Source organism: Oncorhynchus nerka, linkage group LG17 (assembly GCF_034236695.1).
Source record: "Oncorhynchus nerka isolate Pitt River linkage group LG17, Oner_Uvic_2.0, whole genome shotgun sequence".
In the NCBI taxonomy this organism is placed as follows: Eukaryota; Metazoa; Chordata; class Actinopteri; order Salmoniformes; family Salmonidae; genus Oncorhynchus; species Oncorhynchus nerka.
In genome coordinates this window covers 41,591,106-41,663,194 of record NC_088412.1, presented here as the reverse complement: position 1 = coordinate 41,663,194, position 72,089 = coordinate 41,591,106, and the positions used below count along the sequence as shown (strand labels likewise).

The 72,089-nt window shown below is 43.3% G+C and overlaps 3 protein-coding genes across 4 annotated transcripts; all 3 read left to right on the top strand.

The window, feature by feature from the left end:
- The first annotated feature begins 20,140 nt into the window (after positions 1 to 20,140).
- LOC115145268 (myc-associated zinc finger protein-like) lies at positions 20,141 to 31,121 on the top strand. Its single transcript, XM_029686703.2, has 7 exons — positions 20,141 to 21,187; positions 21,768 to 21,918; positions 25,877 to 26,244; positions 26,407 to 26,675; positions 28,787 to 28,850; positions 29,508 to 29,679; positions 29,860 to 31,121. Exons 1-7 carry the CDS (start codon positions 21,155 to 21,157, stop codon positions 30,183 to 30,185), a joined length of 1,383 nt encoding a protein of 460 aa, XP_029542563.1. The 5' UTR covers positions 20,141 to 21,154; the 3' UTR covers positions 30,186 to 31,121.
- A 201-nt stretch (positions 31,122 to 31,322) lies between these two features.
- LOC115145267 (serine/threonine-protein kinase NLK2-like) lies at positions 31,323 to 58,776 on the top strand. The gene is made up of 11 exons (XM_029686702.2): positions 31,323 to 32,889; positions 33,070 to 33,199; positions 33,716 to 33,771; positions 34,081 to 34,187; positions 38,479 to 38,564; positions 39,806 to 40,015; positions 49,431 to 49,532; positions 55,159 to 55,245; positions 55,427 to 55,625; positions 55,770 to 55,863; positions 55,980 to 58,776. Exons 1-11 carry the CDS (start codon positions 32,579 to 32,581, stop codon positions 56,026 to 56,028), a joined length of 1,431 nt encoding a protein of 476 aa, XP_029542562.1. The 5' UTR covers positions 31,323 to 32,578; the 3' UTR covers positions 56,029 to 58,776.
- Positions 58,777 to 59,829: 1,053 nt separating this feature from the next.
- On the top strand, positions 59,830 to 71,350 carry LOC115145266 (ceramide synthase-like). Of its 2 annotated transcripts, XM_065003176.1 has the most exons (6): positions 59,844 to 61,003; positions 62,720 to 63,364; positions 63,608 to 63,691; positions 67,194 to 67,419; positions 67,831 to 67,926; positions 68,501 to 71,350. In XM_065003176.1, exons 2-6 carry the CDS (start codon positions 63,240 to 63,242, stop codon positions 68,612 to 68,614), a joined length of 645 nt encoding a protein of 214 aa, XP_064859248.1. In that variant the 5' UTR covers positions 59,844 to 61,003; positions 62,720 to 63,239; the 3' UTR covers positions 68,615 to 71,350. The 2 variants fall into 2 exon arrangements, with proteins under 2 accessions (XP_064859247.1, XP_064859248.1); XM_065003175.1 differs by lacking the exon at positions 68,501 to 71,350 and having other exon boundaries at positions 59,830 to 61,003; positions 67,831 to 68,494.
- The last annotated feature ends 739 nt before the right edge of the window (positions 71,351 to 72,089 follow it).

The following is a 72,089-nucleotide window of genomic DNA, read 5'->3' as shown; positions in this document are numbered from 1 at the left end:
CGTAGGAGGGCAACAACCCAGCAGCAGGACCGCTACCTCCGCCTTTGTGCAAGGAGGAGCACTGCCAGAGCCCTGCAAAATGACCTCCATCAGGCCACAAATGTGCATGTGTCTGCTCAAACGGTCAGAAACAGACTCCATGAGGGTGGTATGAGGGCACAACGTCCACAGGTGGGGGTTGTGCTTACAGCCCAACACCGTGCAGGACGTTTGGCATTTGCCAGAGATCACCAAGATTGGCAAATTTGCCACTGGTGCCCCGTGCTCTTCACAGATGAAAGCAGGTTCACACTGCGCACGTGACAGAGTCTGGACGCCGTGGAGAACGTTCTGCTGCTTGCAACATCCTCCAGCATGACCGGTTTGGCAGTGGGCCAGTCATGGTGTGGGGTGGCATTTCTTTGGGGGGCCGCACAGCCTTCCATGTGCTCGCCAGAGGTAGCCTGACTGCCATTAGGTACCGAGATGAGATCCTCAGACCCCTTGTGAGACCATATGCTGGTGTGGTTAGCCCTGGGTTCCTCCTAATGCAAGACAATGCTAGACCTCATGTGGCTGGAGTGTGTCAGCAGTTCCTGCAAGAGGAAGGCATTAATGATATGGACTGGCCCGCCCGTTCCCCAGACCTGAATCCAATTGAGCACATCTGGGACATCATGTATCGCTCCATCCACCAACGCCACGTTGCACCACAGACTGTCCAGGAGTTGGCGGATGCTTTAGTCCAGGTCTGGGAGGAGATCCCTCAGGAGACCATCCGCCACCTCATCAGGAGCATGCCCAGGCGTTGTAGGGAGGCCATACAGGCACGTGGAGGCCACACACACTACTGAGCCTCATTTTGACTTGTTTAAGGACATTACATCAAAGTTGGATCAGCCTGTAGTGTGGTTTACCACTTTAATTTTGAGTGTGACTCCAAATCCAGACCTCCATGGGTTGATAAATGTGATTTCCATTGATAATTTTTGTGTGATTTTGATGTCAGCACATTCAACTATGTAAAGAATATTTCATTCATTCAGATCTAGGATGTTATTTTAGTGTTCCCTTTATTTTTTGAGCAGTGTATAATACCATTTAAGCTTGATACTGGAGCACAGGTAAACCTGTTGTCACTGAATGACTGCAAAACACAAAGTGAAGAGCAAAACACCCAGTGAAAATTAAGGTTACTAGTTATACTGGGGAGAACGTACCAGTCAAAGGAAGCTGCATAGTAACTTTACAGCACAAATGAAAACCGTTCAAAGCACAGCTGCTGATCATTGAAAAGTGTACAGCCTATTCTAGGAATTAATGCATGTGAAAAGCTCAATTTGTTGAAAAGCGTATGTAGTGGCATCACAGACTGTAAATGACCAAGAATCACTACTGGCTGAGTATGATGTTTGAGGGTCTTGGATGTTTACTAGGAGAACGCAAAATATGTACCGATGACAAAATTACTCCAGTTGTGCATGCATGCAGAAAAATTCAAATTGCACTGAGGAAAAAGCTCAAAGAGGAACTTGGAAGCATAGAAAAGGTGAACGTCATCACAAAAGTGGATGAACCTAGACTGGGTAAAACTCACTGGTCATTGTGGTGAAAAAGAACGGCGATCTCAGAATATGTCTAGACCCGAGAGATCTCAACAAAGCAATCAAGAGAGAGCATTAAGTTGTCAACCAGAGAAGAGAGCATGTCGCAGTTTGCTGGCGCAACATGGTTCAGTAAGCTTGATGCCTCATCAGAATTCTGGCAAATGAAGCTAGATGATGCAAGCTCAGGGCTATGCACATCCAACACACCTGAATGCAGGTACAGATTTCTTTGTCTACTATATGGGATTCTCTCAGTGCCAGAGGTCTACCACAAGACAATCTACATGGTCTTTGAGCACATTCCAGGAGTGGAGACCATGATGGATGACATCATCGGCTGGGGGTCCACTAAGGAGAACACGACGCGAGAGTGAGACGAGTGCTTTGAAAATTAACAAAATGAGCAGAATTTTTAAATAATCAAGAACAATTCTAAAAGTTCAATCGCAACTGAAAAATACATCTGACAAATTCTAGTCTGTGTGAGAATTATAGTGCAAGTTGTTTCATAAGCAATGTGTTAGGTTCTGTAAACTGAGATGCTAACATTAGCATATCAATGGTGAAAGTTCTAAGGCCATTTTGTGACAAACAAAGCAATGACTTTTCATAGTGTGCACACTTCTATATATTGGCCATATGCACCACCCATAGGAAAATAAACTATTTGTGTTTTTTTAAATGAGGCATTAGTTTATCTAGCAATCTGTGTACATTAAAGAAAGCACATTCACAAAAGTAGCCTATATAACAATCACATATGGATTATAGAAATTGAGTTGCAAAAGGAAGAAATTAACACCGTCAAATAATCAACATCCTAAGTTTTAGAAGCTCAATCTACCCATGTTGCAATAAGAATCGAGATGGTCTGCCTCTACCTAAATCTCATGATTTCTGCATCTTATGACGAGTTAGGATTTCCTCAGTCTAGGTTCCAACAACGTCACTCCAACAAATCACTTTGGAGATTATTTGTGCCCTGTTATAACACATCTCTCTGTGCGTCATGTAGAAATGACCTTGTCAAATCATGCTCTTTTTCGCTTGATTGAAGTTCTTTCTGATTGCAACTGCTCTATTTTGCGCTATGAGGTCCTCTGGGACTTCAGTCATATCAAGCTTGTTCAACACTAGTTTGCTGTGTCACAATTCACTTTTTTCCAAGTATAAACACAAGCTATAGAATTAATGTATTTGATTTTTTTTTTTTTTCTTATGCATTCCAACATTGCCAGTAATGAAGAATTTCATCCCTAGTCAATTAAATGTCAGACCATTTTTGCCTTTCTTGATCATATCAATAATTTGAGATTGCTCTAACTCAAACATATCTATTGCTTGCATATTCTCCATCATGCATGTGTTCGTAATATATATCGGGGAATCTAATGAAATAAACTCCAAATGATCCGGAAGATATATTACGTCGGGATCACCATTAACTGTAGTGGGCAGTAATATTTGATTATAAACTCGGCAACAACAGAAAACATCCCTTTCTCAGGACCGTATCTTTCAAAGATAATTTGTAAAAATCAAAATAACTTCACAGATCTTCATTGTTTAAGGGTTTAAACACTGTTAACCATGATTGTTCAATGAACCATGAATGAACATGCAGCTGTGGAATCGTCGTTAAGATGCTAACAGCTTACAGACGGAAGGCAATTAAGGTCACAGTTATGAAAACGCAGGACACTAAAGAGGCCTTTCTACTGACTCTGAAAAACACCAAAAGAAAGATGCCCATGATCCCTGCTCATCTGCGTGAACGTGCCATAGGCATGCTGCAAGGAGTCATGAGGACTACAGATGTGGCCAGGGCAATAAATTGCAATGTCCGTACTTTTTTGTGAGACGCCCAAGACAGGGAGACGGGGAGGACAGCTGATCATCATCACAGTGGCAGACCCACGTGTAAATAATAATAAAAAACCCTGCACAGGATCGGTACATCTGAACATCACAGCTGCGGGACAGGTACAGGATGGCAACAACTGCCCGAGTTACACCAGGAACGCACAATCAGTGCTCAGACTGTCCGCAATAGGCTGAGAGGCTGGACTAAGGGCTTGTAGGCCTGTTGTAAGGCAGGCCTACAACAGGCGGGATAAATTTGGAGGTGGCGGGTCTGTCATGGTCTGGGGCGGTGTGTCACAGCATCATCGGACTGAGCTTGTTATCATTGCAGGCAATCTCAACACTGTGCATTACAGGGAAGACATCCTCCTCCCTCATGTGGTACCGTTCCTGCAGGCTAATCCTGACATGACCCTCCAGCATGACAATGCCACCAGCCATACTGCTCGTTCTGTGCGTGATTTCGTGCACGACAGGAATGTCAGTGTTCTGCCATGGCCAGCGAAGAGCCCGGATCTCAATCCCATTGAGCACATCTGGGACCTGTTGGATCGGAGGGCTCGGCCCATTCCCCACCCAGAAATGTCCAGGAACTTGCAGGTGTCTTGGTGTAAGAGTGGGGTAACATCTCACAGCAAGAACTGGAACATCTGGTGCAGTCCACGAGGAGGAGATGCACTGCAGTACTTAATGCAGCTGGTGGCCACACCCAGATACTGACTGATACTTTTGATTTTGACCCCCTGTTCAGGGACACATTCCATTTCTGTTGTAAAGTGGCTGCTCCACTGGATGTCATAAGGTGAATGCACCAATTTGTAAGTCGCTCTGGATAAGAGCGTCTGCTAAATGACTTAAATGTAAATGTAAATCTGACATGGAAAATCAACCTAAAACTAAACAAGGATAAATGCGAGTTTGGTGTGTAAACACTTACCTTCATGGGAGACGTACTTTCAGAGGATGGAGTCAAACCAGACCCGAGGAAAACATCAGCCATCAACAACATGGAGCGCCGGAAGAACAAGGAGGACGTGAGACTCTTCATGTGCATGATCACCTACCTTGCAAAGTTCATACCTCAACTGTCAGCACAGTCTGCTCCACTCAGATGTCTTCTGGAACAGAAAAATGAATGGGAATGGTCCCATGAACAGGAAAACTGCTTCAAAAACCTAAAGAAGACAATCACAGAAGAGCCAATGCTCAGGTTCTATGATCCAGAGAAAAGCACAAGGATTTCTGCAGACGCGTCAAAGTTTGGCCTGGGAGCAGTTCTTCTGCAACAGCATGACGACACATGGCAACCCGTCGCTTATGCGTACAGAGCCTTGACAGGTGCAGAGTCCAGGTATGCACAAATAGAGAGAACTACTAGCAAGCACACACGCTTGCGAAAGGTTTCACCAATACGTCTACGGACGAGACTTCGAAGTAGAAACCGACCTCAAACCATTGGTGTCAATCATGTCTAAGTCACTGAATGATTGTCCAATGAGAATCCAGAGAATGTTGATCAGACTGCAAAAGTATTATGTGAAGATGATCTATATACCCTGGGAAAGTTCCTGTTCGCCGCCGACACTCTTTCTCAAGCAGTCGACGAGCTTTGACACAGAAAAACACTGAGATTCAGGCCTATGGCGAGATGATCGTAGCATCACTTCCTGTGTCTTCTGAGAGAATGGAGCAGATCAAAAGAGACCACAGCTGACCAAACAATGACAGAGTTGAAAGAAACAACACTGATAGGATGGCCCGCACAGAAAAACAACTGTCCAAGGAGAATACAGGATTACTGGATGTGCAGAGCTCACCGTTGTGCATGACAGTGTTCAAAGGCAACAACATTGTCAATTCCCATGACACTACGCAAAGAAATGCTACAGAAAATACACACGAGGGCCACTTGGGTGAGGAAAAATGCAAATGACGAGCCAAGAATGGACCAGGAAATCAGCCAGACCACTGATTCATGTGAACTGTGTTTGACCTACTGGCCAAAGCAGCAAGCAGAGCAGCTAATGCCTCATCCAGTACCCAACAGATTCTACCACAAAGTTGCATATTACCTTTTTGACTGCAATGGCAAAAGTCATGTTGTTACCGACTACTACTCAAACTACCCTGAAGTAGCAACACTGCCAACTACCTCCAGCAAAGCTGTAATCACCTACCTGAAATCAGTATTTGCAAGACATGGGGTTGTGTCTGAACTGTACTCAGAAAATGGCCCGCAGTTCTCAAGTTCCGAATTCCGATCGTTCGCTAATGACTGAGGTTTCTGACACAACACCTCCAACTACCCAAGGTCCAATGGCTTGGCAGAGAGTTCAGTCAAAATTGTCAAAGGTCTGATGAAAAAGGCACACGATGGAAAGGAGGATTTCCTATCAAATCTGATCTACCACAGCGCACCGCTGCAGAACGGACTTCAACCTGCACAAATGTTGATGGGACGTCGCATCAGAACCAACCTACACATCCACGAGGACTTGCTAACACCCAGAGGTGCTCACAAAGTCAAACTCCCAAAGGAAAAACAGAAAGACAAACAAAAACAGCGACACGACACGACAAAAGTCCAAGACACTTACCTGAACTGAAACCTGGAGATCATGTACGACTCCAAGACATCACTACAGGAACCTGGATGCAGCGAGGGGGTGTGCAGAGAGAAGTTGCACCGCGATCCTATGGGATCCAAACGGAGCATGGATCACAATTGAGATGAAACAGAGTGGATCTAAGGCTTCAGCTATTCCGTCAAGGGACTGAGGATCATCGGGAGGATACTGTTGAAGCTTCAAATGCCTTTAAGCAATTGAAAATTCAGTCAGAACACCCTGACTAACAACGGACGCTGTCCAACTGTTTCAGGAAGCACTTCAGCAGAACAACCAAAAAGAACTGTCAGAGCCCCTGAAAGGCTTATTGAGAATTGCTTAAAAAAAATAAAAAGGGGCACCTGGACTGAATGTTTTTGTGTGAAAAGAAATAGAGCCACAATAGAGTATTGATGGACAGACTGTATTTAGTTGGGGGAAAAAAGAATACTTCAGAATATGTTTATTGCCTCTTAGCGCCCCCATAGGTTGAAGAGGTTATGTCATTATTGGATAAAAAGACGTGCCCGTTTTAAGCGCAATATTTTGTCACGAAAAGATGCTCGACTATGCATGGAATTGACAGCCTTGGAAAGACAAAACTCTGACGTTTCCAAAACTGCAAAGATATTATCTGTGAGTGCCCCAGAACTAATGCTACAGGCGAAACCAAGATGTTTCATACTGGAAATGCCCCAGATTCTGAAGGCGCTGTGTTCCAATGTCTCCTTATATGGCTGTCAATGCGCCAGGAATGAGCCTGCCCTTTGTGTCGTTTCTCCAAGGTGTCTGCAGCATTGTGACGTGTTTGTAGGCATATCATTGGAAGATTGACCATAAGAGAGACTACATTTACCTGGTGTCCCGCCCGGTGTCCTGTGTCGAAATTATTGTGTAATCTGTAGGTCCATGCGCGTTCCATTTCTTCAGAAGAGAGTCAACTGCCACGAAGGATTAGATATGTGAAAAACACCTTGAGGATTGATTCTAAACATCGGTTTGCCATGTTTCTGTCGATATTATGGAGTTAATTTGGGAAAAAGTTCGCGTTTTAAAGACTTAATTTTTTTTTCTTTTTTTTTTTTCTTACCAAAACGTGATGAACGAAACGGAGCGATTAGTTGACACAAATAATATTTTTTGTAAAAACTGAACATTTGCTATCTGAGAGTCTCCTCATTGAAAACATCTGAAGTTCTTCAAAGGTAAATGATTTTATTTGAATTATTTTCTGGTTTTTGTGAAAATGTTGCATGCTGAAAGAGAGGCATAATCCTATGCTAGGCTATCAATACTGTTACACAAATGCTTGTTTAGCTATGGTTCAAAAGCATATTTTGAAAATCTGAGATGAGTGTTGTTAACAAAAGGCTAAGCTTGAGAGCAAATAGATTAATTTCATTTCATTTGCGATTTTCATGAATAGTTAACGTTGTGTTATGCTAATGAGCTTGCGGATAGATTTACACAATCCTGGATACAGGTTTTTTTCGTAGCTAAACGTGACGCAGAAAACGGAGCGATTTGTCCTAAACAAATAATCTTTCAGGAAAAACTGAACATTTGCTATCTGAGAGTCTCCTCATTGAAAACATCCGAAGTTCTTCAAAGGTAAATGATTTTATTTGAATGCTTTTCTGGTTTTTGTGAAAATGTTGCCTGCTGAATGCTAACGCTAAATGCTACGCTAGCTATCAATACTGTTACACAAATGCTTGTTTTGCAATGGTTGAGAAGCATATTTTGAAAATCTGAGATGACAGTGTTGTTAACAAAAGGCTAAGCTTGAGAGCAAATAGATTAATTTCATTTCATTTGCGATTTTCATGAATAGTTAACATTGCGTTATGGTAATGAGCTTGAGGCTGTAGTCACGATACCAGATCCGGGATGGCTCGACGCAAGAAGTTAAGTGATGAGAGCAATGTAAAAATTGGGGGGGAAAATGTGTGTTATTGAAAATTGCGTGGTATGCAGGTTGAGTAAACAAATGTGATGTGACGTGTAGTTTTATTTTAAAGGAAGGAAGATGTTGTGTTAATAACATTTCGACTACGTTACCCAGCAGGCTATGCGGGGGGGTTGAAGAATGCCTCGCATGGCTAAACAAGGAATTTTCTAGCTGAAGTATATGTTCATTAGAAAAGTAGTTAAACCTACGCCCTGGTTTGTCATTATATAAGTAACAAACATAACAGTCAGGTCTAGGGCTTCTGATGTGTGGCTTCTTATGACTCACTCTGAGTTCTGATGCTGCTTTGAAGACAACCCGCGGCATTAGCAACGTCGTCATTGTCCTCCACGATGAAATCTGGGAGGGGACTGTATCTGTTCCGAGCTTACATACTATGTCACACGTGATATCTGACCCCACTGGCCTGATTTTGACGACTTTGGTGAATGAGGTGGCACACCATAGAGATCCGGCATTTACAAAATTTGCCAGATGGTGTCGCTATAACAAGCTATTTGAAACTATGAAAGGTCCCGCCCTTTGAATCTAAAGTCATGAAATTCGGTACATAGGTCCCTCACATAGAACAAATTTGCCTCAGGGACCCATAAGGTCAGTCAAGATGGATTTTCTGCTATTTGGGATTTTGTGAATAACTCTTAAACGCTACTCCTCCGGCACCGAATGACCAATCTGCACGAAACTTGATATGTGGCATCTAGTAACTAAGGTCTCTCAAATTTTTAGACACTTGGGTGTGGTCTGGCACATAAATCCATTAAGGATATTTGTATTGTAACAAAGTTTGGTACACGTTGAAAACACTGTCAATACTCCACATATGCAAGAAAAATCATATTGACCACAAGGTGGTGCTAAAACAGGCACATGTTTATATCTGTTTGATTCGGAGTGATACAATTTGGAAGCCATTCTCAGGTATATCAGTCTAGCTAACCCATGCGATATCTGATACCACTGGCCCAATTTTGATGTGCCATTTACTAAATTATACTTTGGCCCAAGGGGCCTATAGTAATCAACTTTACGTACGTTAGTCACTTTACGTACGTTTTGACTCTTTCGGTCAAAAACAATATTTGGATCATTTTTGAGTTGCTTGTCAATTTTTATTCCGTTTTTTGGAAGTACATACCGGGCATAGTGGCAGTATGTGACTAGTTGCAGGCATATTTGGTGAGTAACAAACTTATTTTGACAGAGCTGGTGAATGGTAACTTAAATAGTAGCTTTCATAATATAATAAAAATAATTATACTACCGTTCAAAAGTTTGGGGTCTCTTAGAAATTCACATTTTTTGTCCATTAAAATAACATCAAATTGATCAGAAATACAGTGTAAACATTGTTAATGTTGAAAATGACTACTATAGCTGGAAACGGTAGATTTTTCTTTATGGAATATCTACATAGGCGTACAGAGGCCCATTATCATCAACCATCACTCCTGTGTTCCAATGGCACATTGTGTTAGCTAATCCAAGTTTATTATTTTAAAAGGCTAATTGATCATTAGAAAACTATTTTGAAATTATGTGAGCACAGGTGAAAACTGTTGTTCTGATTAAAGAAGCAATAAAACTGGCCTTCTTTAGACTAGTTGAGTATCTGGAGCATCAGCATTTTGGGGTTTGATTACAGGCTCAAAATGGCCAGAAACAAAGACTTTCTTCTGAAACTTGTCAGTCTATTCTTGTTTTGAGAAATGAAGGCTATTCATTGTGAGAAATTGTCAAGAAACTGAAGAGCTCGTACAATGCTGTGTACTACTCCCTTCACAGAACAGCGCAAAACTGGCTCTAACCAGAATAGAAAGAGTGGGAGGCCCCGGTGCACAACTGAGCAAGAGGACAAGTACATTAGAGTGTCTAGTTAGAAACAGACGCCTCACAAGGCTTCAACTGGCAGCTTCATTAATTAGTACCAGCAAAACACCAGTCTCAACGTCAACAGCAAAGAAGCGACTCCAGGATGCTGGCTTTCTAGGCAGAGTTCCTCTATCCAGTGTCTGTGTTCTTTTGCCCATCTTAATCTTTTTTTATATAGGCCAGTCTAAGATATGGCTTTTTCTTTGCAACTCTGCCTAGAAGGCCATCATCCCGGAGTCACCTCTTCACTGTTGACGTTGAGACGTGTCAACTCCCCAAATGCAGGTGTGCCAAGCTTGTAGCTTCATACCCAAGAAGACTCTAGGTTGTAATCACTGCTAATTGTGTTTCAACAGTAAGTACTGAGTACTTATGTAAATGTGATTTTTCTGTTCTTTATTTTTAATACACTTGCAAACATTTCTAAAAACCTGTTTTTGCTTTGTCATTGTGTTATTGTGTGTAGATTAATGAGGGGGAAAATAAAGCCGTAACAAAATGTGGAGAAAGTCTAAGGGTCTGAATACTTTCCAAATGCACTGTAAGCTGTTTTTCATTTTAGATAATTTGGTAGTACATCCACCAGTCTCGCAACCGCAGACCATGTGTAACCACGCCAGCCCAGGACCTCCACCTCCTTATTGGCTGGGCCTGGCTGCCAAGTGGGTGGGCCTATGCCCTCCAAGGCCCACCCAATGCTGCACCCCTGCCCAGTCATGTGAAATCCATACATTAGGGCCGAATGGATTTATTTAAATTGACTGATATCCTTATATGAACTGTAACTCAGAAAAATCTTTGAAATGGTTGCATGTTGTGTTTATTTATTTTTTCAGTAACATCGAAAATTTTAATGTAGCCAAGGAGTGTTGAATATAAAATTACATTTAAAGTTAGGTCCCTATTCAGTTTGAAATGTCAAGCAGGCAAAATGTTTTACTAAACTAAACAAACTTCACTGAAATGTTGGTATCCAGCAGTGGAGACTGCTGAGGGGAGGAATGCTCATAATAATGGCCAGAATGGTATCAAAAAACAAGAAGGGGGGATCCATTCACTCCATTCCTGCCATTACACTCCATTTCAGCCATTATTATGAGCCGTCCTCCTCTCAGCAGCCTCCACTGGTATCCACTTTAATGTATTAATCACTTCAACTAGGCTGGATGTGTTTATTCATAAAGTATTATCACAAGTTATACCAATAATTCCAGTAAATGAATTATAATTGTGTAATATAGCTTTATAATTTCATCTTTGGTCTCTGTCTAGACATGGCTTCCTGCAGCAGTCTGCTGTCTGAAGAGCAGTGCCAGTGCTCTATCTATCTGGATGTGTTCACTGAGCCAGTCACCACAACTTCTGCAAGACCTGCATCAGAAAGTACTGGGATAGCAATTACATGTGCCAGTGTCCACTGTGTAAAATTACTTTTGATAGGAGTGTTGTGTTGATTAGTTTTATTTCAGGGAAAGCTACCAGCAGCCCAGGCCAGCACCCTATTAAGTCTGGAGAAGTGGCCTGTGATGTCTGCACTGGGACAAAGCACAAGGCACTTATTTCTTTCCTGGTGTGTCTAACCTCTTTCTGTGCGACTCAACTGCAGCCTCAGCCCTGAAGAGACACATGCTGATCGACCCCATGGAGAGCCTGGACGACAGGATGTGTAAGAAGCATGACAGACTCCTGGAGATGTTCTGTAGGCATATGTGAGTCAGTTCTGCACTGAGACATACTACAAGGCTCAACACACCGTCCCTCTAGGAAAAGTATGGAGAAAGGAGGGCTCAGCTTGAAGCACAGGTGCAGAAGATGACCCAGGAGCGACAGCTGAAGGTTGAGGAGCTCAAACACTCTGTAGAGCTCAGCAACAGAGACACAGAACTATAATGGCGCCGTAGAGGATGGCTGCCATTTTATTGGCTCTTAACCAACTGCTATTTTGTTTGTTTTTTCGCATTGTTTGTAACTTATTTTGTATATAATGTTGCTGCTACCGTCTCTTGACCGAAAAGAGCTTCTGGACATCAGAACAGCGATTACTCACCTTGAATTGGACGAAGAATTTTTCTTTAATGAGTCGGACGAGAGGGATTTATTCCAGACACCTGAACAGGCCCTCATCCCCGTCATTCGCAGGAGAAAGAGACGGCGATTTAGCGGAAGGATATCGGGGTGCCTTGTGAGGATCAGGCGACGAGTGGCTAATCTGCCTTTGCCATCCATACTATTGGCCAACGTACAATCGCTGGAAAATAAATTGGACGAACTACAAGCAGGTATATCCTACCAACTTATATTTCATAGTCGTGGCTGAACGACGACATGAATAACATACAGCTGGCGGGTTACACTCTCTATCGGAAGGACAGAACAGTATTCTCTGGTACTACAAGGGGTGGCAGCTATGTATATTTGTAAACAACAGCTGGTGCACGATATCTAAGCAAGTCTCGAGGTTTTGCTCGCCTGAGGTAGAGTCTTACGAAAAGCTGTAGACCACACTATCTACCTAGAGAGTTTTCCTCTGTATTTTTCATAGCGGTCTACAAACCACCACAGACCAATGCTGGCACTAAGACCGCACTCAATGAACTGTATACCGCCAAAAGAAAACAGGAGAACGCTCATCCAGAGGAGGAGCTCCTAGTGGCCGGGGACTTTAATGCAGGGAAACTTAAATCAGTTTGACCTTATTTCTATCAGCATGTTAAATGTGCAACCAAAGGGAAAAAAAACTCTAGACCACCTTTACTCCACACGCAGAGATGCTTACAAAGCTCTCCTCTGCCCTCCATTTGGCAAATCTGACCATAATTCTATCCTCCTGATTCCTGCTTACAAAATTTTTTTAAGCAGGAAGCACCAGTGACCCGGTCAATAAAAAAAGTGGTCAGATGAAGTAAATGCTAAACTACAGGACTGTTTTGCTAGCACAGACTGGAATATGTTCATGAGATTCTTCCGATGGCATTGAGGAGTACACCACATCAGTCACTGGCTTCATTAATAAGTGCATTGATGTCGTCGTCCCCACAGTGACCGTACATACATACCCCAACCAGAAGCTATGGATTACAGGCAACATCCGCACTGAGCTAAAGGGTAGAGCTGCCGCTTTCAAGGCGGGGGACTCTAACCCGGAAGCTTATAAGAAATCCCGCAATGTCCTCCGACAAACCATCAAACAAGCAAAGCGTCAATACAGGAATAAGATCAAATTGTACCATACCGGCTCCGGCGCTCGTTGGATGTGGTAGGGCTTGCAAACTATTACAGACTACAAAGGGAAGCACAGCCGAGAGCTGCCCAGTGACACAAGCCTACCAGACGAGCTAAATAACTTCTATGCTCACTTTGAGGCAAGTAACACTGAAACATGCATGAGAGCATCAGCTGTTCCAGACAACTGTGTGATCACGCTCACCGCAGCCGATGTGAGCAAGACCTTTCAACATTCACAAGGCCGCAGAGCCAGACGGATTACCAGGTCAGGTACTCTGCGCATGTGCTGACCAACTGGCAAGTGTCTTCACTGACATTTTCAACCTTTGCCTGTTTGAAATACCAACATGTTTCAAGCAGACTACCAAAGTCCCTCTGCCCAAGAACATTAAGGTAACCTTCCTAAATGACTACCGACCCCATAGCACTCACATCTGTAGCCATGAAGTGCTTTGAAAGGCTGGTCATGGCTCACATCAACACCATTATCCCAATAACCCTAGACTCACTCCAATTTGCATACCACCCCAACAGATCCACTGCTGATGCAATCTCTATTGCACTCCACACTGCCCTTTCACACCTGGACAAAAGGAACACCTATGTGAGAATGCTATTGCATTGACTACAGCTTAGCGTTCAACACCATAGTGCCCTCAAAGCTCATAACTAAGCTAAGGACCATGTGACTAAGCACCTCCCTCTGCAACTGGATCCTGGACTTCTTGACGGGCCTGCCCACCTGTTCACTCATGACTGCACGGCCAGGCACGACTCCAACATCATTGTTTGCCGATGACACAACAGTGGTAGGCCTGATCAATGACAAGACGGCCTATAGGGAGGAGGTCAGAGACCTGACCATGTGGTGCAAGGACAACAACCATTCCCTCAACGTGATCAAGACAAAGGAGATGATTGTGGACTACAGGAAAAGGAGGACCGAGCACGCCCCCATTCTCATCGACGGGCTGTAGTGGAGCAGGTTGAGAGCTTCAAGCTCCTTGGTGTCCACATCACCAACAAACTAACATAGTCCAAGCACACCAACACAGTTGTGAATCGGGCATAACACAACCTATTCCTCCTCAGGAGACTGGAAAGATTTGGCATGGGTCCTCAGATCCTCAAAAGGTTCTACAGCTGCACCATCGAGAGCATCCTGACTGGTTTCATCACGGCCTGGTATGGCAAATGCTCGGCCTCCGACTGCAAGGCACTACAGAGGGTAGTGCGTACAGCCCAGTACATCACCGGGGCCAAGCTTCCTGCCATCCAGGACCTCTATACCAGGTGGTGTCAGAGGAAGGACCTAGAAATTGTCAGACTCTAGACACCCTAGTCATAGACTGTTCTCTCTGCTACCGTGTGGTAACCGGTACCGGAGCGCCAAGTCTAGGTCCAAGAGGCTTCTAAATAGCTTCTACCCCCAAGTCATAAGACTCCTGAACATCCAATCAAATGACTACCCAGACCATTGCCCCCCCCCCTTCTACGCTGCTGCGACTCTCTGTTATTATCTATGCATAGTCACTTTAATAACTCTACCAACATGTACATATTACCTCGACTAACCGGTGCCCCTGCACATTGACTCTGTACCGGTACCCCTGTATATAGCCTCGCTATTGTTATTTTCTTACCTCTTTTAGGTATTTTCTTAAAGCTGCATTGTTGATTAAAGGCTTGTAAGTAAGCATTTCACTGTTGTTTTGGGGAAATGTGATACATAAAATTTGATTTAATTTGACATAGCAGATGGCGTGCAGGTCTTAACTGCTCTTGTGTGCTCCATTGAGAGAAGCCAGGCTAACTACATTTTATAAATGAGAAGAAGAAAAGTGCAGAGAGGTAGACTAGAGTGTATCGAAGAGCTGAAGCTTGAAATCACTGAGCTACAGAGGAGACGCACTGAGCTGGAACAGTTCACACTGGGGACCACCTCCTACAGAACTTGCCATTCCTGCGTGATAATGCACGGCCCCATGTCACAAGGATCTGTACACAATTCCTGGAAGCTGAAATCGTCTGTTCTTTCACGGCCTGCATACTCACCAGACATGTTACCAATTGAGCATGTTTGGGATGCTCTGGGTCGACGTGCACGACAGCATGTTCCAGTTCCCGCCAATATCCAGCAAATTCGCACAGCAGACCAGCCTCAATTCGTCGGGGCATGGACTCTACAAAGTGACTAAAGCGTTCCCCAAGGCTGCTGGTCCATGTTGACTCCACTGTTGTGTCAAGTTGGCTGGATGTCTTTTGGATGGTGGGCCCTTGTTTATACACACTGGAAACTGTTGAGCGTGAAAAACCCAGCAGGGTTGCAGGTTTTGACACAAACCGGTGCACCTGGCACCCCGTTCAAAGGAACTTAAATATTTTCTCTTGCCCATTATTCACGCATACACAATCCATGTCTCAATTGTCTCAAGGCTTAAAACTCTTTTGGGATAGGGTGCAGCATTTTCACTTTTGGATGAATAGCGTGCCCAGAGTGAACTGCCTCCTACTCTGTCCCAGATGCTAATATATGCATATTATTAGTAGTATTGGATAGAAAACACTGAAGTTTCTAAAACTGTTTGAATGATGTCTGTGACTATACCAGAACTCATATGGCAGGCGAAAACCTGAGAAAAATCCAACCAGGAAGTGGGAAATCTGAGGTTTGTAGTTTTTCAAAGCTTGGCCTACGGAATACACAGTGGGATATGAATAAAGTTGCACTTCCTACGGCTTCCACTAGATGTCAACCGTCTTTAGAAACTTGAATGAGGATTCTACTATAAAGGAGGGGCTCATGAGACCTCTGAGTGAGTGGTCTTGCAGAGTGCCTTGGTCTCATGACGCACGCTCCCGACAGAGTTACCTCTCGTTCCAGTGCTTTTCTTCAGACATAGGAATTCTCCGGTTGGAACAATATTGATGTTTTATGTTAAAAACATCCTAAAGATTGATTCAATACATTGTTTGACATGTTTCTAAAGGATTGTAATGGAACTTTTCAAGTTTTTGTCTGGACGAAGTGCCTGCGCCTCATGAAGATGGATTACTGGGCTGAACACGCTAACAACAAGTGGCTATTTGTACATAAATGATTGACTTTATGGAACAAATCAGTCATTTATTGTCAAACTGGGATTCCTGGGAGTGCCTTCGGATGAAGATCATCAAAGGTAAGTGAATATTTATGGTGTTAATTCTAACTTCTGTTGACTCAAATGGCAGATATTTCTCTGGCTGGATTGGGCTCTGAACGCCGTTCTCAGGTTATGCTTTTTCTGTAAAGTTTTTTTGAAATCTGACACAGTGGTTGCATTAAGGAGAAGTCTATCTTTAATTCTGTGAATAACAGTTGTATCTTTTATCAATGTTTATTATGAGTATTTCTGCAAAATCGCTGGATGTTTTGGAATCAAAACGCTACTGCACGTAAGGCACCAATGTAAACGGAGAATCTTGGATATAAATATGCATATTATCGAACAAAATATACATTTATTGTGTAACATGATGTCCTATGAGTGTCATCTGATGTAGATCATCAAAGGTTAGTGATTAATTTGATCTATATGCTGCTTTTTGTGACTCCTATCTTTGTCTGGAAAAATGGCTGTGTTTTTTTGACTTGGCTATGACCTAACATAATCATATGTTTTGCTTTCGCTGTAAAGCATTTTTGAAATCGGACACGATAGGGTAGATTAACAAGATGTTTATCTTTCATTTGCTGTATTGGACTTGTTAATGTGTGAAAGTTACATATTTAAAAAAAAAATGTATTTCCTTTTCAGTGGAATGTTGTCGAGGGGTTCCGCTAGTCGAACGCCTGCCCTAGAAAGGTTTAAAATCCTTATATAACCTGCCTCCTGCCCTTGATCTACACTGATTGAACTGGATTTAACAAGTGATATCTATAAGATATCATAGCTTTCACCTGGTCAGTCTATGTCATGGAAAGAACATTGTTCCTATTGTTTTGTACACTCATTGGATTTATCACAGAACCACCAAGAAATGAAGAGCGACACCAAGGCTGTCTTTTGGGGCTTTTAGGTAACTCTGCAATGATATTATGAAAAGACAGAACAGGAGCACATCAGTCTCCAATGCACAAGTTGTTCTTTCTCGCTCATTGTTTTCAGGGACTGAGAAGAAAGGGGGCTACGAGTAGTACCATGGTGCTAGCAGGTGATGTAAGCACCCAGATTAAATAAAATACATTCAAATCAAATTTATTTATATAGCCCTTCGTACATCAGCTGATATCTCAAAGTGCTGTACAGAAACCCAGCCTAAAACCCCAAACAGCAAGCAATGCAGGTGTAGAAGCGCGGTGGCTAGGAAAAACTCCCTAGAAAGGCCAAAACCTAGGAAGAAACCGAGAGAGGAACCAGGCTATGTGGGGTGGCCAGTCCTCTTCTGGCTGTGCCGGGTGGAGATTATAACAGAACATGGCCAAGATGTTCAAATGTTCATAAATGTCCAGCATGGTCGAATAATAATAAGGCAGAACAGTTGAAACTGGAGCAGCAGCACGGTCAGGTGGACTGGAGACAGCAAGGAGTCATCATGTCAGGTAGTCCTGGGGCATGGTCCTAGGGCTCAGGTCCTCCGAGAGAGAGAAAGAAAGAGAGAAGGAGAGAATTAGAGAACGCACACTTAGATTCACACAGGACACCGAATAGGACAGGAGAAGTACTCCAGATATAACAAACTGACCCTAGCCCCCCGACACATAAACTACTGCAGCATAAATACTGGAGGCTGAGACAGGAGGGGTCAGGAGACACTGTGGCCCCATCCGAGGACACCCCCGGACAGGGCCAAACAGGAAGGATGAGATAAATGAGATAAAAACAGAAGATGGTATCTTCCATCTACTGTAGCTGCCTCCTAAACATCAATAGGCAGTACTAGTAGCGCAACAAATGAAAATATAAACTGAAAATTAAGTTTCTGGAGATCATAGCGATCTGATTCCACCTTCTGTCTGAACTGGTCTTGGGCCACTGACCATTAACCTGGATTTGTTCTGTTCTGCCTTGTGTACTGTTCCAGTAATTTAACGTTTAATGGAATAACCATTGTAACTCTCCTACAATAGTCAAATTCGCAGCAGCTTTCTTTTACAGACAGAGATGCAGAGAGGAGTAAGAAATCTATCTCTGGAGCATTAGCCAACCTCAATGTGGTTTATTCTAGCCTTAACAATCTATTGAAAACAACAACATTTTTGTTATTTTGATGTACAGTTGAAGTCAGAAGTTTACATACACTTAGGTTGGAGTCATTAACTAGTTTTTCAACCACTCCACCAATGTCTTGTTAACAAACTATAGTTTTGGCAAGTCGGTTAGGACATCTACTGTGTGCATGACACAAGTCATTTTTCCAAAAATTGTGTACAGATAGTGAATTATAAGTGAAACAATCTATCACAATTCCAGTGGGTCAGAAGTTTTACATACACTAAGTTGACTGTGCCTTTAAACAGCTTGGAAAATTCCAGAAAATTATGTAATGGCTTTAGAAGCTTCTGATACGCTAATTGACATCATTTGAGTCAATTGGAGGAGTACCTGTGGATGTATTTCAAGGCCTACCTTCAAACTCAGTGCCTCTTTGCTTGACATCATGGGAAAATCAAATGAAATCAGCCAAGACCTCTGAAAAACAATTGTAGACCTCCACAAGTCTGGTTCATCCTTGTGAGCAATTTTGAAACGCCTGAAGGTACCACGTTCATCTGTACAAAAAAAATATATGCAAGTATAAACACCATGGGACCATGTAGCCGTTATACCGCTCAGGAAGGAGACGCGTTCTGTCTTCTAGAGATGAACGTACTTTGGTGAGAAAAGTCCAAATCAATCCCAGAACAACAGCAAAGGACCTTGTGAAGATGCTGGAGGAAACAGGTACAACATTATCTGTATCCACAGTAAAACGTGTCCTATATCGACATAACCTGAAAGGCCGCTCAGCAAGGAAGAAGCCACTGCTCCAAAACTGCCATAAAAAAAGCCAGACTACGGTTTGCAGCTGCACATGGGGACAAATATTGTACTTTTTGGAGAAATGTCCTCTGGTCTGATGAAACAAAAATAGAATTGTTTGGCCATAATGACCATTGTTATGTTTGGAGGAAAAAGGGGGAGGCTTGCAAGCCCAAGAACACCATCCCAACCGTGAAGCACAGGGGTGGCAGCATCATGTTGTGGGGGTGCTTTGCTGCAGGAGGGACTGGTGCACTTCGCAAAATAGATGGCATCATGAGGTAGGAAAATTGTGGATATATTGAAGCAACATCTCAAGACATCAGTCAGGAAGTTAAAGCTTGGTCTCAAATGGGTCTTCCAAATGGACAATGACCCCAAGCATACTTCCAAAGTTGTGGCAAAATAGCTTAAGGACAACACAGTCAAGGTATTGGAGTGGCCATCACAAAGCCCTGACCTTAATCCTATAGAACATTTATCGGCAGAACTGAAAAAGTGTGTGCGAGCATGGAGGCCTACACACCTGACTCAGTTACACCAACTCTATCAGGAGGAATGGACCAAAATTCACCCAATTTATTGTGGGACGCTTGTGGAAGGCTACCCGAAACGTTTGACTCAAGTTAAACAATTTAAAGGAAATGCTACCAAATACTAATTGAGTGTATGTAAACTTCTGACCCACTGGGAATGTAATGAAAGAAATAAAAGTTGAAATAAATCATTCTCTCTACTATTATTCTGACATTTCACATTCTTAAAATACAGTGTTGATCCTAACTGACCTAAGACGGGTAATTTTTACTAGGATTAAATGTCAGGAATTGTGAAAAACTGAGTGTAAATGTATTTGGCTAAGGTGTATGTAAACTTCCGACTTCAACTGTATATATTCCTATTGCTATGAAGCTGTTGCACCTGCAGCGTGTATATTTACCTTTAAGATGCGTGTGATCTTGTTTTATTGCGCTCATACGTTTCTCTTGATGTCAGCTAGTTGGGTATTCTCAATATTATCTCACTATAAGGATGTTGTGATATGTAAGTTTGGAGTTCGGCAATTCTATTGCATTACTAGCTGTTGATTAAATAGGTATTTCTGTCGGCCGAACTGACGGAGGCAAGAAGGCGGGTGCACGGGTCTATTGAAAACAGCTTACGCCACGGAGGAGACGAGAACAGAGAGGAGGGTGCATAGGCTACACAAAATACTTTCCCTTTAAACAGGGGACACGGCGGCGGGGGATAGATAGAGAGGGGAGAGGGAAGATATTTAAAAAAATAAATAAAAGGAAGAAAGACAGCGAGGGTGGGAGGGAGAGAGAAATAGAAAAAAAGAAAGATGTCATCCTCTCGTTTGAAAAGCCGAGGCGAAGCATGGATTGCGGCCGATCAGGGACTCTCTAGCTAGGGACACGATTTTACGCAACACCGAGGCTTTGGAATCCACCACCGCTTTGGCCTCTCGGAGCTATCGAAATAAATGACTCTTCCTCCACGCATTTACCAACAACTGCGGACTTATTATTACTTTTGATATATTTTTCCTTATTTTCAATAACGTAATTTATGCATCGATTTGAGAATATAATTTTTCCTTGGGCTATAATATAAATATACAATGTAAATTGCATTGTAAATGCATCATTAAAAGCATGCATCAACCATTTTGTCGCATTTTAGTCATGTTGCATCCTTTCGTCCCCACACCATATAACAACATTTTAGTCTAACATCATTACTGTCATATAATATTGGCATATAACTGACAGCCTTTCAAAATTGATCATTCATCTTCAATAATAATTTATTTTATTGAATGCACCGCGATTTAAACTTCCACACAGAAATATTCACCTTTTGATATTTAAAACTGCAGAGAGGAACTAGGTAGGCTATTACAGCAGGCGGAGTGATTCATCAGTTGGCCCCAGCCTATGGTTGGTTGGCCCCGAGTCTCAGGGGGATATATATTTCTAGTTTTGACACCTGGAATAAAAGTATCTGACATCATCTTGCTTCAAAATGGATTCTTCTTGGAGTAATTTTCTGTTTCAGGTAAGTTTGTTTGTGTGTGTGTCAGAGAAATAGATACACATTCTGTTTAGTGTCTCTCTCATCAGAGTACTATGGCTGCAGAAGTGAATGCACTTGGGATCCTGGGATCATACACATGCTTATTATGTTTGTGATGTCATATAAGTTTTAAACTGACAGCTTGTCAACTGTGCCCCTTACAGATTTGTTGTAGTACTGCTTATGAGGGCAAGAGTAAGCGCTTGTGTGTGTGTGTGTGTGCTGACTGGGGTCAAAGGTGGCATGATCCCCCATTGATGTGTATTTCAGGTAGCCTAGTGGGATACCTAGTCAGTTGCACATTGGGCCAGTAACCGAAAGGTTGCTGGATCGAATCCCAGAGCTGACAAGGTAAAAATCTGTTGTTCTGCCCCTGAGCAATGCAGTTAACCCATTTCCCCAGACTCCTCTCTCACACACCCTGGGCGTGGAAGATGTAAATGTTGATTCAGAGGGGTTAAATTCAGAAGACACATTTCATTTGAATGCATTTAGTTGTACAACTGACTAGGTATCCCACTTTCAAGTTCTCAGCAGCTAATTATTGCTCTCATTTCCCCAGACTCCTCTCTCACACACCCAGTCTGAGACAGCCCTCCAATCAGAGCTGCTTCCGGACATGACTGGCTCTGCCCAGAGCCCCCCTACAGAGCATATAGCCCCTCCCCCATCCACAGTGGACACAGCCGCCCTGAATGAAGAGCCATTGCCTGGTGAGAATGCAAGTCTTGTGTCCCAAAAGGCACAATCCTTATATAGTACACTACTAAAGTGGTGCACTGTGTTTGGAATAGGGTGGGGGGTGCCATTTGAGACACAGCCAGGATCAGGTACATTTACATTACATTTAAGTCATTTAGCAGACGCTCTTATCCAGAGCGACTTACAAATTGGTGCGTTCACCTTAAGACATCCAGTGGAACAGCCACTTTACAATAGTGCATCTAAATCTTTTAAGGGGGGGGGGTGAGAAGGATTACTTTATCCAATTTACTCAACTCAATTGATCAATTCTACACAGTCTATAATAATATTAGAATAAAAATATATGCCATTTATGAGACACTTTTAACCAAAGCGACATACATACATTTTGTGTCTGCGTGGTCCCAGCGGAAATAGAATCTTGGCAATGCAAGCTACATGCTCTACTGACTGAGCCACAGAGGACCACTATGTTTATTCAATATTATTCCAATTCAATAAACACATGGAATCCCCAATAAACAACTAGATAGGAGGGGGGTGGAGGGGCAGAGAGAGGTTTTCTTGTTGTCAAGAGTCACAGCTGCTGCAGACTCAGCGGATGCACCTTGATGTCCTCTTTTTACATATCAAAGCTGAAAACACACACAATCCGATATCTCTTCAGCCCGACCCTGAACCATGGGATTTCTTACCTCAGGAAACAATGTCCTTTTCACACTAACTGTGTCTGTTGCATATGTTTGTGACAGACAAAGAGGGGTGGAGAGAGAGAGAAGGACTAAAGAGAGAAGTTGTGAGAGAGATAAAAAGATAAAGAAATGTAATTTTTAAAATGAGTGGATCGTCTACATCTGTGATGGTGAGAGCAGTACAACAATGCTAGATTCTAGTTTCTGCCCAGCACGCACATAATGTTCTGAGAACCATATATTTTTTGTCCTGTGGTTATTTTGCATGTAACCTTCCCACAGCTTTATGGGAATGGTGCAGGATAGTTGCTTGGCTTTGGAACATTCTTAGCACATTTAAGGAACTTGACCATTTTCTTGGTATTTCATTACTTTAACCAGGGGCACGACTTTGGTTTTAGAAGTGGGGGGGCAAAACCCGGCGGAGGGTCTGGGGGTCCTCCCCCATATTTTTCGGGGGCATCTAAAGCTAATTTCCTGAATTTCTACACAATCCAATATGACCCATTCATTATTGGTTTTGGGTGTGTTATGCCAAGCCCAGAGTGGCAACCCACTGGACGGTCGACCCCTAGGGCCAGGACTGAACCGTCCAGCAGCTAAAAATGGCCTAAATAGGTATCTCCCCTGACGTGGGCATGTTTTCAATAGTCTCGTTTTGTCATACTGTATTCCATATACGGCATGCAGACCTTATGAAAGTTGCCCAGTATACCATTAATATTGGAATAAATCTAGTGATACAAACTTGACATTTCTGCCATCCATTGTGACATTGTGGATAACCAACCTTCCAATGAATAGCAATGACGTGCAGGTGTTTGTACACATGCATATGAACACACTCTCATTCAAATGCACACATGGACACACACACATAAATAGATCATTAAATAAATAGTGCCATACATGCACTCAAACATATTCAGTTGGCTTTGCTGTTATGATTTTTGTTGTCCTAGATTTCTTTTGTTTTTTACATTGTTATTTTCTGTTTTCCTTTGTCTTTGTCTTTTGTTAATTTTGTTGGTTGTAGGTGCATGGGGGTCTTGGGGGTGGGGAGTGTTTTTATTATTATTATTATTATACTTTTTCTCTGGGGACTGTTGGGGGGGTCTCGAATGGTTGAGGGGCAGCTCTTGGGGAACTGAGGGGGGAGGGGGATCTTGGAGGGCTGGTGGACTGGAAATTGGGAGCTTTGGCCGGTTACTGATGGGTCACTGGTTGGGATTCCCGTTTTTGACCTTGTGGGAGATCTGTCGACGTGCCCTTGAGCAGGACGTTGACCCTGGTTGCTTCTGTGTGTCTCTCTGGATGGGAGTCTGTTAGATGACCAATGTGATGTAGTTGTTGAGCGGCTTCACTGCATGTTTTAAATATTCAATAAAGAAACATTTTAATAACTTTATTAATGGCAATGTATTTCTTAGATGCTTAGTTACACAGTTTCATTTGATAACAGTCTCCAGTATCAACATTTCCAAGCAAACAAAAACAGAGAGAAGGGAGAATCTGTAGACATGCTGAGATAAAATACATACTCTGCCGGAATTCAGCCAGCCTTCACAAGACCATAACATATGCAGATATGTCCCCTTTTGTGTTTTACACATCCTGCTGAGGAAGGACATTTCTGAGTGCATGTTATTCAGTTACACTGGCATCTAGTATGTTCTATGGATGGTCTTACTATGCAATAATTTATGTCTAAGATGATATGAACATGACCGTGCATTCAAACATATCTGTATCCATTCATCATCATCAATATCTTCTACCAGGTCTTTCTCACATTTTTTGTTTTACATGCTTTGTGTCGTCAGGAAAAGCCTCAATCAACCCTTGTTACAGTTTGGAAATCAACTTTGGAGGTTTGTCAGACTGCCTTAAAACAGTTTCGATCTTTGAAGCTTCGGGCTTGTCCAGGGTTTGCTGCACAGAGAGAATCAAGTGTTGTATCTGCTAAAATTCACCTCAGCTCCGTCACACACGGGTCTTTCCTGACTGCCTGACCCCGCTGAGACCTGTCACCATCTGATCCTCCTAAGATGAGGCATGACATTGAATTACCTTGGCGTACATTTATACTTTATATTATCCAAGAATAGAATCAATGGTTCAATAATTGAAATGACCATTATTCCCAGATCCCAGACTGTAACCTTAATCTTAAAATGCTGCCCTGTAGCTCATGTAGGTCTACCCATCAACTCAAGATGGAACTTTGTATCATTCACTGATGTTGTTAATATACTGCAAAATTCACCTGAGCTCTGTAGACTGGTCTTTCCTGGTGGTCTGACCCTACTGGGACAGCTATCACCATCTGATCCTGCTAAGACATGATGATCATAGTGTTCTGTACTGACGGTGCACCATGACAGTAAAGCCTGTAGAGCTGTTTATTACGGTGTCAGTTTTAAAAGTAGGGAATTAGCTGAAACTGACAAATCAAAAACATTACATTGCTATACTGACTCTAATAAAAACTCACATTCTACCAAAAAAAATCAGCATTATCAGTCTTCAATCATTTGGCCGCTGGTTTCATAGTTTGATTCAGGTCTAATGTGAATGAGGCAAAAATAATACCTATTTTTGGCAATCTAGCTCTCTGATGGTACATCAACTGGCGAAAGCTAGCTAAGTTCATGTACTTCTGTTGAAATGGGACAAAAAGGCTACAAAACATTTCAAATCAAATTTTATTTGTCACATATGCGCCAAATGTAGACCCTTCAGTGAAATGTTTACTTACAATCCCTTAACCAGCAATGCAGTTTTAAGTAAAATACCTACAAAAAAAAGAAATAAAAGTAACAAATAATTAAAGAGCAGGAGTAAAATATCAATAGAGAGGCTATATACAGGGGGTACCAGTACAGAGTTAATGTGTGGGGGCACCGCGTTAGTCGAGGTAATTGAGGTAATATGTACATGTAGGTAGAGTTATAAGTGGCTATGCATAGATAATAACAGAGAGTAGCAGCAGTGTAAAAAGATGGGGGGGGGCAATGCAAATAGTCTGGGTAGCCATTAGATGTTCAGGAGTCTTATGGCTTGGGGGTAGAAGCTGTTTTAGAGGCCTCTTGGACCTAGAGGAGCCCAATAGCTTACTTATTCAGTATGTGGGGTCCATGTAGGAATCCAACCCACAAACTCTACCCTTAGTTCCCTTTCAGGAGTTCCCTTCTCTCACACTTCTGTTTTCCCTCTTTCCCTTTCACCTCTCTCTCTCTCTCTCTCTCTCTCTCTCTCTTCCTCTCTCCTTTAGAGAAGGCCGTCTCCAAGCCTGGCAGGCCGACACACATCTGCAACACATGTAACAAGCAGTTTAAAAACAACTACAACCTCCGGCGCCATCAGTCGGTGCACACTGGCATCAAAATGAAGGACCGAGCAGCCAGAGAGAGGGAGGACGGGAGCAAGGGAGGAGGAGGGGGGAGGCAAACAATCCCTCTCTCCCTCCTCCACCTTTCTCTGCCCTCTCATCCTCCTCCCGCAGAATCCCTCCCCCAACCCTCCCTACTTGGAAACCAGGAGGGCCAACCTGTTGCGGTGTCCATTGCCCCAGCTACCGTCACCATGGCTGCGCCCCAGGTGCTCCAAGCTGCAGTTGTGGTTGCTGGGACAATGGTACAGGTTGGTTGGTGCCTGTTTTGTCATAATTATTGAAGAATAATTTGTTGCTCCCTTTGCCTTTCTCTCTTTCCTCGTCTACTTTATTGTGCAATGTAACAGAGTAGCTACACTGACCCCACAGCCAGCACTAGCCAACTGTCCCTTTCTTCTCATCAAACCTAGAACCAGAACCTGGGGCCTCAACCCAACCCCAACCCTAGCCCCAACCAGGTGAGGAAGAACCATGCGTGTGAGGCCTGTGGGAAGGCCTTCCGAGATGTGTACCACCTGAACCGCCACCGGCTTTCCCACTCGGACGAAAAGCCCTACCACTGCCCCATCTGCCAGCAGCGCTTCAAGAGGAAAGACCGCATGAGCTACCATGTACGCTCGCACCAAGGAGGGGTGGAGAAACCTTATGTCTGCCCCCACTGCGCCAAGGGATTCTCACGGTGAGAAGGGGTATGACTGGGTGGGGGTGGGGGTAGGGGAGGGTTCAATTGTGAGACAAGTATACACACATGCACATACAGTTCCAGTCAAAAGTTTGGACACACCTACTCATTCCAGGGTTTTTCTTTATTTTTACTATTTTCTACATTGTAGAATAATAGTGAAGACATCAAAACTATGAAGTAACACATATGGAATCATGTAGTAAGCAAAAAAGTGTTAAACAAATCTAAATATATTTGAGATTCTTCAAAGTAGCACCCCTTGCATTGTTGACAGCTTTGCACACTTGGCATTCTCTCAACCAGCTTCCTGCACATTGGCTAACCGGGCTATCTGCATTGTGTCCCACCACCCGCCAACCCCTCTTTTTACGCTTCTGCTACTCTCTGTTCATCATATATGCATAGTCACTTTAACGATACCTACATGTACATACTACCTCAATAAGCCTGACTAACAGGTATATAGCCTTGCTACTCTTTTTTCAAATGTCTTTTTACTGTTTTATTTCTTTACTTACCTACCTACACACACACACATACCTTTTTTCTCTCACCATTGGTTAGAGCCTGTAAGTAAGCATTTCACTGTAAGGTCTACTACACCTGTTGTATTCGGCGCACGTGACAAATAAACTTTGATTTGATTCATGAGGTAGTCACCTGGAATGCATCTCAATTAACAAGTGTGCCTTGTTAAAAGTTACTTTGTGGAATTTTTTTCCTCAATGTGTTTGAGCCAGTCAATTATTTTGTTACAAGGTAGGGGTGTATAACAGAAGATGGCCCTATTTGGTAAAAGACAAAGTCCATATTATGGCAAGAAATGACAATCCATCATTACTTTAAGACATGAAGGTCAGTCAATCGGGAAAATTTAAAGAACTTTGAAAGTTTCTTCAAGTGCAGTCGCAAAAACCATCAAGTGCTATTATGAAACTGGCTCTCATGAAGACCGCCACAGGAAAGGAAGAACCAGAGTTACCTCTGCTGCAGAGGATAAGTTCATTAAATTTACCATCCTCAGAAATTGCAGCCCAAATAAATGCTTCACAGAGTTCAAGTAACAGACACATCTCAACATCAACTGTTCAGAGGAGACTGCATGAATCAGGCTTTCGTGGTCAAATTGCTGCAAAGAAACCACTACTAAAGTACACAAATAAGAATAAGAGACTTGCTTGGGCCAAGAAACTTGAGCAATGGACATTAGACCAGTGGAAATCTGTCCTTTGATCTGAGTCCACATTTGAGATTTTTGATTCCAACCACCGTGCCTTTGTGAGACGCAGAGTAGGTGAACGGATGATCTCCGCAATGTGTGGTTCCCACTGTGAAGCATGGAGGTGGTGTGATGGTGTGGGGATGCTTTGCTGGTGACACTGTGATTTATTTGAATTCAAGGCAGACTTGACAAGCATGGCTACCACAGCATTCTGCAGCGATACGCCATCCCATCTGGTTTGTGCTTAGTGGCACTATCATTTGTTTTTCAACAGGACAATGACCCAACACACCTCCATGATGTGTAAGGGTCATTTGACCAAGAAGGAGAGTGATGGAGTGCTGCATCAGATGACCTGGCCTCTACAATCACACGACCTCAATGGTTTTTGATGACTTGGACCGCAGAGTCAAGGAAAAGCAGCCAACAAATGCTCAGCATATGTGGGAACTTCTTCAAGACTGTTGGAAAGGCATTCCAGGTGAAGCTGGTTGAGAGAATGCCAAGAGTGTACAAAGCTGTCATCAAGGCAAAGGGTGGCTACTTTGAAGACTCTAAAATCTAAAATATACATAGATTTGTTGAACACTTTTTTTTCCGGTTACTACATGATTCCATATGTGTTCATAGTTTGTCTTCACTATTATTCTACAATGTAGAAAACATTTAAAAAATATATATTTAAAAAACCTTCAATTAGTAGGTGTGTCCAAACTTTTGACTGGTACTGTATATGTACATGCACATTTTTGTGAAACTAGTCTGGAGTTCTAATAGAATTCAGTTCTAACTGACGTCTGTAGTGCATGGGTAGCACTATCGACGAGATAAGACACAGATAAGACACACGTGGGGTCTTAATCCCTTCTCCTGTCTGTTCCAGGCCCGACCACCTCAACAGTCACGTCAGACAGGTGCACTCCACTGAGAGACCCTTCAAGTGCCCGGTAATCCTCTTTTTTCTAACTCACTTTAACTCTATCACTCTCTCTTTTTCTACTCTCTGCATGTATTTTTGACCCCCACGACGAATCTCTCTCGGTCCGTTTGTCTGTTAGTTAGTAAGTCAGTCACACGCGATATCTCAGATGGGTTTTGCCATAAAGATCAGTAATTTACAAAATTACACTGAATGGCCAGATGGTGGCACTATAACCAGCTAACTTTGAAAGGTCACTCCCCTCAACCTGTTTGACCTAAAGTCATGAAATTCGGTACATAGGTCCTTCCTCACAAGGATCACATTTTACTCAGGGACCCATAAGGTCCGCCATGATGGATTTGACACTATTTTGTGAAAAACTTAACTCCTCTGGCACCGAATGACCTATCTGCATGAAACTGCATAATTCGTTGGGGGATGACATTTTAACTCTTGCCTTGTCCTTTCTCCCTATTTTCAACCTTGTTTCCTGTTGTATGTCCCTTGCTTCTCTGTATACACTGTATGAATTGTTTTATAGGCAATGTAATGACATTGATCTGCCTAACTTCTAAAATATAATGGCAAAGCAACATTTCCAAATGCCCAAGATACATCAATGGTTTTGTGTGTGTGTGTGTGTGTGTGTGTGTGTGTGTGTGTGCCCGCACGCACTACACAGACCTGCACGTCTGCCTTCGCCACGAGGGACCGTCTCCGTGCCCACCTGATTCGCCATGAGGAGAAGGTGCCGTGCCACATCTGTGGCAAGCTCCTCTCTGCCGCCTACATCACCGATCACATGAGGGTCCACAACCAATCACAGCACCATGCCTGCCACCTCTGCAACCGCAGTGAGTGGACTTCCATGTTATTTTATAAATGTGTGAAAGGAGAGTAGAATACCTGTGTAACGGAGGTGGTTACAGTTATCCCTCTCTCATTCCTCAATGTCCTTATCTTTTGTTCCTCAACTTTTCTTATTTCTCAATGCTCTCCCTCCCTCTCTCTTCCTCCCTCTCATCTCCCTCCAGGCTTCACCACCCTCACCTACCTGCGTGTCCACGCTCAGAAACACCATGGCCAGGAGTGGAAGGAGAGCGGTGGGACACGGGGCATGTTTGGCGGGGCCGGTGCCGGCGGGGTGCTGCTGTGCCAACTGTGTGGGGTGCAGTGCAAGACACCCACCCAGCTCCAGGGCCACATGGGCACCCACGCCGTCACCCAGGTCCAGGGCGAGCCCAGCAGTAGCCTCGCGGGGACCGGTACCATGGCTGTGGCCGTGTCTCTGTCAGGCAGCTCAACCGTGGGCCTGCTGGTCACTGACTGCTCCAGCATCGCCCCCCATTCTCTCAGCTAGCAGCCAGGCCCATTGGAGGGAAGGGGGAGGGGATGGAGGTAGAGGGGTTTCATGGAGACTGCAGTCAGGAGAGAGGAGTGGATGGGGCTCTGGGGTGAAGTTTCCCCTTAGTACAGATGTAGGATCAGCTTCCCCTCCCACAATCCTAACCTTAACCATTAGTGGGGAAACTGAAACACTGACCCAGGATCAGCATATAGGGGCATTTACCCTCCAGTGGATGTCTATGTATGTTATGAAGGCCAAAGTATGCTGCAAACCAGGTCCCCTTTGTATTTGATCCTATTTAAAATGTTGCTGTTTATGCAACAGTCACTTTCTCAACTGCCATTGGTGGACACGAGAAAGGGGAGGAAAGGAGAGACCATGGAATCCCCGTTTTTTTTTTTTTTTTCCAATTAAATTCTACTGAACGAAATATAACGTTTTCCGGTGCAAAATGCCACTTTTCCATTCACACAGAACACAAACTCCCATAACAATGTTTGGGATTTTACAAATACATCGCCATTTATTTTCCTTGGAAATATTCATTATACAATATATGTTCACCCAGACGCAGTATGAGCTGTGATCCTACAATGGCTTTTAGCTTTTTCAAATGAACTGTCTCCAAGAAAGGACTGTTGCCTTTTCATCAGAAATATGTCATCACCATGTAACTTTACCCTATGACTGATAGACAGGTGGCATCAAATGGGTATTTATTTGTATATTTGGCCACTGAATGCTCATCTTTCTTTGCTTTTATGATCTTGTTATTACTCTGGATGCTCTGATTTTTTTTTATTCTCTCAAAAATGCATTGGTCTGGAAAGTATTTGTACTTTTGTGACACGTTTTTGTGAGACTGTATTCTTGACTGTTCATCTGTTGGTGTAGAATCTCCTCTGTTATTAACGTCACTGTATTAAAGCTGTAGTATGTATAACCTAATTGCGCTTGATCTGTGACCATGTACAGCATCTGATATCAGAGATGCAGTAGAATAGAAAATGAGTATTTCTCTGAATGGAGAAAAATGTCATTATTATTGAACTATTAATATTTATTTTATGATAATCTGAATAGTGATTATATGAGCCGTTGATCTATTGTCCATGGCATTGTTTACACCAGTGGTCTAACCCTCCCCCACCTTTTTTCATCCTTTGCCATCCATCCCCCAACTCACTCACTATACCGCTCTTTTAAACAGCTGATTTCCAAGAAAGAAAGGGATCATTCGGAAGACATGTTTAGCAGATGATATAGAGAAGAGCGATGGAATCTATCACATAGCAGCTCGTTTAATCTCTCTTGGCACTTTTAGCTTTGGGTATGATATGGCTAGCTTGTTAGCAATTTAGCTAGCTGACAACCCCGGCTAACGCAGCTAGCGATGCAAACCTGACTTTCGTTGTGTAAAATCAAATAGGATTTCCTCGCGCTGCGAACAACGTTTGCTGGCTTGTTTTTTCGTTCATTTTCCTGGAATCGTTTCGTCTACTGAAAGTGTTTTTGCTCAAAGCAAATATATAGGGTCACGATAGCCTACTAGCTAAATACCGGCTATCTATAAGGGGCATGGAACAGCTGGTTAGCAATCGGGCTGATGCCAGCTAGCTAACGTTCTACGACTCTTAATTTCATTGACCGACATCTGAAGTGGATGGAATGGGCGTTTGCTACCTCTATTTAGCTACCTCCGCAACACAGTGCAACTGGTTAGCTATATAATAAGCTAGTGAAATTACTCGGCTAACTATATGCAAACACAGGTGTGTCTACTTTTAAGGTTTAGCTAGCTAGTTCGTTAGTTAACTTCAACCAGACAAAGGTAGCTACAGTAGCTAGGCTGAGCCCGGGCAATAAACTAATGTAGCGCGAGCTGGTAGCCAGGTAATGTAACAACATTGTTAGCTAAGGGGAGACTTATTTCTCGTCGTAAAATTAGGCCACAAAACAAAGTACAAATGTATTGACAGTGACAGGCATTGTTTTCCCCAACCAGACTTGCATTGATTGTGTGATCACTGGCCAATTAGATAGCGATTGTGTCTGTCTATATGACGTTAGCTCAGGAACACGCATTGCTAATTATATATGTTTTTGTCGTGACCTACCTACCTCACTGAAGCCAATACTGGTGATTCCACGACGAGTCTAATAGCAAGCTAAACAGCACTGCTCCTGTTATTACATATCTTGCAAGATAGCTGCCAACCATATCAGACATTATTTACATTCTCCGTTGCATGTTCTACACGCAAGAAACATAGTCAATCATGCCTGCATAGAACATTGAAGTGAGACTCTAGCATCATGTATATGTAATGTATGCAACGCTCAAAGTGAGTACAGTATTAGACATAGCTCCCAAATGAATTCTTCTGATAGGGGTTTGAAATAGAATGGCATTCCATGGTACAGGCCGGCAGCAGACAGTATGTGGTAACCTGTTCCCCGGATCCGAGTTAGGCCATAAGTATTTTTGCGTCAACACCTCAACTGGAGCCACTTCCACGGGCCTCACTGCAACTCCAAGTCTAACTGGACCCACTGCCCCGGCGGGGACGCCACGACATCCAACATCTCTTGGGGGAAGCACCGGCGGCGGGGCCGCTGTACCACAGCCTCATAGTAGTCCTGCCAGTGAAGTACCAAGCCCTGCTGAGATGGAGCCTGATCGACCTATCGGTTATGGCGCATTTGGTGTGGTCTGGTAAGTTGTGCAATTTCAAATAAGAATTGACTGATTTCCAAGTGAGTTTTTGCATGGTGTTTTTCCTTTCCAAAAAAAGGGTGTGTATCTGACAAGGGAATGAGATAGACATGCTGTGCACGTGCCCTCCCCATTGGTGACCAGTGCTAACAGATGCCTCTCTTCATATTGCTCCTGCAGGTCAGTGACAGACCCTCGTGACGGGCGTAAGGTAGCCCTGAAGAAGATGCCCAATGTCTTCCAGAACCTAGTCTCCTGTAAGAGGGTCTTCAGAGAGCTGAGGATGCTCTGCTTCTTCAAGCACGACAACGTAAGAATGGATAGCAATACATCTATACACAGGACTGCACAACCCGCAAAGGATGCATCCTAAATGGCACCCTATTTCCTATACTCTGGTAAAAAATAAATAATGTGTACTTACTATAGGAAAAAGGTGCCATTTGAGACATTTTCATACAGTATTGCATCCATAACACAAGACATAGCGATGCATCTTCACACTGCTCATTGATATGGTTCCATATAGAGGCTTGCTTTACAAATATCACTGAAGTTAGAGGTTTGTTATAGTTTAGACACTTAAGGACAAGAAGTGCCATAACAAATGTTGGCTGTGAACGGTAGATCACTTGCTGAGTGTTGATGAATGGTGGCGATGTACAATCGTCAGAAAATGAACACCAAATGACGGCCAATGTTCTGTGATCAGAGGCGATAGGATGGCCACTCACTGCTTTTAACCGTTCGTCTGTCTGTTTTGTCCTTTTAGATCGCTAATCATTAAAACAACGAGAAAGGTGATGATGATGATGTGTGTTTACAGGTGTTGTCAGCGCTGGACATTCTGCAGCCTCCACAGATCGACTGCTTCGAGGAAATGTATCCTTCACACGCACATCCATGTGCACACATGACTGTTATGTGTCAGCCATCGTTCACTCCTGCACTTTCTCTCTCCATTATCATGCCCTCCTCCTTTCAAAACAGTCTGAATCTACATAGTACAATATAAATCAAGATAATCCTAAACAGAGATGATACCATTTAGTGATAGTCTTGTGTTATGCTAGATAGATACATTTAACTTTGATATAGATAGATGGAGTCTTATGCTTTATTCTATGTGGTCCATCCACATCCTATAGTTGTCTGTTGTTTCCTTGACCGTGGGGCCATGCCTGACTGTAGCTACGTGATCACTGAGCTGATGCAGAGTGACCTCCACAAAGTTATTGTGTCTCCCCAGCCCCTCACCACCGACCACATCAAGGTGTTCCTCTACCAGATCCTCAGAGGTGAGTGAAACGGAGGGAGGAGTAGGGAAAGGGGCAAAGTTGAAAAGGAGGTGGAAGTCAAAAGTTAAAGGTTGACTCCTGAGTCCAAAAACAACCCATTTGTGAGTTTGCCCCCTAGCCTTTCTGGGTTTGTAGGTTTAAAGGAGCCAGCTTGTTTCATGTGATGGAGCCATATTGATAGATTCATGTTGTCATTGACTGCAAACACTGAAGGAGAATTGGCTTTTACTTCCGGCACCGACAGAGATGGCCGCCTCGCTTCGCGTTCCTAGGAAACTATGCAGTTTTTTGTTTTTTTACGTGTTATTTCTTACATTGGTACCCCAGGTCATCTTACGTTTCATTACATACAGTCGAGAAGAACTACTGAATATAAGAGCAGCGTCAACTCACCATCAGTACGACCAAGAATATGACTTTCCCGGAGCGGATCCTGTGTTCTGCCTTTCACCCAGGACAACGGAATGGATCCCAGCCTGCGACCCAAAACAACGACGTCGTAAAAGAGGCAAACGAAGCGGTCTTCTGGTCAGGCTCCGGAGACGGGCACATCGCGCGCCACTCCCTAGCATTCTACTCGCCAATGTCCAGTCTCTTGACAACAAGGTTGATGAAATCCGAGCAAGGGTAGCATTCCAGAGGGACATCAAGGACTGTAACGTTCTTTGCTTCACGGAAACATGGCTCACTCGAGAGACGCTATCGGAGTCGGTGCAGCCAGCTGGTTTCTCCACGCATCGCGCCGACAGAAACAAACATCCTTCCTGTTTGGCCCTGTCCGGGGGTGTCCTCGGATGGGGCCACAGTGTCTCCTGACCCCTCCTGTCTCAGCCTCCAGATTTTATGCTGCAGTAGTTTGTGTCGGGGGGCTAGGGTCAGTTTGTTATATCTGGAGTACTTCTCCTGTCCTATTCGGTGTCCTGTGTGAATCTAAGTGTGCGTTCTCTAATTCTCTCCTCTCTTTCTTTCTCTCTCTCGGAGGACCTGAGCCCTAGGTCCATGCCCCAGGACTACCTGACATGATGACTCCTTGCTGTCCCCAGTCCACCTGGCCGTGCTGCTGCTCCAGTTTCAACTGTTCTGCCTTATTATTATTCGACCATGCTGGTCATTTATGAACATTTGAACATCTTGGCCATGTTCTGTTATAATCTCCACCCGGCACAGCCAGAAGAGGACTGGCCACCCCACATAGCCTGGTTCCTCTCTAGGTTTCTTCCAAGGTTTTGGCCTTTCTAGGGAGTTTTTCCTAGCCACCGTGCTTCTACACCTGCATTGCTTGCTGTTTGGGGTTTTATGATGGGTTTCTGTACAGCACTTTGAGATATCAGCTCATGTACAAAGGGCTATATAAATACATTTGATTTGATTTGATTTCTGGTAAGAAGAGGGGCGGGGGCGTATGCTTTATGGTTAACGAGACGTGGTGTGGTCACAACAACATACAGGAACTCAAGTCCTTCTGTTCACCTGATTTAGAATTCCTCACAATCAAATGTCGACCGCATTATCTACCAAGGGAATTCTCTTCGATTATAATCACAGCCGTATATATTCCCCCCCAAGCAGACACATCGATGGCTCTGAACAAACTTTATTTGACTCTTTGCAAACTGGAATCCATATATCCTGAGGCTGCATTCATTGTAGCTGGGGATTTTAACAAGGCTAATCTGAAAACAAGACTCCCTAAATTGTATCAGCATATCGATTGCGCAACCAGGGCTGGTAAAACCTTGGATCACTGCTATTCTAACTTCCGCGATGCATATAAGCCCTCCTTTCGGAAAAGCTGACCACGACTCCATTTTGTTGCTCCCTGCCTACAGACAGAAGCTAAAACAAGAAGCTCCCACGCTGAGGTCTGTTCAACGCTGGTCCGACCAATCTGATTCCACGCTCCAAGACTGTTTCCATCACGTGGACTGGGATATGTTCCGTATTGCGTCAGACAACAACATTGACGAATACGCTGATTCGGTGAGCGAGTTCATTAGAACGTGCGTTGAAGATGTCGTTCCCATAGCAACGATTAAAACATTCCCAAACCAGAAACCGTGGATTGATGGCAGCATTCGCGTGAAACTGAAAGCGCGAACCACTGCTTTTAATCAGGGCAAGGTGACCGGAAACATGACCGAATACAAACAGTGTAGCTATTCCCTCCGCAAGGCAATCAAACAAGCTAAGCGTCAGTATAGAGACAAAGTAGAATCGCAATTCAAAGGCTCAGACACAAGAGGTATGTGGCAGGGTCTACAGTCAATCACGGATTACAAAAAGAAAACCAGCCAAGTCACGGACCAGGATGCCTTGCTCCCAGGCAGACTAAATAACTTTTTTGCCCGCTTTGAGGACAATACAGTGCCACTGACACGGCCCGCAACCAAAACATGCGGACTCTCCTTCACTGCAGCCGAGGTGAGTAAAACATTTAAACGTGTTAACCCTCGCAAGGCTGCAGGCCCAGACGGCATCCCCAGCCGCGCCCTCAGAGCATGCGCAGACCAGCTGGCTGGTGTGTTTACGGACATATTCAATCGATCCCTATCCCTGTCTGCTGTTCCCACATGCTTCAAGAGGGCCACCATTGTTCCTGTTCCCAAGAAAGCTAAGGTAACTGAGCTAAACGACTACCGCCCCGTAGCACTCACCTCCGTCATCATGAAGTGCTTTGAGAGACTAGTCAAGGACCATATCACCTCCACCCTACCTGACACCCTAGACCCACTCCAATTTGCTTACCGCCCAAATAGGTCCACAGACGATGCAATCTCAACCACACTGCACACTGCCCTAACCCATCTGGACAAGAGGAATACCTATGTGAGAATGCCGTTCATCGACTACAGCTCAGCATTTAACACCATAGTACCCTCCAAACTCGTCATCAAGTTCGAGACCCTGGGTCTCGACCCCGCCCTGTGCAACTGGGTACTGGACTTCCTGATGGGCCGCCCCCAGGTGGTGAGGGTAGGTAACAACATCTCCACCCCGCTGATCCTCAACACTGGGGCCCCACAAGGGTGCGTTCTGAGCCCTCTCCTGTACTCCGTTCACCCACGACTGCGTGGCCACGCATGCCTCCAACTCAATCATCAAGTTTGCGGTGGTAGGCTTGATTACCAACAACGACGAGACGGCCTACAGGGAGGAGGTGAGGGCCCTCGGAGTGTGGTGTCAGGAAAATATCCTCACACTCAACGTCAACAAAACTAAGGAGATGATTGTGGACTTCAGGAAACAGCAGAGGGAACACCCCCCTATCCACATCGATGGAACAGTAGTGGAGATGGTAGTAAGTTTTAAGTTCCTCGGCGTACACATCACAGACCAACTGAATTGGTCCACCCACACAGACAGCATCGTGAAGAAGGCGCAGCAGCGCCTCTTCAACCTCAGGAGGCTGAAGAAATTCGGCTTGTCCTGTCGGGCTGTATCACCGCCTGGTACGGCAACTGCTCCGCCCACAACCGTAAGGCCCTCCAGAGGGTAGTGAGGTCTGCACAACGCATCACCGGGGGCAAACTACCTGCCCTCCAGGACACCTACACCACCCGATGTCACAGGAAGGCCATAAAGATCATCAAGGACAACAACCACCCGAGCCACTGCCTGTTCACCCCGCTATCATCCAGAAGGCGAAGTCAGTACAGGTGCATCAAAGCTGGGACCGAGAGACTGAAAAACAGCTTCTATCTCAAGGCCATCAGACTGTTAAACAGCCACCACTAACATTGAGTGGCTGCTGCCAACACACTGACTCAACTCCAGCCACTTTAATAATGGGAATTGATGGGAATTGATGTAAAATATATCACTAGCCACTTTAAACAATGCTACTTAATATAATGTTTACATACCCTACATTATTTATCTCATATGTATACGTATATACTGTACTCTATCATCTACTGCATCTTTATGTAATACATGTATCACTAGCCACTTTAAACTATGCCACTTTGTTTACATACTCATCTCATATGTATATACTGTACTCGATACCATCTACTGCATCCTGCCTATGCCCCTCTGTACCATCACTCATTCATATATCTTTATGTACATATTCTTTATCCCTTTACACTTGTGCGTATAAGGTAGTAGTTTTGGAATTGTTAGCTAGATTACTCGTTGGTTATTACTGCATTGTCGGAACTAGAAGCGCAAGCATTTCTCTACACTCGCATTAACATCTGCTAACCATGTGTATGTGACAAATACGATTTGATTTGGCTAGGGGCTGTATTTGAACCATTATGAGTAACAGTGACTCTCTTTCTCTCAGGGCTGAAGTACCTGCATTCTGCTGGCATCCTGCACAGGGACATCAAACCTGGGAACCTGTTAGTCAACAGCAACTGCCTGCTCAAGGTAACGGTGTGTGTGTACACGTTTGTTTTGGCGTGTGAATCTGTGTGTGAACTTCCTCAAAAGACATACAAGGAAGCATTATGCTAGTCAAGAAAAAAATAACTTAGTAGAGGTCAATATGGGCTGAAGAATTTTGTCTATACACCTTTTGACAAACATACATGTGTATTATGCTGTAATTACACTGGTCAACCTACACTGATTATACCAAACATTACAAACACTTTCGTAATATTGAGTTCTACCCCCGCACACCTTTTGCCCCCAGAACAGCCTCAATTCGTTGGGGCATGGACTCTACAACGTGTCGAAAGCATTCCACAGGGATGCTGGACCATGTTGACTCCAATGCTTCCCACAGTTGTGTCAAGTTGGCTGGATGTCCTTTGGGTGGTCGGCCATTGTTGATACACATGGGAAACTGTTGTTAGGTTCTAAATGAACTTATTAAAACTCATGGACGATTAGTAAAGCTTAGACCAAGTTTATCCTATTGGGTCATACAGCTGCATAAGACAAAAACATATTTCCACCAGTGGTAGTATATATACCCTAATTTGGATGGAGTCTCCTCCTTCTCTAAACATTACATCTTTATTGCTAGGCAGGAAGTTAAATGATATGGGCAATAAACTGTTCCTTCTCCCTTAATGTGACCTGACCTTGACCCTCCTTCCTCACTAATCCATGGCTCTCCACCCATTCTTTCCTCCAGTCAGTACATTCCAAGCTTAATTGCATCCACCATATACATTCCTCCTACAGATAACCCTTAACTTCTAGTGTAGACCCTAGACTATGGCACCCCTCATGTCTCTAGTATAACTGATGATTAACAATATTTAAAGTTTAGAAATCCGAACCCATCACTGTTGAGCGTTAAAAAAAACAGCATCGTTGCAGTTCTTGACACAGTGAAACTGGTGCACCTGGCCCCTCCTACTACCATACTCTGTTCAAAGGCACTTAAATATTTTGTCTTGCCCATTTTCAGCCTCTGAATGGCACACATACACAATCCATGGCACAACTGTCTCAAGGCTTAAAAATGCCCTCCATCTACACTGATTGAAGTGAATTTAACAAGTGACATCAAAAGGGTAGCTTTCACCTGGTCAGTCTGTCATGGAAAGAGCAGGTGTTATTAATGTTTTGTATACTAAGTGTTATTATCATGTAACTAAATTCCCCCTCTTCCACTCACTACTTTCTCTCTCTTCCTTCTCCTCTCTCTCTCTCAGATCTGTGACTTTGGGCTTGCACGTGTGGAGGAGCCGGACCCATCTCGTCACATGACCCAGGAGGTGGTGACTCAGTACTACCGGGCTCCTGAGGTGCTGATGGGCAGCCGCCATTACGGCTCTGCCATAGACGTCTGGTCGGTGGGCTGCATCTTTGCTGAACTACTGGGTCGACGCATCCTGTTCCAGGCCCAGAGCCCCATACAACAGGTAGAGGGTAGGGCTGTTGCGGTGACCGTATTACCATCACATCGGTATTCACAAGTCATGAAGGCAGTCAAATTCCACGGTCATGTTAATTAGGCTTCTCCATGCTCTGATGCTGCTGATGGTCATTAGTAGCCTACCAAACTTGCTAACTGCCTGGTACTCAATTGTCCCCCTAATCACTCTGACATCAATGCAAATGTAATCAAAAATCGAATTAACCATTTCATGAGCTCATGTTGCGAAGCATTTCTATAGGCTATGCAATTGCGCAATAAAACAGGGTCATGGTCTCTATTAAAAAGAGGAGGATCCCATCAGCTTTCTATAGGCTTGGCCTACTATATTTATTTCTAAACTTTCCTAATATTAAGCACATTGGTTATCTTTGCAACGGGAATATAGCCTGTCTGGCATGAAAATGAACCACGGGAAAAGCGTCTTCCATTTGCTATTTAAGTGCATAGATTACATGTATTTTTTCCCCCTGCCCCTGTTTCGATACAGGTGCGTGATAACGATCCATCCTAAATCAAAACAAATTTCGCACATACAATACCAGTCAACAGGTTGCACACACCTACTGTGATTGAACATTTTCATATTCACCTGATTTGTTTGATATTAATAGTTAATGATTATATACATAACTAATAGTAAGACATTTCTCTCTTCATTTTGAGTGAACTAAGACGAGACTTTTGAAGCTTGGTCTGGCAACTGATTAAGCGATGGCTAGGTAAAAACCTACAGCTGGCATTCCATAGATAAGATGTGGTGGGTGTAACAGAGATAAAGGGAGCCTGGAGGAATAGAACAAAACCCTCATTGTCTCATCATCCCGGCATCTGGGAAACATAGCCTGGAGGGATAGAACAACTACCATGGAGATGACCACGGGATGAACCCAAAGTAGCTTATGGTGCCCCCACTCTGCATGGGAGAGGTTGGAACCAGCCTGACTAAGCATTTTTTAGGTCCTATATAAGATCTGTTTTTTTTTCATTATCAGTTAAGCACTCGGCAACACACTTCGGCTTCATTATTGCAATACTTATTTGATATTAAATGAAGATGGTTGTTTGGAGAAATGACCAGGTCTATCTCAGTACTGAATTTCGAAAACATTTTTGGCGACGAGGATGGGATCTGCATCTTCACCTGTTGACCACTGCTACACATTCAAGGTAAAAAAAAAATATATATATATATAACTTTTTAAAAACTATTTTCTACATTGTAGAATAATAGTGAAAACATCAACTATGAAATAACACATGGAATCATGTAGTAACCCAAAAAGTGTAGATAAAAAATAGATAAAATAGATTTTCTATTTTAGATTCTTCAAAGTAGCCACCCTTTGCCTTGATGACAGTTTTGCACACTCTTGGCATTCTCTCAACCAGCTTCGTGAGGAATGCTTTTCCAACAGTTCCCACATATGCTGAGCACTTGTTAGCTGCTTTTCCTTCACTCTGCGGTCTAACTCATCCCAAACCATCTCAATTGGGTTGAGGTCGGGTGATTGTGGAGGCCAGGTCATCTGATGCAGCATTATCACTCTCCTTGGTCAAATAGCCCTTACACAGCCTGGAGGTGTGTCTTGGGTCATTGTCCTGTTGAAAAACAAATGATAGTCCCACTAAGCGCAAACCAGATGGGATGGCGTATTGCTGCAGAATGCTGTGGTAGCCATGCTGGTTAAGTGTGCCTTGAATTCTAAATAAATCACTGACAGTGTCACCAGAAAAGCAGGGCGGTTGGAAGCAAAAATCAGACCAAAGGACAGATTTCCACCGGTCTAATGTCCATTGCTCATATTTCTTGGCCCAAGCAAGTCTCTTCTTCTTATTGGTGTCCTTTAGTAGTGGTTTCTTTGTAGCAATTTGACCATGAAGGCCTGATTCAAGCAATCTCCTCTGAACAGTTGATGTTGAGATGTCTGTTACTTGAACTCTGAAGCATTTATTTGTGCTGCAATCTGTGGTTCAGTTAACTCTAATGAACTTATCCTCTGCCGCAGAGCTAACTCTGGGTCTTCCTTTCCTGTTGCGGTCCTCATGAGAATCCAGTTTCATCATAGTGCTTGATGGTTTTTGCACCTGCACTTGAAGAAACTTCAAAAGTTCCTGACATGTTCTGGATTGACTGACCTTCATGTCTTAAAGTAATGACTACTGTCCAGGAAGCTGGTTGAGAGAATGCCAAGATGTAATCAAGGTGGTTACTTTGAAGAATTTTATACATAAAATATCTTTTCATAGATAGTTGAGAACAAGTTCTCATTTACAACTGCGACCTGGCCAAGATAAAGCATAGCAGTGTGAACAGACAACAACACAGAGTTACACATGGAGTAAACAATAAACAAGTCAATAACACAGTAGAAAAAATTAAAGAGTCTATATACATTGTGTGCAAAAGGCATGAGGAGGTAGGCGAATAATTACAATTTAGCAGATTAACACTGGAGTGATAAATGATCAGATGGTCATGTGCAGATAGAGATACTGGTGTGCAAAAGAGCAGAAAAGTAAATAAAATAAAAACAGTATGGGGATGAGGTAGATAAATTGGGTGGGCTATCTGAGCAGCGATCAGTTAGCTGCTCAGATAGCAGATGTTTAAAGTTGGTGAGGGAGATAAAAGTCTCCAACTTCAGCGATTTTTGCTGATATATATATATAGCGTAGCCCATAGGCCTTCATGTTTTGAGGTTTGCATCACAACTAAAGTGGCCAAATAACTTCTTACAAGGGGTGAAGAGCCTAACTGGCGTACATAAAAGCATTACATGCATAATCACATTTGCGGTCACTTGATAATGGTGTTCAAATCAAATGTATTTGTCACATACACGTGTTTAGCAGATGTTATTGCGGGTGTAGCGAAATGCTTGTGCTTCTAGTTCCAACAGTGCAGCAATAACTAACAAGTAATATCTAACAATTTCACAACAAATACCTAATACACACAAATCTAATTAAAGGAATGGAATTAAGAATATATAAATGTATGGATGAGCAATGTCAGCGGCATAGACTAAGATTTTATTTATTTATTTATTTTTTATTTCACCTTTATTTAACCAGGTAAGCAAGTTGAGAACAAGTTCTCATTTACAATTGCGACCTGGCCAAGATAAAGCAAAGCAGTTCGACACATACAACGACACAGAGTTACACATGGAGTAAAACAAACATACAGTCAATAATACAGTAAAAAAAAACAAGTCTATATACAATGTGAGCAAATTAGGTGAGAAGGGAGGTAAAGGCAAAAAAGGCCATGGTGGCAAAGTAAATACAATATAGCAAGTAAAACACTGGAATGGTAGTTTTGCAATGGAAGAATGTGCAAAGTAGAAATAAAAATAATGGGGTGCAAAGGAGCAAAATAAATAAATAAATTAAATACAGTTGGGAAAGAGGTAGTTGTTTGGGCTAAATTATAGGTGGGCTATGTACAGGTGCAGTAATCTGTAAGATGCTCTGACAGTTGGTGCTTAAAGCTAGTGAGGGAGATAAGTGTTTCCAATTTAAGAGATTTTTGTAGTTCGTTCCAGTCATTGGCAGCAGAGAACTGGAAGGAGAGGCGGCCAAAGAAAGAATTGGTTTTGGGGGTGACTAGAGAGATATACCTGCTGGAGCGTGTGCTACAGGTGGGAGATGCTATGGTGACCAGCGAGCTGAGATAAGGGGGACTTTACCTAGCAGGGTCTTGTAGATGACATGGAGCCAGTGGGTTTGGCGACGAGTATGAAGCGAGGGCCAGCCAACGAGAGCGTACAGGTCGCAATGGTGGGTAGTATATGGGGATTTGGTGACAAAACGGATTGCACTGTGATAGACTGCATCCAATTTGTTGAGTAGGGTATTGGAGGCTATTTTGTAAATGACATCGCCAAAGTCGAGGATTGGTAGGATGGTCAATTTTACAAGGGTATGTTTGGCAGCATGAGTGAAGGATGCTTTGTTGCGAAATAGGAAGCCAATTCTAGATTTAACTTTGGATTGGAGATGTTTGATATGGGTCTGGAAGGAGAGTTTACAGTCTAACCAGACACCTAAGTATTTGTAGTTGTCCACGTATTCTAAGTCAGAGCCGTCCAGAGTAGTGATGTTGGACAGGCAGGTAGGTGCAGGTAGCGATCGGTTGAAGAGCATGCATTTAGTTTTACTTGTATTTAAGAGCAATTGGAGGCCACGGAAGGAGAGTTGTATGGCATTGAAGCTTGCCTGGAGGGTTGTTAACACAGTGTCCAAAGAAGGGCCGGAAGTATACAGAATGGTGTCGTCTGCGTAGAGGTGGATCAGAGACTCACCAGCAGCAAGAGCGACCTCATTGATGTATACAGAGAAGAGAGTCGGTCCAAGAATTGAACCCTGTGGCACCCCCATAGAGACTGCCAGAGGTCCGGACAGCAGACCCTCCGATTTGACACACTGAACTCTATCAGAGAAGTAGTTGGTGAACCAGGTGAGGCAATCATTTGAGAAACCAAGGCTGTCGAGTCTGCCGATGAGGATGCGGTGGTTGACAGAGTCGAAAGCCTTGGCCAGATCAATGAATACGGCTGCACAGTAATGTTTCTTATCGATGGCGGTTAAGATATCGTTTAGGACCTTGAGCGTGGCTGAGGTGCACCCATGACCAGCTCTGAAACCAGATTGCATAGCAGAGAAGGTATGGTGAGATTCGAAATGGTCGGTAATCTGTTTGTTGACTTGGCTTTCGAAGACCTTAGAAAGGCATGGTAGGATAGATATAGGTCTGTAACAGTTTGGGTCAAGAGTGTCCCCCCCTTTGAAGAGGGGGATGACCGCAGCTGCTTTCCAATCTTTGGGAATCTCAGATGACACGAAAGAGAGGTTGAACAGGCTAGTAATAGGGGTGGCAACAATTTCGGCAGATAATTTTAGAAAGAAAGGGTCCAGATTGTCTAGCCCGGCTGATTTGTAGGGGTCCAGATTTTTCAGCTCTTTCAGAACTTCAGCTGAATGGATTTGGGAGAAGGAGAAATGGGGAAGGCTTGGGCGAGTTGCTGTTGGGGGTGCAGTGCTGTTGACCGGGGTAGGAGTTGCCAGGTGGAAAGCATGGCCAGCCGTAGAAAAATGCTTATTGAAATTCTCAATTATGGTGGATTTATCAGTGGTGACAGTGTTTCCTATCTTCAGTGCAGTGGGCAGCTGGGAGGAGGTGTTCTTATTCTCCATGGACTTTACAGTGTCCCAGAACTTTTTTGAGTTAGTGTTGCAGGAAGCAAATTTCTGCTTGAAAAAGCTAGCCTTGGCTTTTCTAACTGCCTGTGTATAACGGTTTCTAGCTTCCCTGAACAGCTGCATATCACGGGGGCTGTTCGATGCTAATGCAGAACGCCATAGGATGTTTTTGTGTTGGTTAAGGGCAGTCAGGTCTGGGGAGAACCAAGGGCTATATCTGTTCCTGGTTCTAATTTTCTTGAATGGGGCATGTTTATTTAAGATTGTTAGGAAGGCATTTTTAAAAAATATCCAGGCATCCTCTACTGACGGGATGAGATCGATTAGAAAGGCCTGCTCGCTGAAGTGTTTCAGGGAGCGTTTTACAGTGATGAGTGGAGGTCGTTTGACCGCTGACCCATTACGGATGCAGGCAATGAGGCAGTGATCGCTGAGATCTTGGTTGAAGACAGCAGAGGTGTATTTAGAGGGGAAGTTGGTTAGGATGATATCTATGAGGGTGCCTGTGTTTAAGGCTTTGGGGGGGTACCTGGTAGGTTCATTGATAATTTGTGTGAGATTGAGGGCATCAAGTTTAGATTGTAGGATGGCTGGGGTGTTAAGCATGTTCCAGTTTAGGTCGCCTAGCAGCACGAGCTCTGAAGATAGATGGGTGGCAATCAGTTCACATATGGTGTCCAGAGCACAGCTGGGGGCAGAGGGTGGTCTATAGCAGGCGGCAACGGTGAGAGACTTGTTTTTAGAGAGGTGGATTTTTAAAAGTAGAAGTTCAAATTGTTTGGGTACAGACCTGGATAGTAGGACAGAACTCTGCAGGCTATCTTTGCAGTAGATTGCAACACCGCCCCCTTTGGCAGTTCTATCTTGTCTGAAAATGTTGTAGTTTGGAATTAAAATTTCTGAATTTTTGGTGGTCTTCCTAAGCCAGGATTCAGACACAGCTAGAACATCCGGGTTGGCAGAGTGTGCTAAAGCAGTGAAAAGAACAAACTTAGGGAGGAGGCTTCTAATGTTAACATGCATGAAACCAAGGCTATTACGGTTACAGAAGTCATCAAAGAGAGCGCCTGGGGAATAGGAGTGGAGCTAGGCACTGCAGGGCCTGGATTCACCTCTACATCGCCAGAGGAACATAGGAGGAGAAGAATAAGGGTACGGCTAAAAGCAATAAGAATTGGTCGTCTAGAACGTCTGGAACAGAGAGTAAAAGGAGGTTTCTGGGGGCGATAAAATAGCATCAAGGTATAATGTACAGACAAAGGTATGGTAGGATGTGAATACAGTGGAGGTAAACCTAGGTATTGAGTGATGAAGAGAGATATATTGTCTCTAGAAACATCATTGAAACCAGGAGATGTCATTGCATGTGTGGGTGGTGGAACTAATAAGTTGGATAAGGTATAGTGAGCAGGACTAGAGGCTCTACAGTGAAATAAGCCAATAAACACTAACCAGAACAGCAATGGACAAGACATATTGACATTAAGGTGAGGCATCCTTAGTCGAGTGATCAAAAGGGTCCAGGGAGTGGAGAGGTTGGTTTGGGGGTCACGGCGATTTAGACAGCTAGCCAGGACATCGGTAGCAAGCTAGCATAGGATGGAGGTCTGTTGTTAGCCACCTCTTGCGTTCCGTCAGTAGATTAGTGGAGTTCCGTGTTGTAGAGGGGATTAGTCCAAATCACACAACAACAAAAAAATAAAAACAATAGATATAGTTATAGAGGCCCAAGAAGAAACATAATAATAATAAAAAATAAATAAATTGTCCGATTGTCTATTCTGAGAGCAGCCGGTATGACAGCTAACGGTTAGCAGGCCGCAGATGGGCATTCAGGTAACGTCGCGACGGAGGAGCCAGCCGGATCTCCTTCGGGTAGATAACGTCGGCAGTCCAGTTGTGAAGGCCCGGTGGGGCTCCGCGTAGGCAGTAAAACGGGTCCGGATAGGTGACTGCAGCCCAGGAGTGATTGACGGAGCTCAGGAGTGATTGACGGAGCTGGCTAGCTCCGGAGTAATTGATGTTTGCTCCGGAATCGACGAAAGCAGATAGACACACGGATAGCAGCCAGCTAGCTGTGAGATCCGGGAGTAAATGTCCAGAGAGCAGTTGAAATCCAGGGACATGGAGAGAAAAATCGGTCCGGTATGTTCCGTTCCGAGCCGCGCTGCGCCGTACAAAACTGGCGATAGATTTTCGAGTTAAAGGATAGCTGATGACCACAAACCGTGGTTAGCTAAATACTAACGAGTTGCCAGTAAAGAAGCTAACTAGCTTCTGATTAGCTCCTGGCTAGCTTCTGGCTAGCTTCTTGGAGTTTCTGGCTAGCTTCTGGCTAGCTTCTTGGAGGATTGCAGATTTGAGGTAAATAATACGTATTTATACATATCAATTGGTGAGGCAGGTTGCAGGAGAGTGTATTGAAGATGAGTTGATGGAAAATAAAAATAAAATGTATGTGAAAAAAGTTGTAAATATATATATATACACGACACGACAAGACGAGGACAAAAGACGTCTGAACTGCTATGCCATCTCGGGCAGAAGATACAGTAGATAGTATAGAATACAGTATATACATATGAGTTGAGTAATGCAAGATATGTAAACATGATTAAAATGACTAGTGTTCCATTTATTGAAGTGACCAATGATTTAAATTCTGTGTAGGCAGCAGCCTCTCTGCTGGTGATGGCTATTTAACAGTCTGATGGCCTTGAGATAGAAGCTGTTTTTTAGTCTCTCGTTTTACATTTACATTTAAGTCATTTAGCAGACGCTCTTATCCCGCTAATGGAACATTCGCTCTTATAGCCTACTGCTGTGTGTGTATTGCTGCTAAGCTAAACGTTCTGCTCTGTTGCGTTAGCCACATTACGTAAAACATTTTTTGGGGGGATATGTATTTCTCGCATAGAATAAGTAATTTTTCTGTTCATAAGGCCTACTCATCTTGTTGGCTAAATAAGTAAATCTGGACAGTTCTTCCAATATCCTTAATATGCACCTCGGAATTGGATAAGGACTTGCGCAGTTGCGTCCCCAATATGTCTGTCTTCACTTGTAGCCTGTGATGGAGAGCCATGTGAGTGAGAGTCGGAGGAAGCAGCACTCAGGGAGAAGGGCACATCACAGCACTTAGGGCCAAGGGCACATCGCAGCACTTAGGGCGCCAAGGGCACAACGGCCACTGGCCGCAAAAGGCATGGATTTTTTTAGGGTGCATTACGGCCACACAAAGGGGATGCCGCTATGAAATTCGAGGCATTATTAAGTGTTTGTTAGATTGTGAATGAGAGACTGATGAAGTGTTTATAGCTTGCCTTTCAATCACCATTAGTCACATCGTGCAGCCTTATAATGTATTAAAAATCTAAATATATAGCCCAATGTTTGTAGAACAACTAAAGTTACGTTAATAACTCTAAATTAAACATATAGGAATACTTATTTATTTGTTAACCGCTCAACACAGAATAGCCGCATGTGCACACTCCCTCAAATCTTTTGGAGAAAATATCCTTTCTATTTTATTCAGCTTTGTTCAATTTTATTCTTCATAATATAAAATAATGCCATGAAATTCTAAGTAAATCTTGTCTGCTAAATGAACTAGTGTAGCACACTTCCATTTGGCATAGCCAGATCAGGACCCAACATAAGGACAACTCAGAGTATGCTATTCTGTTCTTCGGAAATAGACTACATTTTCTTCATATCATGTTTCTTTAGACTTGTCTAAAATAAATAACTGATTTATTGTCAAGGTGTAGGCTATATTACATGGATTTATTTTTTTAAATGTAGATGTTCTAAAGGTCGCCATCAGTGGCTTGTAGGCTATGTGTGGAAGCCAGGAGATGCTAAATGTGTTTGTTAATTAACGGTCAATTACCGTGAGACCGACAGTTATTTGCTTGACAATCACGTACTGACGAAATGTTGTGCCCGCCACAGCTCTAGTTGAGGGGTGGGAGGCACAGAACCATATTCAACAGGTTGTGAGGGAGGGAAGAGGGGAAGGTGTAATCTGTCTGGGCAATAATTTAAACTTTTATCTAATAATAATCAAATGTATCGAATTTTTGGCACTTGTGGATGGTCATTTTTTAAATTTAGGTTTGTTGTCAAATTAAATCTCTCTCTCCCTCTCTCCCACCCTCACTCTCTCTCTCTCTCCCTCTACCCCTCAGTTGGATCTGATCACTGATCTGCTGGGTACCCCTCCTCTCTCTGCCATGGCATCTGCCTGTGAGGGGGCCAGAGCTCACATCCTGAGAGGACCTCACAAACCGGTACTTCCTCCTCACTGAACCTATGAACTACTCACTAACTGATCTGAACTTCCTTTGTATTACTATGAGACACTTGTGGTCAAATATTGTCCCCCTTGCACTTTACAAATGTAAATACCTTACTTCAGACTAGGGTTGTTACAGTGACCGTTTTACCACCACACCTGCGGTCACGAGTCATGACCGCAATCCAATTCCATGTGACCGTTTAGTCACGGTAACTAGACTTCTCCAAAACTGCACTCTGATGCCACTGATGGTCATTAGTATCCTATCAAACTTGCTAACTGCCAGTAGCTAATGGTCTGGTACTTATTGTCCCTCTAATCACTCTGACATCAATGCAAATGTAATCGAAAATCAAATTGAACACTTTGTGAGAGCCCATGAACATTTCTATAGGCTATGCATTTGTGTGAGAAAATAGAGTTTTGAAGGTCTCTATTGAAACGAGGAGGGAGGATCCCATCCGATTTCTGTAGGCTAGGCCTACTATTTATTTCTCAACTCTCCTAATATTAAGCACATTGCATCACTTTACAACAGGAGTAGCCTACCTGGCTGGCATGAAGATGAACCGCGGGAAAAGTGTCCTCCATTTGCTATTTGTGTATGTGATGACATGTATTATAGATTTCTTTCTGCCCCTGTTCCGACAGATGCATGATAATCATAGTCTCACACTATGTAGCCTAGTCCATAGGCCTATATTTTTTTAATAAGGTTTGTATCACAATTAAAGTGGCCAAATCATTCCAAACGTAGCCTAGGCATAGGACCCCTGGAACACGGTTGGAGAGCACATAGTTTACAGAGCCGAGTGAAACGTGTTCTTAAAAGCCCAGCCATTGCGCCATCGTGTCATCGCGTGTGCAAACACTGGCCACTGTTTGAAAGAGGATCCCAGCTTTCTTGTGCTGCTATATTTCTTGCTCACTTCTTAAAATGAAGCACATTAATCCGCTTTACAAGCAGTGTAGCCTACCTGGCATACATCGACAGCGCGTGAGTTGTTTTGGGGAAGATCATTTTCCCCATAAAAATACACCTTTTTATAATAAAAACATTACATGTATAATCGCATTTGCTGACTTGTGTAAGAGCCTACTATTCGTAGTGTGATGAATAGGTTGGATAGTCATAATATAACTCAATCAGTGTTAGCAAAAAATAACAATCAATGCATGGCTGAGTGAGTATAACCTAGAGTAGGTCTAGTCTATAAGCTATATCAGATATGTTTCTGCTTTCTTTGCCTTTTTTCCCCGCGATTGTATTTTTAAATTGCGATATGCCTGGCTTGGTCTCCCCACTTTTCACAGGCAGTCGCAACTCGACAATGAATCTGCCCAAATTGCGCACGCTGCCTTTCCTTCCGACTGTAGGCAATGTGATTTTAAAACCATCCACAACTTTTTTTTTTTTAAAGAAGCTAATGATCTTCCATGGCTAAATCATGCTTTAGTATTCTATTTTGAATGATTTTATTTATTTCTCTATATAATTTTGGCAATTTAATTCAATTTACTTTCGGGAAAGCTTCTCCTAGCCTAATGGACGCGCCGTATATGCTTGCATATTAAAAAACGTAACCTCCATTTGCTATTCGAGTGCAGGCTACGGATTACATGTATTTTTTTTTGTAGGCCATTCTAAATCAAAAATAATTCCACAGATACACTATATATGCAGAAGTATGTGGACACCATTTCAAATTAGTGGATTTGGCTATTTCAGCCACCTGTTGCTGATAGGTGTCTAAAATCAAGCACACAGCCATGCAATCTCCATAGACAAACATCGGGAATAGAATGGCCTTACTAAAGTGTTCAGTGTCTTTCAACTGTAAATGCTGTTATTGTAAAGTGGAAATGTCTAGGAGCAACAACGGCTCAGCCGCGAAGTGGTTGGCTACACAAGCTCACAGAACTGGGCGGGCTGCCTAGTGCTGAAGCGTGTAAAAATAATCTGTCCTCGGTTGCAACACTCACTAACAAGTTCCAAACTCTGGAAGCAACGTCAGCACAAGAACTGTTCTTCGGGAGCTTAATGACATGGGTTTCCATGGCCAAGCAGCCGCACACAAGCCTAAAATCACCAATGCCAAGCGTCGGCTGGAGTGACTGCCATTGGACTCTGGAACAGTGGAAATGCGTACTCTGGAGTGATGAATCACGCTTCACCATCTGGCAGTCGGATGGACGAATCTAACGCGACAGCGTACAATGACATTCTTGACGATTCTGTGCTTCCAACTTTGTGGCAACAGTTTGGGGGAAGGCCCTTTCCTGTTTCAGCATGACAAAGCCACAAAGCGAGGTCCATACAGAAATGGTTTGTCGAGATCAGTGTGGAAGAACTTCAACCCCATCGAACACCTATGGGATGAATTGGAATGCCGACTGCGAGCCAGGCCTAATCATCCAACATCCGTGCCCAACCTCACTAATGCTCTTGTGGCTGAATGGAAGCAAGTCCCCCCAGCAATGTTCCAACATCTAGTGGAATGCCTTCCCAGAAGAGTTGAGGCTGTTATAGCAGCAAAGGGGGGACCAACTCATTCTTAATGCCCATGGTTTTGGAATGAGATGTTCGACGAACAGGTGTCCACATATTTTGGGTTTTGTAGTGTATATTGCCATATGTAAAGACAATATTTAAATTAAGATTAGTCTGATGGGTCAGAATATTACTTCCTGCACCGACAGAGTTGGCCGCCTCGCTTCGCGTTCTAAGGAAACTGCAGTATTTTAATCTTTCTAGTTTTATGTGTTATTTCTTACATCGTTACCCAAGAAATCTTTTATTACATACAGTCGGGAGAAACTATTGGATATTAGAGCAACGTCAACTCACCAACATTTCGACCAGGAATACGACTTTGGTCCACCACCCAAGACAATGGATCGGATCCCAGTCGGCGACCCAGAAAACGGCGCCGCAGACGGAGTGGTCTTCTGGTCAGGCTCCGTAGGTGGGCACATCGCGCACCTCTCCCGAGTTTACTACTCGCCAATGTCCAGTCTCTTGAAAACAAGGTAGACTAAATCCGAGCAAGGGTTGCCTTCCAGAGAGACATCAGAGATTGTAACGTTCTTTGTTTCACGGAAATATGGCTCCCTCTGGATACGTCATCAGAGTCGGTACAGCCACCTGGCTTCTTCACGCATTATGAATAACGAGACGTGTGATCATAACAACATACAGGAACTCAAGTCCTTTTGTTCACCTGACCAAGAATTCCTTACAATCAAATGCCGACCACATTATCTACCAAGAGAATTCTCTTTGATCATAATCACAGTCTTGTAATATCTCCCCCCCCCCTTCCCCCCCCCAAGCAGACACGTCGACGGCCCTGAAAGAGATTAATTTTACTCTGTTAACTGGAAACCACATATCCTGAGGCTGCATTTATTGTAGCTGGGGATTTTAACAAGGCTCCCTAAATTTGATCAGCATATCGAATGCGCGACCCGGGCGGGAAAAACCCTGGATCATTGTTATTCTAACTTCGACACATATAAAGCCTTCATTGCCCTCCTTTCGGAATCTGACCACGACTCCATTTTGTTGCTCCCAGCCTATAGACTGAAACTAACACAGGAAACACCCGTGCTCAGGTCTGTTCAACGCTGGTCCGACCAATCGGATTCCACGCTTCAAGATTGCTTCGATCACGTGGACTGGGATATGTTCCGCTTAGTGTCATTTACATTTTACATTTAAGTCATTTAGCAGACGCTCTTATCCAGAGCGACTTACAAATTGGGTCAGACAATAACATTGATGAATACGCTGATTGGGTGAGTGAGTTTATTAGCAAGTGCATTGTTGATGTTGTACCCACAGCAACTATTAAAACCTTCCCCAAACCAGAAACCGTGGATTGATGGCAGCATTTGTGCAAAAATGAAGGCGCGAACCACTGCTTTTAATCAGGGCAAGGTGACCGGAAACATGACCAAATACAAACAGTGAAGCTATTCCCTCCACAAGGCAATCAAACAAGCTCAGCATCAGTAGAGACAAAGTAGAGTCGCAATTCAACGGCTCAGACACAAGAGGTATGTGGCAGGGTCTACAGTCAATCACGGACTACAAAAGGAAAACCAGCCCCGTCGCGGACCACGATGTCTTGCTCCCAGACAAACTAAACAACTTCTTTGCTCGCTTTGAGGATAATACAGTGCCACTGACACGGCCCGCTACCAAAACCTGCAGGCTCTCCTTATATATATATATATTATATATATATTATATTATACTTATTTTCCACCATAATTTGCAAATAAATTAATTAAAAATCCTACAATGTGATTTTCTGGATTTTTTTCTTCTCATTTTGTCTGTCATAGTTGAAGTGTACCTATGATGAAATTTACAGGCCTGTCTCATATTTTTAAGTGGGAGAACTTGCACAATTGGTGGCTGACTAAATACTTTTTTGCCCCACTGTATATACTGTACTCCATACCATCTACTGCATCTTGCCTATGCCGTTTGGCCATCGCTCATATATTTTTATGTACATATTCTTATTAATTCCTTTACACTTGTGTGTATAAGGTAGTTGTTGTGAAATTGTTAGATTACTTGTTAGATATTACTGCATGGTTGGAACTCGAAGCACAAGCATTTCGCTACACTCGCATTAACATCTGCTAGCCATGTGTATCTGACAAATCAATTTTGATTTGATTTGCTTGTCAAATTGTGAATGAGAGAATGATGAAGTATGTGGAGCCTGCACAAGGAGAAGAGCTCATGTCTTTCATGTGACTTTTTTCAAATAATTTGTCACATCATGCAGTCTTAGGCTATATGTTTTGATTTTTAATACATTCTAAGTTTGTATCACAACGAACATTGCATAAATAACTCCAAATTAAGTATATTGGAGCCCCTGTTTCTTTGTCAATAACCGCTCAACACTGAATAGCTGCATGTGTCCTTTGGAAATCGTTTGGTGGAAAATATGCTTTCTATTTTATTCAGCTATGTTCAATTCTATTCTTCATACTATAAAAGAATGCCACGTAATTCTAAGCAAATCTTGTCTGTAAATGAATTAGAGTAGCCCACAGCCATATGGCATAGCCAGATCAGGGCCTAACATAAGGACAACTCAGAATATGCTATTCTGTTTTTATGAAATAGGCTACATTTTCTTCATTATGTTAATAATGGATTTATTGTGATGGTGTATGCTATATAAAATTAATTTCTTATACTTTTTATACTTGGATTGTAGGCTATGCATGGAAGATGGACACAGTATTTTGGCACCCTTGCACGATTCTCTATTTCTTTAAAAAAAAAGGGGGGGTATTAACATAAACACAAACAAACACGTTTGTCATCTCCTGTCAAATGTGTTTATGTTAAAATCCCCCCAAAATATTTTTGAAGAAATAGAGAATCGTGCAAGGGTGCCAAAATACTACTGCTCATGGCCCAGTTTCCCAAAAGCTTCTTGGAAGACTAAGTTAATTGGTGAATTTAGCCTTAAGATGCTTTTGGGAAACCGGGCCCAGATATTATCGAATCTATACCCCACACACAATCCTTATCTAAAACCAGGTGCAGCAGTTCATGATGTAAAATCTCTCGCCTTCCCCCTCAGCCGTCGCTCTCTGTGTTATATATGCTGTCGGACGGGGCGAACCACGAGGCCGTGCACCTGTTGTGTCGTATGCTGGTGTTTGATCCGGTGAGTGCAGACAGGAGTCTATTGTCACACAATTGGCTACCTCTTTATAGGGAAGTTTAAGCAACAAGAGCTGAAAATGTAGCTAGCTACCTCTGAGAAGGAAAATGCATAGCTACCTACAGTAAGGGAGAAAATACAAGATTAGAGAGGGACCAACTTTCTCTCCATGTGTGTGACTCAGGCCAAACGGATCTCGGGCAGCGACGCCCTCTCCCACCCCTACCTGGACGAGGGCCGTCTGCGCTACCACACGTGCATGTGTCAGTGCTGCTACTCCGTGCCCAGCGGGCGTGTGTACACGCGTGACTTTGAACCGCCCGCCGACCGGAACTTCAGCCACAGCTACGATAACAGCCTGCTCTCTGTCTGGCAGGGAAAAGGTATGAGCTATCTGGTGCTCTTCCCTCTACTCCTCTTTCTCTTCAATTCTCTTCTCTTTGACTTTTTTCCAACCCCGCTTGTTATTGAAATTGATGGCCTGTTGCGATCTCGTTCTCGCAATCTCTCCTCTCTCGCTCTATCAGAGCTCATCCATCGCTTCATAACAGAGCACCAGCAGGGTAAACGAGTGCCGCTGTGCATCAACCCCCAGAGTGCCGCCTTCAAGACCTTCATCAGGTGAGGAACACCAAGGGAGGGATGAACACAACTAATATTACATGCAGCTTAAAATACTATTTTTCCATGCACTATCTTCATCTCTCTTTCTTTGTCTATCTTTCTTGATCTCTCAGGTCTACTGCGTGGCATTCCTCCAAAGTCTCCAGGAAGGAGGAGAGATGAAGTGGAGTATCGTTCAAGTACAAGAAGAATCATGGGAAATTCAGTTTGATTAAAATAACAACACTTGCTTTGGTCAATATAATAGAGATAGGTTTGGGTTTCTCTGGATGGAGGGGAGGTGTGAATGAAACAGTACGCCAGCCTCTCAGAGAGAAGAACCGTGTCTGTTGGAGGAAATGCTCACTTTTACTAAAGACTACATTTCCCTTCAATGACAACTACAGTTCCCAACTATGAAAACTACTATTGACACTGGTGAAGACTTAACTACACCAAGGCTATAGGCATTTCCCCAATGCTGAAAACTAAAATGTGCTGCTGAGTTTTTAAAAAAGGAATAAAGAGGAAAAGTGGTAGAATAGGGAAATTATTGGAAACATTTATTACTAGAAGAGTTGAAGTTGGTTGTGTTGTGCTCCAATCTGGTTTAAGGTGGAGACAAAGGAATAGCTGTTTAATTAATTTATGTTGAATAATTGTTCTGCTCTGTTAATTTTTAAGTAATTCCAGCCTCGTGCAATATGATGAAAAGCGTCTAAGCAACGTGCTCCTGGCGATACCATAGTCTCTTACCTGTGCTTTTAGTGACTTAGTCATGTTAATGTCACATTGATGACCCTACCTTTATCATTGATTTGGTTTGATAGTTTCACTGGGCCCATTCTCAATATCTTCGGTAAACTGGTTTTAGATCTGCGCCACAATGCAACCTCTGGCCTTGAGGTTCACCCCGTGCTACTTTTGAATCTGCCCTTGTCCATAAGATCAAACCATTTCCAAGACAACAAATTGACCTGGTTCTTTGATTGGGTGGGGCCACGGGCTTCTGAGGCAGATGGAGCCTCGCCCATGTTTTTAAAATCATATTATTTGATATTTTAATTTGTGTTTATTTTTAGCTTCTCTGTGAGTGGCGGTTCGAGCTTGAGCACGTGTTGTGCCCATGTACTGAGTAGTCAGCCCTTTCAGTATGTGTGTGTATGTGTGTGTGTGCGCACGCTCACATGTGTCTGTGTAGAATTTAAGGGAAAGTGCAGTTTTCTGCTTCAATGATTTCATTACCTCAAAAACAGTTGGAGTCAAAAAGGGAACCCAGAGAGAGTCTACTGGGTGAAGTGTACATAGACCCAACTCAACTGCTACGCACTGTAACGTGATGTCATTCCTTTGTACTAAATCGCTGTCCTTAACCTCTGTCGCTCCCTCTTGGAGAGAGGGATGGAAGATGAGGGACAGATGGCAGGAGGAACAGCTTGTTGAAATGTGTTGGTGAAATGCTGCTGTGTTTTGTTTTTCCTTTATTGGTTGTTGGTTTATTTCCAGTTGAGTTCACGGCTCAGGTGTTCCGTTGCAAAGACTGTGGATCCGACCACACAAATACACACCGATATTATTCACCAATAACAGTGTGCCTCAACTCTTTTTTTTTTTCTCCACACAGAGGAACCGCAAAGCTCTGTGCGCTGAAGCTCTTGACTGGAGCTAGTACTAACTAAAATGAGGCTCCTGAAGACGCTGCACTGTGCTAGTTGGCATTGCCGTCATGGCAGTGGTCAGGCCCTTGTCCCGCCACCTGATGGTGCTATTGGAAGTGTAGGCTAAGTGGTTGACGGGGATTGCCAGAATGTTTCACTTAAACATGCATGTCTGTATTTATGATATATAAAGATTTTTTTTAAAGGAAGAGGCTTTTGGATTTGAATGCAGTGCAATGGGAGTTGTCGCCGTGGACATACCTACCTTGTGGTGATGTTAATTAATTAGATTTTAGGAAATATGATTCATATTTTTATGTTTTGTGATGTGATCCATTTAAGAGTTATTTTTTGGTTTCACAACTTTGCTATTGTCTTTAGTAGAAAGCCCAAGCAGGCTGAGTTTTAGAAGAGCTCACCAGGGTACGTCTCTTTCCCTCACACCCTCCTTTCTTCTCTCTATCCCCCTCACACTGTCCTCTCGTCTCTGTTAGCCTTTTATAGCAGAGTCTTTTTCATTAGGCACCAAAAAAATCAAACAGACTAAAACTGGGAGGGACTACTTGAACTTGTTCAATAAGAAACTTGTTGCAAAATGTTTTCCTACAGTGTGCACTAAGGAGTATGACTAATGTAGAAGCCAATAAGGACATCCCGTTCCTCACTGGAGGAGCCTCCTCTGGCAGTTCAGTAGCTTAAAGCAGCTTCTTATCCTCCCCTTCTTTCGTTCATTGGTGCTGATAGGAGAAGAGAAGACTGGTCAAATCCCTAACGGAGAGAAGCACTGTTAGGGATTTGCTTTCAGATGTCCAGTTCTCTTCAGATCTATGGTCCATCCCAAATGACACCCTATTCCCTTTGTAGTGCACTACTATTGAGGGTCTGGTCAAAGGTAGTGCACTAATATAGGGAATAGGGTGCCATTTGGGACTCATCTACTGAAGGAAAAGGAAGTGAGTCTACATCCTTTGTTCATGAGCTCAATAGGCACTGGAGAGAAGACTACACCTGGGGATGTTGATGTTAGAAATGTTTCTGATGACAAGAAGAAAAAAAAGTGATACTTGTGTTGTTTTTTGGGGATTATTCTGAATATGAAACCGATGTTGAATAATGCTGTTTTGGAAATGTTAAAATTCTGTTGGTTGGTTTGTTTTTTTTGTCATGTTTTAGGAAACGTTTTGGACTTGTGCTCCCAACAAATACTTGAATTTCTTAAGAAAACGACTAGTGTAAAGTAGTGAATGAATAAATGGATAGTCACTGGATAATATTCCTTTGTGGTGTCTGTCCGCTTATCAATGGGGAGGGGGCTCAAAAGGCAACCTTACATTGTACTGTGTCAGGTTGTTGACTTTAGGGCTGCTCCCTCAAATTGCAAGTTATTTTTTGCCCCCCCATACAATGTTTGATTTTTTGGTTGTATACTTTTTCTTGTGTTCAGAAAGTTTTGTTTATGTTCTCTTTCTATATGGCGATACTTCAACCTGTTCAATTTCAACATGTCTGATAACTCTGGTTATTATGCCTATTGCATTATATCCTATATATGTTACTGAGATATAGTCCGTTTACTGAAAGATAGACACTTGTCAAATGTATAAAGTGTTACCCAATTTATCACATTATTGTACAGGTTATCAGGTTGCCTGCAGAGGTGCACATTAGATTGCTTCTATATGTTCTATCCATGTGCTAAACATCTTAATTTCCAAGATCCAAAGTGTTTACATTTACATTACATTTAAGTCATTTAGCAGACGCTCTTATCCAGAGCGACTTACAAAATTGGTGCGTTCACTTTAAGACATCCAGTGGAACAGCCACTTTACAATAGTGCATCTAAATCTTTTAAGAGGGGGGGGGGGGTGAGAAGGATTACTTTATCCTATCCTAGGTATTCCTGAAAGAGGTGGGGTTTCAGGTGTCTCCGGAAGGTGGTGATTGACTCCGCTGTCCTGGCGTCGTGAGGGAGTTTGTTCCACCATTGGGGGGCCAGAGCAGCGAACAGTTTTGACTGGGCTGCGCGGGAACTGTACTTCCTCAGTGGTAGAGAGGCGAGCAGGCCAGAGGTGGATGAACGCAGTGCCCTTGTTTGGGTGTAGGGCCTGATCAGAGCCTGGAGGTACTGAGGTGCCGTTCCCCTCACAGCTCCGTAGGCAAGCACCATGGTCTTGTAGCGGATGCGAGCTTCAACTGGAAGCCAGTGGAGAGAGCGGAGGAGCGGGGTGACGTGAGAGAACTTGGGAAGGTTGAACACCAGACGGGCTGCGGCGTTCTGGATGAGTTGTAGGGGTTTAATGGCACAGGCAGGGAGCCCAGCCAACAGCGAGTTGCAGTAATCCAGACGGGAGATGACAAGTGCCTGGATTAGGACCTGCGCTGCTTCCTGTGTGAGGCAGGGTCGTACTCTGCGGATGTTGTAGAGCATGAACCTACAAGAACGGGCCACCGCCTTGATGTTAGTTGAGAACGACAGGGTGTTGTCCAGGATCACGCCAAGGTTCTTAGCGCTCTGGGAGGAGGACACAATGGAGTTAGAGCTGTAGGCCTACAGACCTAATTAAGGGTAGTTTAGCGGACCCCACTGTTTGTGGAACTTTTACAATCTTTCTGACTTTATTTGAGCATAGATGCGTTCATTCTCAAAATAGTCAAATTAATAATTCAACCAACGGTTTGTCATCTTGTTTGATGTCTTGTCAAACGAAGGAGTTTTTTCCTAGCCAGCTTTATCTGAAAATTACTTCTGGTAGGCTATTAAAGTCCGTTGCCCTTGAAAAAAAAAAAAAAAGACTTTATCCATGGACAGCAGTAGGCTGTCACAGCACGGCGAGTCCTAGGAGTCATAGCTTACCATACCCGGGAGCAAGGGGGAGGCGACTGGCTATGTAACCGGCTTAATAGCTACACTTTATCCACAGCGGGACTGCATCATGCATACACTAGGATTTTTTTTCTAGACTAATGTTTGCTGAAATTAGTTCTACGTCCACGGATCCAGTGCGACAGGTCATCAAATAATAAACAGCTGAAGACTTCACAGCGAATGTGTCGGGCAAGCAATAAGGTCGGTCGATATGGCATAACTGTTCAGATGTCAGTAGGCTAGTACGGCGGCCAAACGGGAGAAGAGCTGTGCCCTCGCAATATAAATCAAAACACTCGAGAGAGCCATCGACTTCAGAATCATTTTGCCGCTCAGAAATACAATTACTGAAGCAACGATCCGAAGGCAAACACGTCGGAGAGGGAGTCATTCTGATTCGGACCAAGACGGGAACCACAAGGCAGAAGCGGGGAGAACACACACATCAATTTGTCTTGCTTGACGCACGTTCTGATTTCTTGCAGATATCCAGAACACGGAATAAGGCAACAAAACACAATAATAATGTGGAACAATTCTCGACGTGTGGGCTACAACCAGGACCCAACACACTGATCTCCCCTTGATCCGACCGACCGGGCCGCAGAACGGGACGCCGCACCACCCAAATGTAAATTTAGCCTATCCATCTATTTTTTTTACTCTCCCTTTATTACCCCAACACCCAACTCTTCTTCGTTCTCACCATCCTGCTCCGAGGTTAGGCAAGAAACTCAATATGTCTGTAATAAATGTTGTCTGTCGCAAACAGTCACGCTTTAGTTTATACAGGCCTGAATAATCTGTCACCCTTAGCAAGCATGCATGCATTGTCTGTAAAAACTGAAAGCAGACTAGACTATGTATCCCTTTGCGTGTGTTCATACTAGGCAAACCGCGTGCACAACACTACCTGTTACAAGCGTCAATCACTCTTGTGCATGAAACGGCTCCAGGTACAAATGTATTGAATGCAAATATAAGCGAGCTCGCAGTCACACTCAAATAGTTACATTGATTTGTCCAGTTTGTAGTCTACACTGGATTACAGTAGACAACCGTGGCTAGCAGTCAAACATATGACAAAGGTTAGCCCATGCAGATTTGGAGCCGTTCCAAGACAGGCACAAGTCTGCCATTTTCAAAATAATGTGTTGAGTTGACTTAATGGGTCCTGATAACTGCTATTTAGTGCAACAGACTTGTCCCGTTTATTTTTGTAATAGAGGAGGACCGTGTTTACTTAGGTTACTTACTCGCATTGCGTATTTTGATAATTGAGTCTGAGCCACGTTGTTGCACGGGCTTGCCAGCTAGGTTTTGAGTGAAATGAGCCTGTGTTTTCTACCAAGTTAGCGATATAGCAACGTCAAGATATGCTTAGCATCATAGGGTGACGGGGTTATGGAGGGGACTATTTTTATTATTATTATTAATATCCCACCCTGAAAATCGCTGATAGCCTACAGTCCGGAGGTGTAGCCTATGTACTGCTGTGCTGACCAAAAAAAATCAGCTAGCCAAGATAAATCTGAAAGTATTTATATTATGTCCAGATAGGCCTTTATCCCGTCAATCAAAACCACATGCATGTGTTTGTTGGTTATGGGATGAACCTGTTGTTTTATTGTGATGGTGCATCACCTAACCGCTATTGTCCAACATAGCCTAGGATGGAACAATAGGCCCCGCCCCAATAACACCCTCCTCCACCCCACCCCTCATACCCCTCATCATATCCCATCTGTACTGTAGGTACTCCTCTTTGTCAACTGTCACCCAATCTCCCCTCTCTCTCTCTGTCTCACTAATTCCCTCTCTCCCAGCTGCACTCTGTCTAAATCTCCTGCTTTTCTAATCCCTTTCTAAATCTATTTTCAGCCACCTTTCTCTCTCCACCTATTCATCCTGTCTCTCTGGTCCCACTGAGTACATGCATTTACCTAGAGAGCAATGACAGTGGAAAACCTCAAATTAATTCATTCCCCACCGGAGTCATGTAGCACAAGTGGTACAGCCAGCGATACATGACGCCTACAGTGTAGTCAATGGATTTGTCAGCATTTGTGAGATTAGAGTGTAGTGTAGGGGCTGTCTACACACAAGGTAATTGCTTGAGTGGATACGATTTTGATCATGTTTTAAAAGGCTGCATGATGACACTGAATAAATGTGACATTCGTTGAAACTATATGATGACAGTTGAACAGTTTTGCGTGCATATAACTATTTTATTGTACATTTACTGAACTCTTAATCAAGGTGTGTGAAATAGATTTGATTTTTTTTCTTTCTCTTTGTCCCCCCGTCTTCTGTTTGTTGTCTCTCTGTCTGTCTTTTTGTGTAGACCCAGAAGCCACCAGGCCTCTGCTGGTTATGAGCAGGGGGTTGGGAGGGAGGTGTGGGGAGTTAACAAACATACCACCCACAGCTTTATCGTAGCCCTCTCTTTCCTGATCTATTTCATTAACATTGACCGTAACCACTAGCAAGTCCATTTTCATTCCCCAAATAGCCCCAAAACTAGCCTACTAATAACAAATACAGCATTTGACTACATACTGCATTAGCATAACACTAGCATAGCATTACTACTAGCATAACATAACTAGGATAACATTACTAAAATTCCTTACTAGTGTTCTATTGACAGTACTTACACGCTGCCGCGCATTCTAATGATATACCTTCAAACATCCAGCAGCAAATGATAATTGGAAACTGCTACCATAGCTTTGAGAGTACCCTGCATAGATCAGTCATTCAACCTTTCCCACTTGTCAAGTGGTTTGAGGGCAGTGGTGAAGTACCTGTTGAGACACACACACACACACACATTCATTGACACACACACACACTCAGGGACCATGCTGAGCAGCCTGGCTTCTGGCTCCATCTTCTTCCCGGGCCTGTTCCTGCTGTCTAAGAGATGCCTGAAACACACCCCTGGCCTGGCTCTGAGCGAGGGAGATGCCACCATCGTGTCTGCCAGGTACACACACACACACACACTTACAAGTCAGACACACACACACACACACAAGTCAGATGAGTCAATGTGAGGACTATGCAGACCTATCATACATTTATCTTATGCTATTCTGCTTTGCTTGACATTTTATACTATTCTGCTATGGTTTATAATGTTGAATGTCAATGCTTTTTTTTCCTATGGAGTTATGGGTATAAATATGTCAATTGAAATCCCACTCTCTGCCCTCTCTCTCCCCACTAGGCTGGTGTCATCCATCCAAGCCATCATGGCTTCCTTAGCTGGCTACATCATCGCATCCTCCTGTGAGGACGTCATCGAGGATCAGTAAGTACAGATTAATGATAATGCAGTAGTAGTTGCTGTAAAGTTTTGTGTGTGTGTGTGTTTGCAGGCACCTGCACAGATAGGCTCTATATGTGCAGAGCACATGCCTCTGTTCTTCCAGCCTCTAAAGTGCCCTTTGTTTTGGGTATACAGTTTTTGTCATTGTTGTTCTGAACCCACTGCCCGCAAGTCGTCGTTAAATATGTGAAATGTAATTAGCCATTAAGACGTGGCCATCTATTGCTTTTATGTAACTAAATAATCAGTCATAATTGCTCAACAAGTCATTAACCGCAGTTACAAATGTTTTTTTGTTTGAGCACATGCCCCTTAAGTCGTGTGTGTGACTGTGTGTGTGTGACTGTGTGTGTGTGTGTGACTGTGTGTCGAAGGAGGTGTGACGTCTAAAAATGATTTGGGTTCTTAACTACACAGCACATTTTCCAGCGTTAAATCAACACTAGCTAGGTTCGCATCCAATTGGCGACAGATTTTCATGCGCATATTCTAAAATCTGCATAAAGAAAATCTGCATATTTTCCCACCAGCGGTGGGTTCCCACTAAATGGCCTCATTGCAGATAAAAGTCAGTGTGTGATGACGTAGTGCACACAATGTGCTTTTTCACTAAATTTTTCATGTAGTGAATAAAAGTCTAAAGTTCAATGTTTTTCCATTGCATTTTAAACTCTATGGATAGTTTTGTCACAAACTACTCTGGTCTTGGCATGTGCCCTCTAGCCAACAGCTTGCGGCTACAGTGGGGGTAGGCTAGTCTACATGATGAGATTATTATTGATAATAAATATAATAAGTATTTTTATTTGTCAAACGGTGTCATGTCACCAGAATAAGACCCAGGATATTTATTGGAAAGGAGCATCAAAATCACCATGCACTTTCACCACCCTGTGAAATGAATCTTTAATTTATTTAATCTGAATCTTAATTAACTGCATGGTTTCCCCGAGTCATAGTGGGAGGACCGCACACCATATCATCTCGTGACTCCAAGTTTACTATGCTATGATGGTTATTATATAAATTTTTGCGCATAAAGGCGTTTCCACCACTATTTCTCTCACAATTAATTTGACCAACACAAAAAAAATCACAAATTATCTGTTGGCATTTATAAAATTGTACCTAAACTACCTATTTCCATCACAGCTATCGTGATTTTTAAAATTTTATATGGTATGAATTAACCCGCCAAAAACAACTAATTGAAAGCCACACCCCCACTAAGCCACTCCTCCAATATAATTAGACAATTAATTTGTCTTGCTTTTTCGAGTAAATTGTAGAGTTACCACCCATGACTGTATTTGTTGGTGACAGAAACATCATTGTTGAATTCGTTCATTTTCAGCCCTGTGGACTTCACCAAATGACTTCCTACTGTAGACAAATGTTATCATTAAAATTCATCTCTTTTAGGGCAATACATTTAATATATCATAAGGCCTTAGTTTGATGGCCAAGTTTTACCCTACCACAGTGATGTTAGAAACCTCCTAGTTTACAGGCCACATCAGGCCCGCAAGTCACATTCTGCTGGCTTGCAAAGTGATGTAGGATTCTTATTGGAATTCAGCCAGTTAGGATATCCAACAGTTGGATTTTTTATTCACCCGCATCTGCATTCAGAATGACTGTTAGGGTTAGTAACATTGTGAGTAGACCACCTAAAGCAGGGGTTCCCAAACTTTTTTGGTCCGTGACCCCATTTTGTTATAAAAAATGTTTCGTAACCCCACCATGTAAAAAAGTGACGTAATCAACGAACAATGTTTTTACTTTTTTAATTGGCACTATGACAGCATGTCAAACATTGTTTTAGACTGATTTGTAATACTATTTCAGTCAGAAGTATGGTTTGAAATACATCAGAAAGGATTTGGGAAGTTCAGGATTTAGGAAAACAACAGGCAATAATTGTGTATGTTTTTCTGTGTAGAAAAGAACCACAATTGATCATGTCATGTTTTTTTTTCTGATTTACTGCCTGGTCCTGTCCACTCTGTTCTGAGGGAAACAGAAGACACGTGTGTTTCTGAAAGTCTTAATGTTTTCATTAATATTTTGTGGCTTCTAATGTTTAGAAGTTAGAGCAACATTTCTTGGAAGAAAACGGAAACTTACAGCCACATTTAGTGGCTACCGGAGGTCACTCACGTAACCCCTGTTCTATGAACCAAGCGCACATTTTGTCCCCCCCAGAGTTTCTTTCGTGACCTAAACCATTTTCAACTGGAACAACCATTTCAGTAAATGGTGCAATAAATCTAATTGGATTAGTTTAGAAGAATGTATGTTATTTATCTTTGTGTAGCATGAGATTAATCAGTCAATGTAGATGCAAAAATACAGATATTAAAAAACAATCCTAAAAAGGTTTACATGGTAGTAGAGCATGCTGGGAAATCTGATAATGATGGGTGTGGTTTTGATGGGAATGTTTTACTCTCCACAGAGTAAAACTGACACAATCACACTCTCACACTCAACACTTGTTATTAACCCCCACATTGGGGCTATTTTACACCACTGAGTGTTAATTTCACTCTTACAGAGTTAATTTAACTCCTGAATCAACACTAGAAATGTGACATTGAAAAATCAACACAAGTTAACACTGGCCAATTTGCTGTGTATGTTTAACTTTCGATCCAAATAAAGTATTCAAGTGTGTGCGTAATAATCTGTCATTCTCTCCCTGTTCACCTTGTCCCTGTTAACCTAATTAGTATTTCAACCCAATTAACCTCTATTTGTCCCAAAGCCAGCAGCACTATTTTAGTATCTGTAATGCAGTCACACAGAAGCCAGAAACCTAGACTGCAGCATGCTGCTATGGAACTGTAGGAGCAGCTACTCAAACTTGTCTCCACTGGTTTTACAACTGCAACTTTGTTAACAGTGGACTATATAAAATACACACTGAAAGTGGAAGGTTTGTTTTTGGTTGAAAGAAGAGAGGAAGAATGGAAGATACTTTAGATTAGTGAGATGCTGTGAGTCAGACACTGGTGTCCTAAGATAACTCGCAATGTGACACAGCTGCACCTCTTCCCCCTCGTCTTTCCATCAATTAGGAGGTGGGGGAGAAAAAGGGAGAGGAAAAAAGGAGAGAGGGGGGGGGGGAGATACTGCCAGTCACCTCCCTCTCCCTTGCCCTCATTTGCCAGTCAAAGTAGGGAGGCGCTCGCGTGAGTGCCGGTTCATTTGAATACCAAATCACGTACCTGTCCAAATCACGCACGTGCCCCAGAGCAGTGCATCCTGGCCAGTCACTTAACCCCCTGACGTCTAGGCTAGAGCCTCACATACAGGATGCATCGCACTGAAACAGGCAATAGGTAGTCACATAGGCAGCTACAGTGTACACGTTGGCACACATTGTTACATAGAACTTAAACTATTACACCTTCTCTTTCTCGCTCTCTCCTTTCTCACTTTCTGTCCCCACCCCACCCCTTCTTGCGCCACACCTCTCCAGACACTGGCTTACCAGTACCTACATCCTGTTTGCGGTGCCCTACTTTGTGTACGACATCTACGCCATGTTCCTGTGCTACTGGCACAAGCTGCAGGTTAAAGGGCACGAGGAGGAGGGCGGCAGGCCAAAGCCAATGGGCTCGGAAGTGGCCAGCTACCTGCGCAGAGAGTTCCTCATGGTGCTGCACCACGTCGTCATGGTGACCATCTGCTTCCCCGTCTCCGTGGTAACTATCGCTGTAACTAGGGTGGCTCTAGCGGACTATTTTATTAGTCTACCGTGCCACGGTCTGTCTTATATCTAAAGGGTGGGGGGAGCAAATGATAAACATGTACACACACACACACACTAACCCTTTAAGTCTTGTCAGATAGAGATGATCTGATGGTGATTTGGTTTCTGATCCCTAAAATTGTTCCTAACTGGCTGCCGTCTGCAGACTAGACTCTCCTGCTCCAACCCCCATCTGCCTCCTGTTGCTACTGGCAGCCAATGTTAACATCCCTTCTATGGACATGTGCTTTTAAGGGGAGATGAGGTGTGCTTGTTTGTGAGCTTTTCTTTCAATGGTCTGTCTATATACTTTATCAGCCATATCATGGCCCTCCATCTCATCTCTCTCTCCTCTCTCTCTTAGTTCTGGAGGCAGGGAAAGGGCGATTACTTCCAGGGTGTCATGTTTATGGCTGAACTCAGCACTCCATCCGTCTGCCTGGGGAAAATCCTCATCCGGGTAATACTCACTCCTCTCTCCACCTGCTTTCTCTCTCTCTCCACCTGCTTTCTCTCTCTCTCTCCACCTGCTTTCTCTCTCTCTCTCCACCTGCTTTCTCTCTCTCTCTCCACCTGCTTTCTCTCTCTCTCTCCACCTGCTTTCTCTCTCTCTCTCCACCTGCTTTCTCTCTCTCTCTCCACCTGCTTTCTCTCTCTCTCTCCACCTGCTTTCTCTCTCCACCTGCTTTCTCTCTCCACCTGCTTTCTCTCTCCACCTGCTTTCTCTCTCCACCTGCTTTCTCTCTCTCTCTCCACCTGCTTTCTCTCGCTCTACTCCTGCTTTCTCTCTCTTCTCCTCTTCTTCCTTCCTACCTTCCTTCCTCAGTCTCTTACTCTCCGTGCAGCAGTCTAAGACCTCAAGTCTTTCTGATTCTGAAGTGCTCACTTACCAGCGTTCATGTTAACATTCTTGTCTCCTGTGATTTATGGGTTAACATTTACCCAAGCTCTCTTTCTCGGGTCCTTCACCCTGCTCTCGTTTTCCCCCTTCCCCTGGCTCCTGCCCTCTCTCTATCTCTCTTTGTCCCCCTCAGTACAAGAAGCAGCACACTCTTCTTCATAAAGTGAATGGCGCTCTCATGCTGGTCACTTTCTTCGTCTGTCGAGTTCTGCTCTTCCCCTACCTCTACTACGCCTACAGCAGGTAACATACTGACCACTGTCTGCCTGTCTCTGTCTCTCTTTCTGCCTGTCTGTAGGTCTCTGTCTAGCTGTGTCTTTCTGTCTGTGCGCTTGTCTGTCTGTCCCCAACTTCATCTATGCGTATTGTTTTTTTATCTCGCGTTCTTAAGATCTACGATGGTAGGTTACAAGTTTAAGTTTGTAGGCTTCTGTCCTAGCTACTTAGCTAGCAGATAATATCATTCATATATATAAGCAATATCTTTCTCATTGTCTGATTGAAAATATCTTGCTTGCTTGTATGTAGCTATCTAGCCACTAAGCACCATGTCACCATTTTGTTTTGTTACCTAGTTCTATCAACCTTGATTTCACATGTGGAAAATCACACATAAAAACATGTGTTTTTGGGACATGATTCGTTATATTTCACACAGTGCTTGTAACATAGTGTTTACAACTTACAAATTTGACACTTTGACATACTCGGTGTTCAAAATATTAGGAACACCTTCCTAATATTAAGTTGCCCCCCTTTTTGTCCTCAGAACAGACTAAATTTGTTGGGGCATGGACTCTACAAGGTGTCAAGCGTTCTACAGGGATGCTGCTCCATGTTGACTCCAATGCTTCCCACTGTTGTCAAGTTGGCTGGATGTCCTTTGGGTGGTGGATCATTCTTGATACACACGGGAAAATGTTATGCGTGAAAAATCCAGCAGCATTGCAGTTCTTGACACACTCAAACCGGTGTACTTGGTACCTAATATCATACCTTGTTCAAAGGCACTTAAATATTTGTTCTTGCCCATTCACCCTCTGAATGGCAGACACACACAGTGCCGTCGGACGGGCCAGTTCTATGTCTCAATTGTCTCAAGGCTTAAAAATCCTTCTTTAACCTGTCTCCTCCCCTTCATCTACAGTAAGTGAAGTGGATTTAACAAGTGACATCAATAAGAGATCATAGCTTTCACCTGGATTCCCCCTGGTCAGTCTGTCATGGAAAGAACAGGTGTTCCTTCTGTTTTGTACACCCGGTGTACAGGACTACATTGTGTATGTTTATTGATACAGTAATTATTATTCAACGTGTCCTAACCTGGGATTTGAACTCACAACCTCTTGGTTCACAACATTCCAATCTTTCTGCTACGTCATTACGTCGGTGTCAATAACTGATTTCACTTGTATTTCTACACTTGGGACATCAAAGTGGATCTCAGATTTGCTAAAAAATACACTAAAGAAAAGCTATTTATCATTGTTATTCAGGAATAACATAAAAACTGAATAATATTCCCCACCAACATTAGACAACTATACAGAAAATCCCCAAATTACTGATATAAGTAAATTAAATCAATGATGAGAGAATAGCCAGATTAAATGATAACTAAAATAGCAGTGCAGATGGCACTCTAGCTAAGTGCAGAGATGTTGGCATGAAGGATCGAGAGACAGACGCAGGAATGCGCAGTAGGGTTTTTTATTAATCACAAATTACGGATGGGCCTTTTGCCACTGCCGAAGTTGCGGCGGACGGAGCATTCCCACTGTCTCCCTTAATGGAAGATTATTCTGTCACGTTGGTATGAAGAGTTTCGGGAGACAGGCGCAGGATTGCGTAATAAGGGTTTTTATTAAGCCCAAATTACTGTGTGCCGTGTAAAGGCACAGGGACGAAGACCAAACAAACACGTAACAAAACACAGGGTAAAAACCCAAAACAAAAGAGCGAGGAATACCTAGAATAAATTACACACTCGCACAATTATTAACACATGGGACGAGACCCGTAATCTTCTGCGCAATCCACAAGGGCACGAAAGCCCAAAACACACAGCACAGGTACTCACACGCACCAACGGACATTGTAACAATAATCGACTGCCCAATGGAACCAAAGGGCACACATATATAAATACAATCAGAGGGAATAGGGGCCAGGTGTGTGTAATGAAAGTTCCGGAGGGATCCGTGATGGTTTGGGACAATCTGGGACCATCCCATGACGTCGTGACGACTGGTAAAACAAATGCCTTATAAACACCTTAACATGATCCCTTACGGAAAAACAACTTGAATTTCACGTGATCTTATGTGAAGTTAATGTGATTATGTGACATGTAAAGGAACATGTGATAACATTAAATTATGTATTTTACAACATGTGGGCACTTGAAAACATGATCTTGTGAAATAAATGGGACACATGGGGATACAAATCTGAAACTACACGTGACAACACGTCAGCACATGTGAAATCATGATCTCATGTGAAGTGTTCCAAAAACATGTTTGCAAATGATTTCACATGTGAATTGATCCAAAAACACGTTTTGACATGTGAAATGTTATGTGTAGTTGCATGTTATCACAACTTAACATAAAAGGACGTGATCACAATGTGAAATTCTTGTTTTTTTCCATAAGGGAAGCATTCTTCCTTGATTGTTTGTAATTAAATCAGATTGTTCAGTTTAAAGTCATTAGCCATAAACCAAAATCCTTGACAATAGCTAGCTTGAGACAAGGTGTCTTGTTTTAGAATGTGTTCAAATGAACAAGTTTGCTCTAAGTAAGTTTTAAAAAATCTGGGTAAGCTTGTTAGCTAGCAACATTAAACAAACATTAACCCTCATTTCCCCCCTACGCCTCACATCCTCCTCCTCGTGTTGCAGGTATGCCTCCATCCCCCTCTACACAGTGCCCCTTGTGGCTCCCTGGCAGTGCAACGTGGGGGCCTTCTGCCTGATGGCCCCACAGGTCTACTGGTTCACCCTCATCTGCAGGGGTGCCTTCCGCCTCTTCACCGGGGCCTCACGCTCCCGACCCCCGGCCACCCTCAACAAGCCTGATAGGGGATGCTGCCCCGGCCAGGGAGCCCCATTACCTCCCCCGGCCAACGGCTACAGTCCCGTCCCCCACAAGGCAGACAGAGAGACCGACACACACTGAGAAAGAAAAGAAAGCGGGAGGGAAAGATGGAGAGGAAGAAGGATCACTGTGGGGACCGGGCCAGCCAGACCAGGCCGGGAAGACTGAGGTCTGTCAAGGGAATCTATTGTACTGTATTGCAATGACACTATAACCTAGGAAAGAGAAGAGAGGGAGAGAGAAATTGTTTCTAATCCTCTACCACTCCTTCCCTCCTTCTATTGCTCCTTTAGTTACATGGACCTCTGGAAGAAGAGAGAGGCAGATTGAAAGAGGAGAGGGTAAAGAAAGAAAGAAATGAATAAGGGAGAGAGCGAAGTATAGACAGGAGAAAGACTTGGCAAGTATTTAAATATTACGTGTCTGTACACACTGATTTCAAACTGAATGGGGGAAAATGAATGGATTGAAAAGCAAAAGGATGATCGGGTGAGAGAACACATTGAAGAGCAATAGTGATAGAGGGAGGCAGAGAAGAATAGACTAAGCATGAGCTGAGTTTGACTGAGTTAAAGGGATAGATAAAAAAAAGTATTCTTCTCTTGAAAGAGAAATGCAACT

Excerpts from the sequence above, each read along its gene's own strand:
- LOC115145267 (XM_029686702.2), top strand. The coding sequence starts at position 32,579 with ATGGCATTCCATGGTACAGGCCGGCAGCAGACAGTATGTGGTAACCTG. Across the intron at positions 38,565-39,805 it reads ACAGCAACTGCCTGCTCAAG|ATCTGTGACTTTGGGCTTGC; the intron begins GTAACGGTGTGT and ends TCTCTCTCTCAG. Across the intron at positions 55,246-55,426 it reads GTATGCTGGTGTTTGATCCG|GCCAAACGGATCTCGGGCAG; the intron begins GTGAGTGCAGAC and ends TGTGTGACTCAG.
- LOC115145268 (XM_029686703.2), top strand. The coding sequence starts at position 21,155 with ATGGATTCTTCTTGGAGTAATTTTCTGTTTCAG. Across the intron at positions 26,245-26,406 it reads TTGCTGGGACAATGGTACAG|AACCAGAACCTGGGGCCTCA; the intron begins GTTGGTTGGTGC and ends CATCAAACCTAG. Across the intron at positions 26,676-28,786 it reads TGCGCCAAGGGATTCTCACG|GCCCGACCACCTCAACAGTC; the intron begins GTGAGAAGGGGT and ends TGTCTGTTCCAG.
- LOC115145266 (XM_065003175.1), top strand. The coding sequence starts at position 63,240 with ATGCTGAGCAGCCTGGCTTCTGGCTCCATCTTCTTCCCGGGCCTGTTC. Across the intron at positions 63,365-63,607 it reads GCCACCATCGTGTCTGCCAG|GCTGGTGTCATCCATCCAAG; the intron begins GTACACACACAC and ends TCTCCCCACTAG. Across the intron at positions 67,420-67,830 it reads TCTGCTTCCCCGTCTCCGTG|TTCTGGAGGCAGGGAAAGGG; the intron begins GTAACTATCGCT and ends TCTCTCTCTTAG.